Source organism: Humulus lupulus, chromosome X (assembly GCF_963169125.1).
Source record: "Humulus lupulus chromosome X, drHumLupu1.1, whole genome shotgun sequence".
NCBI lineage: Eukaryota > Viridiplantae > Streptophyta > Magnoliopsida > Rosales > Cannabaceae > Humulus > Humulus lupulus.
The window spans coordinates 172,995,684-173,067,772 of NC_084802.1; positions in this window are offsets into that span (position 1 = coordinate 172,995,684).

Here is a 72,089-nt window from a genome sequence, read left to right on the forward strand (position 1 = left end):
AGTGGACACAGAGAGCTCAGTAAATATTCTGTACAAGTCTTCGCTGGAAAGGATGAAGTTGCCATTGAAGGATTTGGAGCCATGCAACCAAACCATTTATGGTTTTTCTGTTGAATGGCTAGCACCAATAGGGTCGATCAGGCTTCTGGTCACAGCAGGAATCGCACCTGCAAACAAGACATTACTCACTATGTTTATAGTAGTTGATTGACCTTCTGCATATAATCCTGTGATTGGAAGGCCTATTTTAGTCGATCTGTGGCCGTAACCTCGGTCTGGCACCTCACCACGAATTTTCCAATTGACACAGGGATAGGATGCATTTTGGGAAACCAACGAGAAGCAAGGGAATGCTATAATTCCTCGATTACTAAGGCAAAAAGGGGTGGATCAAGGGAAGGAGCCGAAAAATGGTTGCAATTGGCCAATGAGATACAAGCCCAATCAGGTGAGCACATCGCCAAATAGGGTGTTGCCCAAAGTGAGGATAGGGATTTAGATCCTCACTTTGGGGATTTTGAGGAAGATGTGGGACCAGTCAAGGACCTCGAGGAGATCCAACTCGATGAGTCAGATCCGATTAGGGTTGTGAAAGTCGGTAAAAACTTAGAGACAACAACAAAACAAAAACTGGTGGAATTTTTGAAGAAGAACCAAGAGGTCTTTGCCTGGTCGCACAAAGATATGGTTGGGATTGACCCAGCAGCTATCAACCATGTCTTGAACATAGATAAAAGTTTTCCACCAGTACAACAGAAAAGAAGGCTGCTCGATAAAGATAGATCGAAAGCTTTAAAGAAGAAGTCGAGAAGCTGAGGGAGAATGGATTCATCAGGGTAGCATTTTATCCATCATGGGTCTCTAATCCCGTACTAGTTCCCAAGCCAAATGGCAAGTGGAGAACATGCGTGGATTTCACAGACCTTAACAAAGCCTTCCCAAAGGATTGTTTCCCACTCCCAAGGATCGACCAGCTGGTCGATGCCACTTCAGGGCACGAGATCCTATCATTCATGGATGCATACTCTGGGTACAATCAGATCAGTATGCACCCCCCTGATGAGGATCACACTAGCTTTTAGACCGATACAAGGCTTTACTATTACACAGTAATGCCTTTTGGTTTGAAAAACGCTGGTCCAACTTACCAGCGACTAGTCAATCACATGTTCAAAGAGCTGATCGATGTAAACATGGAAGTATATGTTGATGACATGCTGGTTAAGTCGAAGAAGGCAGAAGAACACATCGGGGACCTGCAAGAGTGCTTCAACATCTTAAACAAATATAAGATGAATACGAATCCCCTTAAGTGTTCCTTCGAAGTTGGATCAGGGAAATTCTTGGGATTTATAGTGAACTCAAGAGGCATTGAAGCTAATCCCAAAATGATCAAGGCCCTGATCGAGATGAAGTCGCCAACAAAGATAAAAGATGTTCAAAGTTTAACCAGGAGGATTGCCACTTTAAGTAGATTTATCTCCAAATCTACGGACAAGTGCGTTCCATTTTTTAATCTACTTAGGGGAAATTAGAAATTCGAGTGGACGGAAGAGTGTGAGCAAGCCTTCCAGGCTCTAAAATCTCATATGTCGCAGCCACCGATTTTATCTAAGTCGGTTGAAAAGGAAACTTTGTTCATCTATTTGGTGGTCACAGAATATGCTGCTAGTGCTGTCCTGGTAAGAGAGGAGGAACATGTGCAAAAATTTGTGTATTATATAAGCAAAAGGCTAATAAGAGCAGAATTGTGATATCCGCCCATTGATAAATTAGCCTACTGCTTGATCTTAGCCTCCAGAAAGCTGCGACCATACTTCCAAGCTCACCCCATCGCAGTACTCACCGACCAGCCCCTACGGCAAGTCCTGTAGAAATCGGAAGTCACTGGTCGATTATTGAAATGGGCTGTTGAACTTGGACAGTTCGATATTTCTTACTTACCACGGCAGCTGTGAAGGGAGAAGCTCTAGTAAATTTTGTCGCAGAACTTATTGGACTCCAGGACATTGAGCCTATAGAAAAGCCTGAACCTCAAAGCTAAACTCCCTCTTGGAAGTTATTCGTAGATGGCTCTTCTAACGAGCACAACGCTTGAGCAGGTGTGATTTTAGTCACGCCTGAAGGACATCGATTCCACTGCGCAATCAGATTCGACTTCACCGAGTCCAATGACGAAGCCGAGTATGAAGCTTTGCTCGCAGGATTAAGATTAGCCAAGGATATGAACATAAAGTCACTTTAAATCTATAGTGACTCCCAGTTAGAGGTTAATCAAATTACCGGAGAATATCAAGCCCGAGGTCTGAAGATGGTTGCTTATTTAAACAAAGCAAAGGATTTGTTGGCACAATTTGAAAAATATACTCTCCAGCAGGTACCTCGCGACCAGAACTCAAACGCTGATGCTTTGGCCAAGTTAGCAAGTGCAATGGATGCTGACACCTTAAATATAGTGTCTGTTGAATGATTGTTTGCACCAAGCACCCAAGCAAAAGAGTCCTCCCTGGTAATCCAAGCAACATACACGTGAATTCAAGAGCCCTCCAGAGGCAGTCGGCTCGGTTTATCCTGGTCGACGGAGTTTTATACATAAGGGGGTACTCAATGCCACTCCTAAGGTGTGTTTCAAAGGAAAGGCCAAAGAATTAATGCGAGAAGTCCATGAAGGTTTCTGCGGGGATCATGCTAGGGGGCAGAGTTTATCCAAATAGATCCTAAGGCAAGGATACTTCTGGCCAACAATGAATGAAGACTCTGTGGATTGTGTTCGAAAGTGTGACAAGTGCCAAAGATTTTCCAAGACACCATGAGAAGCCCTTAACGAGCTAAAACAGATGCAAAGCCCGTGGCCATTCGCAGTATGTGGAATAGACTTGATTGGGTCTTTGCCCACGGGAAAAGGCAACGTCAAGTATGTTGTAGTTGCTGTTGACTACTTCACAAAGTGGGCCGAAGCTGAGCCACTTGCAACAATAACGACCAAGAAATTTCTAAATTTTGTGATAAAAAACATCGTGTGTCGCTATGGGTTGCCAAGGAAGATTGTCTCAGATAATTGCACACAGTTTGATAGCGATCTGTTTACAGATTTTTGCGACAGGCAAGGGATTATAAAGAGTTTTTCTTTAGTAGCTCATCCATAGGCGAACAGACATGTTGAGGCTGTCAGCAAGATACTAAAGGATACTCTAAAGAAAAGGCTTGAAGAAGCAAAGGGGGCATGGCCAGAACAGTTACCTGAAGTCCTTTGGTAGTATAGAACATCCCACCGAACAGCAACAGGCCATGCTCCATTTTCCTTGGCATATGGGTATGAAGCTATGTTTCCTGTTGAATTAGATCCGCCATCGCATCGAAGGTTGGCATACGATCAAGACGCTAATAGTCAGTTATTGATGGAATCTTTGGATTTGGTCGATGAAAGGTGCGAGCAATCTCAACTCCGAGTAGCAGCTACCAGCAAAAGGTCGCTCGGTATTTCAACTCTAAAGTACGCGAAAGAAAGTTTAATGTGGGAGATTTGGTACATAGAAGAGTTTTCCTCAACACCTGCGATCAAGTTGCTGGAGTGCTTGGACCTAACTAGGAAGGGCCATACCAAATCGAAGAAGTCCTTCAACCAGGCACCTATAAACTTGCTCGCTTAAATGGAGATCTCATTCCTCGTTATTGGAATGGAGAACACCTGTGCAAGTATTATCAATAAACAATTCTTTTTGAAGAATTGGCTTGATTTAAATTCACTTTTTACAAGTTTATGAACAAGGGTTAGTCAGCTATATGACTAATCGCTTATAAGTGTAAGATCAAATTTTTGATCACTCGTACAGACACGATTGTCCATTTATTATGAGAAATAAAAGGAACTATGCACAGCCAATTATTCTTGCCAATCATTGTATTTATTACAAGTATTTTCTCATTACGTGTGTTGTTTTGCTCTATTATCATTTTTATAAGTATTTATTATGAGCAGTAATGTTTGAACAGGTCTTGGTCAAGGAAAGTGACCGAGGACCTTAAGCTCCTCAATCACTTGGGGGCCATATAAGGTACTAAGTAAAAAAATCATATCAACAAGTATATGTAAACACACGAGCAAAATAAGGGAAAGCATGATACGATACTTAGAGTATTTTTAAAAATTTGTTTAAATTTTGTTAAATCATTACAAAGTGCTATGCTAAGTTCGATCATGCGAACAAATGCTATAATAAAGTGCAAATATTATAATATCAAAAGTAAAATCCCTTACACCACGAGCAGTTGCTGCTCAGATGTAATTGTCGATTAAAAGGAAAAGCTGCCCGCACAGGAAAAAATTGTCTTGACATCACGAACAGTAGTTCGTGTGTCCTAAGTTACAAATTAAAGTAAATACAGGTAAAAATTTATGAAACAGCAGAAGGATCCTATTGAGGCTCTTGTGGCTGCTGGTCGACTGTGGCTCCAGCATCTTCATTGGCGCCATCAATGCCTGTTGCCAATACTATCTCAGGAGATCCCTAAGCCTTCTCCTCCTCTTCCAGGAGAGCAATGCACTTCGCCAACTCAACCTGCCTTATAGGGTTTGGTAAATTGGTAAAGTCCACCTTGGGATTTCTCTTCCAAAACATATAGAAGCACTGGAATGCTGCTCGCTCATACTTCTCTAGGTTGCGGGCGCTGGTCTCCTCGAGGTCGGCAATCTCTTTACGGCTAATCTCTAATTCCGTTTGAAGTTTGTTGGCTTCTCGATAGTTTGTCAGCGAGGCCTCCATATACCTTTCCTTGGAGGCATTGATTTTTGCAATTGATTCCTCCCTATTCTTCAGTTCCTCCTCAAGCTTGGTGATCTTAAGCTCAGCTGCTCGCAAATCCTCAGTATGCTTGGCCTCGACCACCTTGTGGTGCTCAGTGAGCCTTCCCTTGACCGCCTTGATCTCTTCAGCATGCTTGGTGACCATCTCCTCCGAGCGGCACCAACCGGTACTCATAGTCAGAATCCCCTGCGATCAGAGAAAAAAATAAAAAAGCTGTTAGTATCAATCAGAGAGATAAGCAATCAAACCTCAGTGAAAGCAACGACTTATAGTGAGTAGTTTGTTCAGCGCGTGACTAAAGTGCTGGTCGACCGGGATGGTGGGAGCGCTGCTGAAGGATTCCAAAGTACGCTGTTGTTTAGACAGTTTCTTCAACTTGTCGCTGGCCGAAGTGCAGGCAGAGTTCAACATGGCCTCAACCAGAGTATTATCTGGCTAAGTAGGAGGACTTGGGTCAGCGGGAGCTGGAGGATTTTGGTCGGTGGGAGCTGGAGGATTCTTGTCGGTAGGACCTGGACGAGGAGTCGTCTCTTTTGAGGGAGTTAGTGCACGAGGGTCCTCTGTCCGAGCCCTTTTTGTGGAAGGATCACTGCAGCCTTCTCTGGAATGATGCTGGTTCGACTTTTTCCTATTCACAGGAGTTGTGGTAGTGTGATTGGTGTATAAGTCGAACGCCTTCTCAACATGCATGTCTACAGAAAAGAAGCATACGATCAATCAGGGCAAGTTGTAATGCAAAAAAGACAAGGAAATGGAGAGAAAAGAAATTATAAGTAAAATACCCGAGCTACAACTACTGGTCGTTACATTATTTATTGTAATACTGCTACACTCACTCTCTACCTTGAAGAAGTCTGAATCTAAACTAGTCGCATATTTAAAGTTGTCGTCCCCGTCAAATAAATGACAGGGAAGGGCAAACTGTCTAAGAGTGAGAAGCCAGTACCGTTCTCATCCGAGGACTCAAGTATAGGCTCAGGGTGTTCAGAAAGCTTCTGCTTGCCCTTTCCCTGTTGAGCAGGGGTAGCAGCTGCTCGCGGAGTGCTGGAGGGTTCCCTGATGGTCACTCCTGCAGCCCTCCTCCTCGGGGGTTGTGACACATCCTGGTGCTGCTCGGGAACTTCTCACCCAGTAGAACTTCCCGCTATCGATTCCCTCACATCCTGGTGAGGTGCATGAAGGCCGACCAACCTTAGGTTATTATCCGTGAGCGGCTCTTTGACACTCTTTTTGATCTGTCATGCTGGTCAGGGCTGCTGCCCGTATCTCCATGTCTAGAGTGGGGACTAGTCGAAGCCATGGACCTGAACTACACCGAAGTTCTAAAGAATGTATATAAAAGCTAAATGAAATCGAACGATCAGTAAGTAGATGATTTACCTCCTTCAGTGAAGGCCAAGTTGTTGGCGACCAGGTCTGGTGTTAAAAGGTACTCCTGGAAGTACTTCCCCACATTGGACTTGTGGGTAGTGTCACTCAGGAAGGTGCGAGCAGATTCCTGGTGGTAAAAATGGAAGAACCACATGTTGTTGTGGTTGGGGTTAGATTTGAGATCAAATAAGTAATTGATCTCATGTGGCATAGGAACGGGCCACTTCTTGTGATTGTAAAGGATATAAAGAGCCGAAAGTACTCTATATCCGTTTGGGGTGATTTGAAAAGGAGAGACCTTCGAAATAATTGGACACCCCCTGGAAAAATGGATGTAGAGGCAAGGTTGCCCTTGCCTCAATGTGATACCTCGACCAGGCACTGAAGGCGCCCCTAGGCAGGTTTTCCTGCTGGTCGATCAAAGGCTTTATTAGGGTTATCCCAGGAAGGCCATACTTCTTGAGATAATTCCCTACCATCCTAGCTGTAATAATACTAGGAGGCGCCACGTACCATTCGACCTTGGGTCGGAGGACGTCGCGAGGTTAGGCTTTGGTTTGAATGTCTGGCGGGGAAGTGTTTGCAAGTTGAGGGGTGGTCGGAGGAGTTTCAGCCCGAGGAGCAGGCTGATTAGTAGAAGGCTTGGTTGTTTTCTTTTTTTCTTTGTGCAATGGATTTTATGCGACCCATATTTGTTAGGCTGGTCGGTGGTCTGTTTGCGGGGTTGTGTTGAGAAAAAGGAATTTCTGAGAATGGCAACGACGGCTGTTCTTGATCTTTGAACAATAGTGCAAGCAGGTCGTCGTCAATCGGCCTCTCACCTCCCCATGGGTCGTGCATGAAAATTTGCGAACAGAGAAGGGGAGATGAGAATCTACGACCAATAGACAAAAGAAGTGGAAACGTTGGGATAACGTTGCTCGTGTATAAAAGTTGAGCTTTTATATGACCAGCAACATTCTAATGTAAACACTAAATAGCATGCGAACAGCTTGGAAAATGGATTAAAAAGCAAAAGTGAATTTTTTCAAGGAAAACTTTTCGACTCTGAGAGAGGGCAGGAAAAATCCAGTCTTTTCCGAATGACTAAAATCAAATTTTTACTTCGATTTTGCGCCCTAAATCAGTAATCCCTACTCCCAAACCAATTCCTCAGCCTCATTTAGTGTTTTTTCCTTATCCTATCATGTTAACACCTACATGCCCAATTACCCCAAATCATTTCTTCAAGAACATTCGGGAACTCAGAATCCAAAACACACCAGAAAACTCAAGAGATAGTTATCGCATGGCATATCAGAAACAATGAAGCTCAGGAAACTTACTTGGATAAAAAATTGGTGACAATGAAGATCAGGAAACTTACTTGGATAAAAAATTGGTGCGAATTCACGAGCGTTGATGCATCGGCAAGATAGATACTTCGCAGATCTCCAAAGTTGTTTGAGTTTTCTGGGTACTTCGGGCTTCGTTCTTCAGTATTCTTGAGGAAAAAAGGCGAGAGTAAAAAGTAAAAAGTGAAATTGAGGGGTTATTTATATTGGTCGAGGCATGGTTAATATGGTAATGATGGGGGATGATTTTTCGAGGCATGGAAAAGTGTGATAGCCATCAAATTTCTTTTTGGGAAACTGCAATGACATGATTGATTACCTTTTTCGAGAAGACATTGACGGCTTTGACAGGTCTGATAGGTCACGCGGAAGGTCGATCGTTTAAGTTTACTTTATGCTGGTCGTAGTAAAATAAACTTGGGGGGAAAATATTTACCCAAAAATGGACTACCTGATGATGTGGAAGGATTGATCTACACGTGGGATGCACGTGGCAGTTTTAAGTGAGCGTATCCTGCTCGACCATCGACCAGGAGATCATTGGCTTATCAAGTATCATAATTATGGGCGACCAGCCTGGTCGCATATATTCAATTATTGTTATATTATTTTATAATATAATGTAAAATTATATTATATTATAATATAATGTTTTAGATTAAATAAATGTGACAAAGTGTGTCACATATTGTAACATATAATAGAGGGTTACAATATTTAGATATATGAGATATATCCAAATAATGTAACATATTTGGTGTTACAAATTTGTAACCTCCAAATATTACCCTTTATTGTGTAAATTGTTGTTACACAATATTGAGATGAATTTCATAAAATCCATATATGATATGACTGTTAGAGATATGATTTTAACCCCAATAATGTGTTTTGGGAGTTACAAAATCATTTGGGAGGGTTTGGAACCGTTTGGAAAAACAGCACAATTTTTGTGCTGAATTTGGTCAGTGGCCACGGCCACCAACATTCAGTGGCCGCGGCCTGTGGGTCAGAGACCAGTGGACGCGGCCACTAATGTCTCTGGCCGCGGCCATAGGCCAAAAACTGACCAAATTTTCAGTTTTTTCAATATTTGTTGAACGGCTCAAAAAACCCAAATAACTCCCAAATCTCCTTTTTAATTCCATATTAATCCAATTAAACAGTGGTAACAGCTATGGGGGTTGGTGGAATTTGAAATTCAAAGGGTGTCTCTAAACTCTATAAATAGGAGCCTATAGCTCACTTGTAAGACACAACTTTTCTATCCACTAGAGCACTTGGCTAGAAACACCTTGAGGCTTGATAATTTCAGAAAGCTTTTCCAATATCTGAGAGAGACCCCTAAGTGCTTGAGTTAGGGGGAAATAAGCTTTTGGACAAAGGTTTTATACCTTGTTCAAGTTGGTGATCCCCAATCCTCTTCACTTAGGTTGTGTAAGTGAGAGTTTGCTTTTGTTTCTGTTCTTCTTTCTATTGCATTGTTTTCTACTTATTCTCTTGTTCCTATTACTTGTATTTCTTGTTCAAAGGTTGTAATCTTCTTTTCTTTATTTCAAACATTTTAGTTTACTTGTAACATTTTGCTTTGAGTTGTATTTCCACAATTCTCTTCTTCATCATCATCTTCTCCCTTTCTTTGGTTTATTTGTATTTTCAGTTATAGAGTTGTAACCTTATTTAATCAATCTATATTTACTTGTAATATTATTGCATAGAGTTGTAATATTATAATCATTTCCATTGAGGCAAAACAATATTTTCCTAACAATTATTTCCTTCAAATATGCTTCTTGTAATTACATATTAATTGTAATTTTCATTATTATTTAGATATGCATGTATTAAGTGTGATTAAGACCCATTGGCCCATGTAGACCTCCTTGAGCCTATAAATAAGAATCAAAGGGCTCAAGAGAGGGGACTTTTTTTTCTTCGAACATTTTGCTTGAGAACGCTTGAGTTGAGAGATTCTAAGAGAGAAAAAGTGTGTTGTTATCCATCACAATTGTATTTATCTGAGATTTAGTGAAACTCATGAACCCTAGTTCATTCATCACTGTTCTTGGAATACTACATCAATAAGAACACTAAGTGGACGTAGGTTGTTACCATTCTATTGGGGCCGAACCACTATAAATTGTTTGTGTCGTTGATCTTTTCATCGGGAGTTCTTCTCATTTTCATCTTACTTTATATCGTTTATCTTACTCTGGGCCGTTGATCAATTCAAGGGTCAACAAAACCCCTATTTCTTGGCTTACACGAAACGCTACTCCTAATCAAAATAACCCAATTGTTGCATTTTTTGCACTAAAAAATACTGGGTTGAAAAACCGTGATTCCAAAACTTTGAATAAAAAATTTGTGTAATACCAAATAAACCACATTGCAAAAACTAGACGAGAAACTAGTAAACATATTCGTATAACAGAGAAGTACGTAAAAACGAATGAATAACAAAGCAAGGGTGAAGAAGGGGAACTTACACACAAACGTCTGCGGGTACAGAGAAATTGTCTACTGGAATGTTGGTAGCAAGAAGGATGTCACAAAATCGAATATGTTGGAGATAGATTGTTTCCTTGGTTTGGAGAACATGCAATGAAATTTTATAAAGAAGAAATGAGGCTCTGTTTCTCTGGTGCGATTTTTTTTTCTTAGAAGAATGAAAAGTAAAAGTGAGGAAGACAAAGTGGGCATATATATATAGACCTCAGGGGAGGTCAAAAGGTGACCACATCTAGACCATCCGTTTGATTTGGGGCATGATCCAACGGATGGGGTGTAAACGTGCTAATGGTGGCAAAAAGGGGATATGAAAGGATGTGTGCAGATGTAAAAGGTACTCAAGTACTCTGAGTGTGCAATCCTTAGCTGACGTGTGTCCACACTCGAGTGTGGTAGGTGGCACGATTTTCGAAAGTAGTAGTTCAAAAGTTTCCTTCTCATAGGATCCAAACTAATACTTTTGAGGGGGAAAAATTTTACACCTCGAAAGTCAGGCTCATAAAGTGTGAGTCGAAAGTAAGTAAACTTTCCATGAGATCAACATTAATGATAATTGAGTTTAACAGTCTCGTTCAATATTAAAACGACGACGCCGTAATTGGTAAGCTCGGAACCACATGGTCTCGAAAGTATTTCAAGGTTACAAGACAAGCTCGAAGCTATAGTGACGAGGGTTCAACACTTGTTTAATTTCCTTGGTCTGTTTGTATTAGCATCACTCAAGAAGGTTCGAGCCCGGGCATTTGCAAGCTCGGAGAAACGAATTCGATAAAGTTACTTGATAAGACTGAGGGAAGCCGAGGTAGCGAGTTCGTGATGATTTGCTGATCTCGAAGATATATAAGTCAAATGTTCGAGATCGATAGCCTACTGTGAATATGGTTACTATTTGACAATCCCTATATCTAGGGGATTTGTTGTAATCAGTTAATAAATCCAAAATATCAAGGGATTTATACGCGAATTGTATATTTATACGCATTTAATTGTATTTATTTTAAAATTTGAGTCATAACCCCCTGAAATGTGAAGGGAGATATTCGGTAAACTAGTCTATAAATAAATTGGAGAAATTTATTTTTCGACACACTGAAATTGGTACTGGGAATACTTTGCGGAATTGCTTCCAAAAAGCTTTGAGAGAATGCCATAGTTGAATAACATCGACTCATGGACTAGGCAGATTTTAACTGCTGAACCATATAAAAAATCGTGTTTCCTTTTTATTTTTCTGATTTTGTGTTTAGTGCTCTTCATTTCTAAGTTGATGAAAAACGACATCAACAGCACTAAAAGCCAAGAAGAAAAAAAATTATCAATAACTCCAAGAAGAAAGAGCCAAAAGGAAAATGTTTCCACTGTGGAGTTGAAGGTCACTGGATGAGAAACTGTAATAAGTATCTCTCTGAGCTGAAAAAGAAAGGTAAAAATGATTTACTTGTACTTAAAGCTTGTGTAGTGGAAGACGATATGTCATCTTGGGTTTTATATTCAGGGAGCCACTAACCATGTTTGTTCTTCCATGCAGGTACTTGAGTCTTCAAGGGAGCTGGCAGATGGCGAGGTGACCATGCGAGTTGGAAGTGGAGCGCTTGTTTTAGCAAGAGCAAAGGGAACAGTCCATTTAATTTTCGAGAACAATTATTTATTTTTGAACAATGTTTATTTTATTCTTGGATTTTCTAGAAACTTAGTTTCTTTATCTATGTTGCATGAATTTTTTTTTGATATTTCTTTTAGTAATAATGCGATTGTTATTTCAAAGAATGGTTTCAAAATATGTCAAGAAAAACTTAATGACAAACTGTATATGCTCAAACCAAATGAACAAACGCTCAATAATTCAGAATTATTTAAAGTAGTAAAACTGCAAGGTAACAAAAGGAAAAAAGTTTCAAACAAGGATGACACATATCTTTTGCATCTTAGACTAGGTCATATATGTCTAAATAGGATAAACCGGTTAACAAAAGATGAACCTTTGAGAGAACTAAGAGTTAGAAGTCTTTCAGTTTGTGAATCTTGTCTAGAAGGTAAAATTACCAAACGTCCTTTCTCAACAAAAGGCAATAGAGCCAAAGAACCTTTGGAGTTTGTACACAACGATGTCTGTGGTCCAATCAATGTACAAGCAAGAGGTGGGTATGAGTATTTCATCACTTTTATTGACGATTACTCAAAATATGGTCATACTTACCTAATGCTTAGTAAATCTGAAACCTTTGGTAAGTTTCAAGAATTCAAAGCTGAGGCTGAGAAGCAGCTAGGTAAGACTCTAAAGACACTTTGATCTGATCTAGGTGGAAATTTTTTTGGATTTAGAATTCAAAGATTTCTTGCTGGAGCATGGTATTCTATCCCAACTCACAGCACCAGGAACACCACAACAAAATGGTGTTTCTGAAAGGAGAAACAAGACCTTGTTGGACATGGTCAGATCTATGTTAAGCTACTATTCACTTCCTCTCTCATTCTGGGGATATGCACTTCAAACGGTGACATACATTTTGAATGTAGTCTCATCGAAGACCATTAGAAAAATGCCACTAGAATTGTGGAATAGAAACAAACCTAGTTTGCACCATTTATGCATTTGGGGCTGTCCTGCTCATGTTCTTAGACCTAAATCAGGGAAACTTGAATCAAGGCTGGAAGTATGCATTTTTGTTTGCTACGCTCCAGAAACAAGAGGTGATTATTTCTATAGTCCCAAGGATCAAAAGGTATTTGATTCAAAAAATGCGACCTTCCTTGAACATACTGTATGAATAACTATAAACCTCAGACCAAGGTAGTATTGGAGGAACTCACAGCTCATAAGATTCCACCACAATCATCTTCATCATTAAATGATAAATGATAAACCGAGGAAACCATGATTCCTGGAAAATAAACCCCGGTGCAACGTCATAGTGGGAGGAATGTGAGACAACCTATTCACTATGAACATGAGGCACATGTCCTTGTTTCTGATACAGACAAGGATGATCCATCAACCTTTAAAGAGATAATGGATGATCCTGAAAAGGAGAAATGGTAAGAAGCCATGAACCAAGAAATGGAATCAATGTATTCCAATTCTGTCTGGGAACTTGTGGATCCACTTGAAGATGTCAGGCCCATAGGGTGTAAGTGGATATACAAGAAGAAAAGAGGTGTAGATGGAAAAGTAGAGACTTTCAAAGCGAGGCTTGTAGCCAAAGGTTTCACTCAAAGAGAAGGTGTTGATTATGAAGAAACATTTTCTCCTGTGGCCATGCTCAAATCCATTCGTATCCTCTTATCCATAGCGGCTGCCAATGATTATGAAATATGGCAAATGGACGTCAAGACAGCAATTCTGAATGGCTATCTTGATGAAAGTATCTGTATGGTACAAGCAGAAGGGTTCATAAAGAAAGGGGAAGATCAAAAGGTGTGCAAGTTGTTGAAATCCATTTATGGATTAAAGCAAGCATCTAGATCTTGGAATATCACTTTTAATGAAAAAGTTATAACATATGACTTCGAACAGAATGTTGACAAAGCATGTGTGTATAAATACATCAAAGGAAAAGTGGTGGGTTTCTTAGTTCTATACATTGATGACATTTTCCTCATTGGGAACAATATAGAGACATTGTCAAACGTAAAGAAAGGGTTAGCTGAAAAGTTCCAAATGAAAGATTTGGGCGAGGCGAGCTACATTCTGGGAATCCAAATCCTAAGGGATAGAAAGAACAAGCTCTTGGCACTTTCTCAGACTAATTATATAGATAAGGTGCTTGAAAGATTCTCTATGGAGAATTCCAAGAAAAGTCAATTACCGACCAGACATGGAATTACTCTCTCCAAGGAACAATGTCCCAAGACACCTCAGGAGGAAGAGGATATGAGAAAGTATCCCTATGCTTCAGCAGTTGGGAGTCTGATGTATGCTATGTTGTGTACTAGGCCCAACATATGTTATGCAGTTGGGATTGTAAGTTGTTATCAATCAAATCCTGGTTTGGAACACTGGATTGCAGTAAAGCACATTCTCAAGTATCTTACGAGAACGAGAGACTATATGCTGGTATATTTAGGGGGTGAGCTAAACCCTATTGGAAACACTGATTCTGATTTCCAATCAGACAAAGACCATCGAAAATTGACATATGGGTCTGGAGAAGCATTAAGCAAGCTTGCATAGCTGATTCAACCACAGAAGCTGAATACATAGCGGCTTATGAAGCAGCTAAAAAAGAGGTTTGGTTGAGGAAGTTCTACACTGATCTGGAAGTTGTTCCAGATATGGATAAGCTATTAATCCTGTACTATGACAACCGTGGAGCAGTAGCTAATTCTAAAGAACCTAGAAGCCACAATAGAAGGAAGCATATAGAAAGGAAATACCATCTGGTAAGAGAGATTGTACACTGAGGTGATGTGACTATTATGCAGATAGCGTCGGAACAGAACCTGGCTAGCCTGTTAACCAAGACACTTCCTGCAAAGTTGTTCATGGGTCACGTGCGCAATATGGGATTAAGAAAAATGCCTCACTTTCTTTGAGGGCAAGTGGGATATTGTTAGGATTAATTCCCTAAAAGTATGTAGAGACATTTTATTGGTTTTAAATAAAAGTACAATTTTATTATATTTGAATGTTATAATTATTGTTTAAATTAATTATATAATAATATCAAGAAAATTCTCTATTCATTCATGAGAATATGATCTTGTATTAGTACGAGAGAATTAAGATCATATATAATGAATAAAATAGTCAGTAACATATTAAAGTAAGGAATCTCTAATGAATGGTTACTAGTACGGTTTGTTAAGCATACGAGATGCAAGTAATCTAGATTCAGATTACTGATGTGGATAGACATCTTAGTAAAGGTGTTGTATATAATAGAGATTATATATGACATGACCGATGAGAATTAATTATCTTTATAAACTTGTCATTTGATGTAAAGATTTAATTCTTGTCATAATAGATGAATATTTGAAGATCAGTCTAAATCCTGAGTATTCATGAAATCCTGTTTATGTGTATTGGATCTTTTGATTCACTCGTTATGGTCTCTTAGAATAATGAGGCTAGTGACTTTTGTTTTAGAGATTCAATATCATGGATGGCTGGGAACATAAATTACAATATTGGAATCCATGCTTTCCTAATGGATCGAATATTTGTTCCTTTAATGATTGATTCTGGAACTGAATAGTTATTGAGCTCAAATCTATAATTAGTTATAGATTAATTATTCGCTAGTGAATTAATGGTACTTAAGGATCAAGAGGTAATTATAAGGGTAAAATGGTAATTTTGACCCGCTCTAATTAACGAACCAATAAATGGAGGACAGAACTCCATATATTGATTATATCAATGGACTACTAGAGAAAACTCTGTAAATATAATTCTATAAATACTTATAGTGCAATTCCATATTTATAATGGAGTAATCATGGAATTAATAAATAAGATTATTAGATTAAAGAGTTTAATTAATAATCTGGTTTATTGGAGCTTCGTATTATAGGTCTATGGTCCCCAAATCACCTCCGTCCTACACTGTCAAGGGTAAGGATGTCAAAAGAAATATTTATTAAGAGAAATGACTAAATTGCAAATTAATTAATTTTCCAGGGCAAGGAAATAATTATTTGATAATTATGGGTAATTTAAATTGTGAATTAATTAATTATTTAACTATATAGTTTTTATTTTGAAAAACTATATGTTAAAATTAATATTAATCTTGTTTGGATTAATATAAAGAGAGAAAATAATAAATATCTTATTTATAATATGATATTTATTTATTTAATTTAAAACTAATATTTTAAGATAAAGTTAATTTTAAATTAACTAATATTTATGTTGGAATAAATATCTTCTCTTAAAAGTTATTTAAATAAACAAACGAGAAAATTAGGGCAGCCCTAATAGGGCTGGGTGACACACACTGTACAATACAGTATGTGGTGCCTAGCATCAGGGTTTTTATCCTTGGGATTTGAATTTTGAATTTCAAATAAATTTGTTTAATCAGTTATTTAATTATTCTTTTTATATATGATTTAAATAGATAATTAAATAAAAATTTCTAATCAATTTTAATTTGAATTATATTTTAATTAAATAAAGATTATTTAATTAGATTAAATATCTTTATAAATTTGATATACGTGATATTCAGAAAGATGATGGATAATTAGACTCTCTCTAAAGCGAAAGTTTTCTCTAAACCTGAAAACTATTCTAAACCTTCTCTTTGTCAAAACTCTCTAGATCTCATATGTTGAGTACATCTAGGGAGTCACATAAATCAACCTTTTGAATCCTACGTGCCCACACACGTCATTGTGTGTTTGAGGATTGGTCTGGAAGATCAGGGTGTGAGATCTCAGAACACTGGATAGGAAGATCGTTGATTTATACAAAATGACTCAAGGACACTTGATAGGCTACAAGAGGTAATCCCTTATCTATTTGCATGTGATTTAATATTTATATATGTATATGATTATAGCTGGTATTAATATTTATTAAAATGGGTCCATATATTCCGCTGCGTGCCTTAGATTTGATCAGTTAATACCAATACTTTTTTATTATTTTTAATCAAAAGAAAAATTGTTACATAATATACAACAACTCTGTTGTACTCGAAAAATACGAGCTAACGTGTCTTGTTTGTAGTACAGTCATACAACGAGCAAAGGTGCGAAAACATGCTTGTATGGGGTGATTGATGAGGATTCTTTGACCCCAAGTCCACGGTGCTAAGTTCCAAATAATTTAGATCAACCCAAACAGAGCTATCATTAGGGAAGTGGAGAAATCGCTTGGGTGGATCCTAAGGTCGCCTAAAGTGTGTTCGTGTAACTTAGTGAAACATTTCGAGTTTGCCTAAAACTACCTAAGTTTTCCTTAAGAGATTCCAAAACGTGGATGATGCAATGAAGGTGGAAATATGGATCCCTCAAGATCCAAGATTTACTTCCTTGGAAGGAATGTTATGATCTTGTGTATTGAATGTAATCAATCAAACAATTAATAGAATATATTGTAATAAAAGGTTGTTACCCATTCTTGTAAGTTGCCCAAACCTGTTCATTTTTCCTTATAAATAAAGAGGGAATGAATAGGAAATGAACAACAATTTTGAGATACCAAAACTCTATAGAAATTGTATTAGACAATTCTCTTGAGAAAATATCCAAAAATAATATTGAATCGTGCACTAGGTGGATTTAACCACTGAACCACGTAAAAATTGTGTGTTCTTATTTCTTTCCATTATTTACGGTTTGTTCAAGCCTAAACTCTCTTTTTATCTATAATTCTCAATTGATGAAAAACTATGTCAATAGATTGGTGCTTTCATTGAGAGCTATTTAGGCTTGAGTTTTTGTTTAGGTTTTGATTGTGAGAATGGTGATGGTGACCAGACGATCGGCTCAGGAAGAGGAGTCAATTCCGTCAGCAGAACAAAGGGATTACCAGCTCCCTATTCCAACAGGAGAGGGAACTTCTTTGCGTGCTGGTAAACACCCCCGCGTAATGCTGGAAACAACTAGGACATAGGGAGTTCTTCAACACATCCTAGAAGGGAAACTCATTTTTCAATATATTACGTTGGACAAGTCAAGTGGGAAAATGTTGAACTCAGAGATCAGCTTGCAAGCGTCGATAGGCACATTGATGAGGTAATGGCCAGATTGCCTTCAGCAACTAATCCTGATGCTGGGAGAAGGGAAAGCGGTACTCAACGAACCAGGTCACGTGGGCGCAATCACACAAACATCAATCGCTCTGTGAAGACTGCTACTCCCAGTTCCCTACCTTCAGGATAGGTTCCTAGGAACAACCAGCCAGTCTATCGATCTAAAACTAATTCTGCTCGAGAAAATAGGAACGAGAGTCCCCCCAAATGTTAGGATTTATGCCCTAAAAACATGTAAAAATATTTTATTGATTTAAATAAAAGTGCAATTTTATTATATTTGAATGTTATAATTATTGTTTGAATAATATATATGAATATTAAGAAAATTCCATATTCATTTATGAGGATATGATCTTGTATTAGTACGAGAGAATTAAGATCATATACAATGAATAACATTGTTAGTAACATATTAAAGTAAGGAATCTTTAATGAATGGTTACTAATATGGTTTACTAAGCATACTTGATGCAAGCAATCTAGATTTAGATTATTGATGTGGATAACATCTTGGCAAAATGTACTGTATATAATAGAGATTATATATAATATGACCGATATGAATTGACTATCTTTATAAACTGGCCGTTTACCATAAATATTTAATTCTTATCATAATAGATGATCATTTGTAGATCAATCTAAATGTTGAGTAGTCACGAACTCCTGTTTGTGCTTATTGGATCTTTTGATTCACTCGTAAGGTTTCTTAATATAATGAGGCTAGTGACTTTTGTTTGGAGATTCAATGTCATGAATTGCTGGGAACATGATTTATAATAATGGAATCCATAATTTCCTAACGGATCAAATATTGGTTCCCTTAAGGGTTAATTCTGTAATTGAATAGTTATTGAGCTCAAATCTATAATTTGATTATAGATTAATTATTCACTAGTAAATTAATGGTACTTAAGGAACAAGAGGTAATTAGAAGGGTAAAACAGTAATTTTGACCCGCTCTAATTAACGAACTATAATTGGAGGATAGAATGACATTTATTGATTATATCGATGGCTTACAAAGAAAACTCTGTAAATATAATTCTATAAATACTTAGAGTGCAATTCCATATTTATAGTGGAGTAATCATGGAATTAATAAATAAGATTATTAGATTAAAGAGTTTGATTAATAATCTGGTTTATTGGAGCTTTGTATTATAGGTCCATGGTCCCCATGTCACCTCTGTCCTACATTGTCAAGGGTAAGGATGTCATAAGAAAGATTTGTAGAGAGAATGACTAAATTGCAAAAAAATTAATTTTTCGGGGTAAGGAAATAATTATGTGATAATTATGGGCAATTGATTGATTGTGAATTAGTTAATATTTAACTATATAGTTTTTATTTCGAAAAACTATATGTTAAAATAAATATTAATCATGTTTAGAGTTTAACAATTATCTTTGTTATCCCTAAAATCAGAAGTGAATGACATGGCTGGTATTAATTACACATGGCTGACACCTGGCAGAATCTGTGTTCGACTATCGACCAGGAAGACATCCAGTATCATGCGATTGGTTTCTTCATACGACCAGCCTGGTCGTACGCACATTATACGCGAAGGAAATCTTAGGCAGTTATGATGGAATCCGAAATTATCTCCCATGATTTCCCGAGTATCCGATTATTTAGGAAAGAATATCTATAACAAATCAATGTAAATCTTCCCTGAGCTTATAAATAGAGGAAGAGGGCTCAGGGAAGGGGGATCCTTTTCTTTTGAGCAAAAAAGATCATTTGAGATTAGAGAGAGATTACACGAGAATAATTGTATTTTCTTTTTCAGAGGTTAGTGAAACTCATTGAACCCCAGTTCTTTGATCACCCATTTGAATCTTATTTCAATAACAATTCAAGTGGATGTAGGTTATTACCAGATCCTGGGGCCGAACCACTATAAAATCTTGTGTTCTTATTATTTTCGTCATTACATTCTTTTCAACGTATTCATCCACATCAAGCGTATTTTGACTCCGTGTCAGTTGGCCAAAATCTGGGTCAACAATCTTATTATAAGATATTTATTTATTTATTTAAAACTGATATTTTAAGATAAAATTAATTTTGAATTAACTGATATTTATTTTGGGATAAATATATTATCTTTAATATTAATTAAACAAACAAATGAGAAAATCAGGGAAGGAGAGAGAGTGGCTCATGCCACACTCACTGTATAGTGAGTGTGTGGCGCCACTCTCAGGGATTCCTATCCCTGGGATTTGAATTTTGAATTTCAAATTAATTTTTTTATTTAATTATATTTAATCATTCTTTTTTAAATATGATTTAAATTAAATAATTAAATAAGTTGTAACTAATCAGTTTTATTTTAAATAAAATAAAGATTAATTAAATTAGTTAATTATCTTTATAAACCTAAAAATAAGCGATTTTTTTATGAATAAGTTTAATAAGTTGTTTTGACGTCAGACTCTCTCTAAGAAAAGAAACAATAAAATTTCCTAAATTTGAAATTCTAGAAATTTCTATAGTCTCTCTCCTCTCAAACCTCTCTAGATCTCATGTACTAAGTACATCTAGAGAGTTCTAAATTAACCTTTGATTCCTACGTGCCCACACACGTCCTTGTGTGTTTGAGGATTAGCTTGCAAGGCTAAGGTGTGAGCTTTCAGAAAGGATAGGAAGATCGTTGACTCATACGAAAATATTCAAGGATACTTGTTAGGCTACGAGAGGTAATCTCTATTCCCTTTATGTGTTATTTAATATATCTATATATGTATGATTCTAACTGGTATTAATACATTTTAAAAAAGATCTTATTCTGCTGCTTATTATTATTTTTCTCAATTAATACCAACACTAAATCCACCTGCTCAAGTTCTATCCAACAGGGAAAATCAAGAGGAGGTACCACCCCCAAAAAGGGAGATCCTGGTGGATGTAGAACACCCTCAGGTTGTACTTCCCAACGGTCGACCAACAACCTCCCCCATAAGATATCCTCTGTCACCTATCTGAGATCCATCACCTCCCCAAGCTAAAGTTCCCCAAAACTGAGTTAGAGGAAATATTTCTATACATGGAAGTGAACAGAGAAATCCTAGTCAGAGAGAAGTTACATATCTTACTTGATCTCGTGACACTGGGATTAGAGTCCAGGTCAATAATCAACCTCATCGCCCACAACAGTGAGTGTGGTAAACTTTGCTGAAAGAAGTTATTGGACAGAAAGTCACCATGAGAACAGATTGGAAAGTGTTCACAAAACTTTGTCACGAAGACAAAAACCTGACTTGAAGAATCAATTGAATTCTGGTCACAGTATCCGGAATAATAATCAGCCTAACCTGCGCGAGCACCTTAACTTGCATAGAACGCAACAAAGTCAAGACCACGAGCTGAGTTATATTAAGCCAAGGGATGATCCTATTAAGAGACATGAAAATAGGAATGTCCCAAATGACAAAGCTTATAATTAGAGGGACAATAACCTGGATAACATGAAACATGGAGTGGGAGCTAATAATCAGCTCCCCAATAACCTGGTAGTTAGGGATCCAATCCAGGAACGACTCACTTATGTGGAAGATCAGATGGGACTCCTTTTAGCTGAAAAGAAGAAGGATAATGATGATTTCAACAAGGAGCTCGAGCCCTTTTCACCTCATATCGCTGTTGTAACGTCCCAAATTTCCTAAAAAGGCTTAAGGCATTGATTAGGGGGCCAGGATGGAAATTTATGGAAATTATGTGACGTGTAAGCGTGGAATTATGTGATTATGTGAATTATATGATAATATGACTAGATATGCATGTTTAGGTGTATTAAATATGCATGTGAGCCCGTTTCTGATTAGAATGGAAATTTTCGTAATTTGGCCTGTTATGAGTATATTTGGCATATATGCGATATATGTGTGAGACCACATTATTACGTGGGTATATTTGGGTTACTCGGCATGAGATGATCCTAGGGAGCAAGTTAGCGTGAAAGTCACAACGGGACCTAATACCCGACTCGGGGTGAATCAAGGGGTATTTTGGGTATCTAGTTCATTACTGGGTTATCGAGTAACGGGAATGAATATTCGAGGATATATTTGGTATTAGCGAAATTAGGAGGGAATTCCGGGAGTTTTGACCATTTTTCTCTCGGAGACGTTTTTGGGACCCCGAGCCTCGGGATTTACTTAGAGTTACTTAGAGTCTAAGTAACCTCACAATTACACAAAACACAAGAAAATAAAGGAAAACATGTTTCCCTTTTCTCTCTCCCGATTACACTTTTTTTCTCAAATTTCTTGAGAATTTCTACAGTTAAGGGGAATCAAGGCTAGCTTAGGCTCGGGATTTCTTGGGGAAAGACTCACCATCGATTGGGGCAACAGAGATAACGATTTCCAGCCCTAAATCCTTGTACTTTATGGTTTTTAGTTGAGTTTTTGGAGTTTAAAAAACTCAGCTCTGATTTTGGGATTTTAAGGGGTTTTGGCCAAGCTTTTGCTTAAGTTTTGTTGAACTTGAGCTGCTGAATTGATTGGGGGTTTTATTTTTGAGTTTTAGCTATGTTGGGATAGGATTTTGGAGGGTTTTGGCTTAAATAAAACGGAGAAAAAAATAGGATTTTCATGTCGAGTCGCGACCCTGTTCTTGGGGCGTCGTGGCTCTCTTGAATGTTGGTGCCTTTGGGCCATTTGGGCTGCGACGCTTGCTAGGGAGCGCCACAGCGCAGGTTGAAGCAGGTGAGAGCTTCGATTCTTTGACTTGGGGCGGGCTGCGACTCCTTTGTTTTGAGCCGCGGCGGTTACGGGTTTTAGAGGCTCGGGAGGGTTTTTGAGTGAGGGAACTCAAACCTAAGGGCTCGAAATCGATCCTACTACCCAATTTAGTAGAATTTTATGTCCCAGAGGCTAGGACTCAGTCTAGAAGCCTTTATTCACTCCTTTTGACTAAATTTTCTAATGGTTGTGACTAGGTTATCTCTATGGGCTCGGAACTAGGGTCGTGCTCGAGGGTCGTTCTTAATACACTTTACACTAGAACCTAAGGTAAGAAAACTGCAATCAATACGTGATGTATGTGATTGGGCTTGGCCCGATTGTTAGTTATGGTTATGGTTAGAGCTTAGGCCCTTCTAAATAATCATGATTTTATGTCATTGTTGGTGTGATTAGGGCTCAGCCCCGTTAAGGAACATGATCATTAATGTGTTTGTATTTAATTGGTTGAGATATATGATTAATATGTATGTATACTTGTATTATTGGAAGTATGCTTAGTGGTATTTGATTATCTGGTTGTTAAGTATGATTATGAATAGGGCTCGGGCCCCCCTAAGAATAAACATGATTATGAATATGTCTTTGATTGATTGATTAAGCATGCGTGAATGCTCTCTTTTAGGATACCTGTTAAAGAGGTATACTTGTTTGCATTATCTGATCGAAAAGCCTTGGCTCATAAGTCAACTGCAGCAATAGCGCGCTGTGCGTTGGTCAATATGGTTAGGCCTAACCGAGAGCACATTATACGCTTGTTCGACTTAATGGCCGTGGAAAATTACAACGCCGGGTACGTTGGGCCAGCTCTAAGGTTGGTGATACAGAGGATAGGGCACGAGCCCCCAGGGTGACTCATTAGTCCCAGATCCTAGGGCGTTGGGCCCCAATATGACTTATTAACTACTTATTCAGGGCAGCGGGCCCCCATTATGACATAATAGTCATTTGTTTATAATTGTATGCATGCATTAGTAGGTTATTACTGCTAGTCATGCTAGATATGTATCTAGGAATCTGTAATTATTGTTCGTGCACATGCTTAGGTTTTCTTGCTGAGCCTTGGCTCACGAGTGCTATGTGGTGCAAGTAAGGGGAAAGGAAAGCTTGACCAGCCATGAGTTGAAGAGCTTCGGTGGTGGCGTGTACATATGCGGTTGCTCGTCCACCACGACCGAGGATATCTTAGAGGAACTAGGGTTGGACCCCTTATTTTGCCGCTTAGGTCGACTAGTTGTAACTTTTAATTGGTATGTACCCTTTTTAAATGTTTGTTTGTAATGTTGTGGGATCCCATGTGTAACGACCCAAATTTCCTAATAAGGCTTAGGGCCTTGATGAGGGGGCTAGGATGGCAAATCTTGGAATTATATGCTTATGTGATATTTATGTGTATCATTATATGAATGTGTGAGTTATATTATAATATGACTAGATATGCATGTTTAGGTGTATTAAATATGCATGGGGGTCCATTTCTATTTAATTGGGAAATTTTCTTATTTTGGCCATTTCGGGTATATTTGGCATATATGTGATATATGTGTGATATATATTTGGTTATGCTAGGGTTACTCAGCACGAGATGATCCTAGGAGGCAAGCCAGTGGGAAAGTCACAATGGGATCCATACTTGACTCGGAGTTAGTCAAGGGGTATTTAGCACATTATTGGGATATTGGGTAATGGGAATAAATATTTGATGATAAATTGGGAGTTAGTGAGACTAGGGGGAAATTCTGGGAATTTTGACTATTTTACCCCGGGGGCGTTTTCGGGACCCCGAGCATTAGGATTTGCTTGAGATTACTTAAGCTTGAAGTAACCTATCAGAAACATAAAAAGAACATTCAATACGTTTTCTCTCTCTCCCATTCCATTTTTTACACCGTTAGCATTTTCAAAGGAAACTTGAGTTTTAGGACTCGGATTCAAGCGAGGATCGAGGCATAGCAAGTCTAGGGAAGATTAGAAGCTTATTAGCTGGAGGATTTAGCAAGAAACGACATAATCAGAGGTAATTTAAGCTTTGAATTCCTGAGTTTATTCTCTGTTCTTGGTGTTCTTGAGTTTTACAAACTCAAGACTTGGATTATGAGTTCCTATGGGGATTTTGGGTATTTGTTGTTGTTTTAATGTTGCTAAGCTATTGGGTGAACTGTTAGGGGGATTAAAATGTTGATTTGAGGGGTTAGGGACCCATTGGGGTTGGATTTGGAGCTTTGAAGCTCGAAGAACACGAAGTTAGAAACCCAAAATTCAGGTTTGAGTGCTGTAGCGCTAGGTTGGTAGCACTACAGCGCTGGGTTGTCTATTTGGGGGTTGAAGTGCTGACTATAGCGCTGTAGCGCCCAATAGGTAGCGCTCTAGCACTGTACAGTCTTCAGAACTTGGTTTTTTGGTACTTTTTGGGGTTTTGGCCCATGGGCTCAGCGATGATTCCACTACCTTGTTTGGTGGGATTGGAGGTCCCGAGAGCGCGGGATAGGTCCCGGGATTGGGTTTTTGAACTTGAGCTCATTGAAACACCGTTTATGGTTGTGAATAGGTTATCGATAGGGGCTTCGAAATAGAATCGTGCTTATGGCTCATTTATTGGTAACATGTGCTTGGACCAAAGGTAAGAAAACTGCACCCATTACGTGATGCATGTGATGCATAAGATACATGTGATTAGGGCATGGCATGAATGTTAAATATGAGATTGATCAGAGCTTGAGTTTTTGTAAATGTGCATGATCATAATTATGCTAGTGAATGTTGAGTAAGCATGTTGAATGCCCTGTATTTGGATATTTGACATATAATATCTGCCTGGCTTCATTGCTTACTTGTAAGTGGAACTGACTCCATAGTCAGAATCAGTAATGGTGTTAGTATTGACTGTGAAGCTATGACTCATTAGTCAAGTTCGGCAGTAGTACTGTGCACTAGTCGTATGGAATTGACCTATGAGTCAAGAGCGGCATAAGCGTAATAAATGCAGGGCCGAAAAGATTATATCTAATCGACATAAGCATTAGCAACATAAGCATGATATGCTTGACCGACCTCAAGTTCGATGAAAACAAAAGTGCTTGTCTAGTTTAAAGGCTAGTTACTTAGAGCCAGAGCCAAAAGGCTCAGGTGACTGTAACGTCACATTGCTTAGGGTGCAGAGTTCAAGTTCGTGACTCCATATTCACTTATCTGGTTAGGATGTGGAACCCAAGTTCGTGACTCCAAAGTCACTTATCTGATTGGGGTGCAAGCCCCAGCATGATTACCAGAATCATTAATGATATTCACTTAGGATTGACTTGATAGTCATCCATACAGGAGGGCAGAGCCCACAATCAGTTATTTTGGACTCGTTTGCATGCATGAATAGGGTTATTATTGCTAGGCATGCCTATTATGATTTAGTGACATGTTATTACATGTTTGTGAGCATATTGAGTTTTCTTGCTGAGCCTCGGCTCACGGGTGCTATGTGGTGCAAGTAAAGGAAAAAGAAAGCTGGACCATCCTTGAGTTGGAGAGCTTAGGTGATGATGTGTACATATGCGGCTGCTCGATCACCACGACCGAGGGTTTAAAGAGGAACTAGGGACCCTATTTTGCCGCTTAGGTCGGCTGGTTGTAAATATTTTATTGCAAGTAACCTTTAAAATATATTTTCGAGATCCCAATGTATACAGTAAACGTTTTAGTGAAACGTTGTATCTTAACCAAAAATTTTAACCCTAAACCATTAATCACATTTAGTTACACGATTATGGCCAAATGGCTTGGTTAGCAAGTTTAGCATTGTTTAAAATGCACAACGTAACAGTCCTTGGGTAGTAGGACGTTACACCATGTGTGTATGAAACTTTCAAACGAAAAGTCAATGTTTTCTTTGAGCAAAATTTTTAACCCTAACCCTTGACATTAACCTTAGTTACACATTTATAACCAAATGATTTCATTAGCAAGTCTGACACTATTTAAAGTACATAGTGTAACGGTCCTGGATTAGGAGGACGTTATAGCTGCAGCTCATTATCTCCCAGGTTTCAAAATGCCTCATATAGTGACATATGATGGGACCACCGATCCGTCCAATCATGTTGGAACATTCAATACTTTGATGCAAACTCACAACATGAGTATCGATCTCCGATGTGTTTTGTTCCCAGCTACTTTAACCGGTGCTGCGAAGATGTGTTTGATAAGTTTCAGAGACATTCAATCATGTATTGGAGTCAATTGTCCTCAAATTTTAAGAAACAATTCTGAGCAGCAAAAGAATTGCGAGTAGAGGCTGATTCCTTGGCCAATATAAAACAACAGCTCAGGGAAACTCCCAAAGTCTTTATGAACAGATTCACGAATGTTGCAGCTTGAGACAGAGATGTTGATGACAACACCAAACTTATGGCTATGAGAGCTGGAATTACTCTAGAAGGACAATTTTGGAAGGACCTCCAGAGAAATGGAGTCAAGAATACAGATAAGTTCTTATCTCAAGCTCAAGAGTGGATAAACATCGAGGAAGCAGAGTCAACAATGGTGGTAGCAAATAACACCACCATTCAGCCTGCTAGTACAACTCCCAATGCAGCAATATCCACTCCACCAGTTGCTGGTAATAGTTAGGTTGGGAATAACAAACGAAAATGGAATAATGAAGGCAACCAGGCTAGAGCCAAAAAGAATAAAGCTAGAGAGAAATATGTCTCTGTGTTCACCATTTAAACTGAATTAACGGATACACGAGAAAATATTTTCTGAGAAAACTCTGCTCACCTTCCATGGAAGAAACCCGAGCCCATGAGGAATCAACGGGCTAAACGGGATTCAATTAAGTTTTGTCGTTTTCACAACCACATAGGTCATACCACTGATGATTGTCATTAGTTGAAAGATGAAATCGAAACGTTAATCTGAGTTGGACCGCTAGAACAATATACTCATAATTGAGTATCTCCGAACAAACATATCATTCTGAATTAACAGCAGGTCCCGGGCAATCAATAACAAAATGCCCCGCAGCTCCACCTGCTCCAGTAAATCAACTTATACCTCTTCTAGTGGAAGGACTTGATATCATAACTATAGAAGGCAGACCTCACTTGCCAGGAACAAGCAGTGGAGACCAAAAAAGATATGTCTAAGAACTAATGACGCAAGACATCTTTCCTTACGTTCCGGAGCAACGAATGTCCAAGCATCAAAGGACGGATAAACAATCGATCATATTTACAAAAGAGGCTGCTAGCCATATCAAATTCCCACATAATGATCCTCTTGTGATAACCGTCCAGCTCACTAATAGAAGAGTTCGAAGAATATTGATTAACAATGGAAGCTCAGTCAATGTGCTATTCAAGTCCACTTTGGAAAAAATAGGACTTTCTGTTAGGGGCGTGAAGGCTAGTTCGACGACTTGGTGTGGTTTTCAAGAGAAGGTCTAGATGCAATTGGGGTGATAGAGCTTGTAGTAATGGTTGAGAAAGAATCCTGAACTACAACTAAGATGCTCGAGTTTGTGGTGGTAGATTTCCCAATTGAATATAATGCCACTTTAGGTCGACCTACTTTGATCGGCCTTGAAGAAATTACTTCTGTAAAACATCAAGAAATAAAGTTTCCCACACCAACGGGAGTGTGCACGATTAGAGGAGATCAGTTGGCAGTTCAGGAATGCTACACTATGGCAATGAAAGGAAAGGCAGAACCCGGGCAACAAGCCATGGTAATCATAGAAGAGACCGAAGAACCCCAACTGATGGAGATTGAGGATGCCGAATGAGAAGAGACAGGTCTGAGGATAGGCAAAGAAAGATCAGAACTTTAGGCCTTGGAGGAACTAGAAGAAATAATCATCGATGAAGAAATTACAATCAGGGTCGTGAAGATTAGTAAGAATCTCGATGTAAAACAAAAAAGAAGTCTGGTCAAATTTTTGAAGAAAAACTTAGATATCTTCGCATGGTTGCACTCCGATATGGTTGGTATCAATCCTAAAGTTATCATGCATACCCTGAACATAGATAAGAATATACCAGCCAAACAACAAAAGCAGAGATTGCTCGGGAAAAATAGGGGAGAAGCTCTGGAGGAAGAAAGTAGCTCGACTCCTTAAATGTGGGTTCATTAGTGAAGCTAAATATCCAACTTGGATAGCTAACCCCGTGCTGGTATCGAAGCCAAATGGAAAGTGGAGGACTTGCATTGACTTCTCCAACCTAAATAGAGCATGCCCAAAAGATAGTTTTCCTTTACCCAGAATCGATCAGCTAGTAGACGCAACAACTAAAGATGAGCTTATGTCTTTCATGGGTGTATAACCTGGATACAACCAGATCACGATGAGTTTTGCTGATCAGGAACATACGAGCATCATGACTGAGCACAACATCTATTTCTATAATGTGATGTCGTTTGGGCTGAAAAAAGATGGAGTTACCTATCAAAGACTGGCAAACAAAATGTTCGTTAACTAGATCGGTCGAAACATGGAAGTGTATGTGTAATGTCCCAAAATTCCTAATAAGGCTTTGTGCCTTGATTAGGGGCCCAGGAGGGCAATATTGGAATATTATGTGCTTATATGTGATTATGTGAATTGCATGGTTATATTATTATATAGATGATTATGCATATTTAAGTGAATTAATGTGCGAAACAGGCCCGCTTTTATTTAAAAGGGCATATTTGTAATTTTGACCATTGAGGGTCTAATTGTAATTATATGATATTATGTGATTGAGACCACATTATTATGTGGATGTATTTGAGATATTCGGCAAGAGTCAATCTTTTCGAGCAAGATAGCGATTTAGTCACAATGAGGGATCTATACCCGGCTCGAGGTGAGCCAAGGGGTATTTCGGTGATTCGGTGTGTTACCGGGACTCACTGGAGAATGAGTCGTCTTTTGGGAAAATAGTGATATTCTGGGCTTGGCAGAATTAATTGGGAATTTTAAGTGAATTGTGAGACAGGATGGAAAAATGAAGATTTTTCCCTTGAGGGCCTTTGAGAGGATTTTAGGGAGTGAGGGCATTATGGTCATTTTGACCATGGGTTGCCTTAAGTTAGCTGAAGCTTATAAGCTCAGTTTAGAAAACAAACAGAACAGTCTCTCTCTTTCTCCTCATGTTCTCTCTCTCCCTAGGTTGGTTTGAGTTTTTGGATAAATTCTTGATCCTTAAGGTTTTGACGCAAGCTTTTGGTGGGATTGGAAGCTGTTTAAGCTTAGGACCAGTTGGGAATTGAACTCCATCTGAGGTAACTTAACTAATTGAGTTCTTGGTTTGGGTTTTGTTTTAAACTTTTGAAGGTTATTGAATTTTGATGCTCAGTTGAGTTTTAAGGTTGTTTGTTGTATTTCTGAGCTGCTGGGACCATTATTATGGTCCAAATAGGTGAAAATCATGTTTTGGGATGATTTTTGGGAAGTTGGAGATTCTTAAAATCCTTGGTTTTCTGTGTTTGTAGTGTTGTGCCGCGATGAATGTCCAGTTATTTTGGGGCACAGGCTCTCTGACTTGTTGAGCGTCGCGTCCCTTTGTGGGGGGTGTCACGGTCCTAATTGGAAAAATGATAAAAATTAGGTTTTGGGAGCTGAGAACCCAAACCTAAGGGCTTGGGAATGGTTCTACTACCCAGGTTTGTAGAATGCAAGGTCTCAGAGGGTAGGACTTGGTCCGGAAGCCTTTATTAGTTCGTTTCCTGATAGTTATTCATTGTTATGGTTGTGACTAGGGTGAACCGTTAGGCTTGGGAGAAAATGACCATACTTGGGGATTGTCAGACACTATTTAACTCAGGACCTGAGGTAAGAAAATTGCACCCAGTTTGTGGTTAGGGCTTGGCCCGATTATAGAACATGGTTATAACCATGCTGAGAATGTTTTATTAAACATGTTAATTGCGTTGTGCTTACATGTGTTAAGTAATAACTTCTTATCTGTATATTTTATTAAAAGACTCGACTTATAAGGCGAGGGGTATCTGTTATATCTGATTGAAAGGCTCAACTTATAAGTTGAGGGTTATTTGTTATATCTGATTGAAAGGCTAGGCTTATAAGTCGAGAGTTTATCGATTAGCTCAGCTCATAAGTCGAGGACCTACTTAATGTATCAGCCTAAAAGCTCGGCTTACAAGTCGATGATCTATCTATGATATCTAATTAAAAGCTCAACTTATTATTTAAGGATATATCCAGTTAAAAGACTCGACTTATAAGTCAAGGGTTTATAAGGCTCGGCTTATAAGTCGAGGGTTTAAAGGCTCGGCTTATAAGTCGAGGGTTTAAAGGCTCGACTTATGAGTCGAGGGCGGCAATAGCATGATGTCGACCGATGTGGTTAAGCTAACTAGGAAGTGTGATATACGCTTGAACAACCCTATGGTCACTTGAAACAATAAGTGCCAGGTATGCTTGGCCAACTCTAAGGCTGGTTATACAAGGAATATGGCAATGGGCCCTGGTGTGGCACTATAGTCACTTATCTGGATTAAACGCATGCACGAGTAGGGTTATCACTGCTAGGCATGCTAATTATGATTCTGTGATCTGATGATTTACTACTTTTTGAGCCTTGGCTCATGGGTGTTAAATGGTGCAAGTAAAGAAAAAAAAAAAGCTGGACCAGCCACGAGTTGGAGAGATTCAGGGACATAGTGTACATATGTGGCATGCTCGACCACCACGGACGAGGTTATCAGTTGGAACTAGGATTGGACCTTGATTTTTCCACTTAGGTCGGCTTTTGTATTCATTTTGAGCTTGTAATAGTTTTAAACTCTGTTGGGATCCCACGTATTGAAATCAAACTCTTTTAATGAAACGATTGAATTTTGACTGAAATTTTTAGTACCTAAACCTATAGTTAGTTTCAATTACATGTTTTAAGTCCAAATGACTTGTTTAGCGAGTTAAGCACTATTTAATTACACAGTGTAACAGTCCTGGATTAGGAGGATGTTACTGTAATGTCCTAAATTCCCTAATGGGGCTTAGTGCCTGGATTAGGGGGCCAGGAGGGCCATAATTGATTTAATGTGTTATTATATGATTATGTGCATTGTATTATTATATGGCTATATTTGTATATTTATGTGCATGTATGTGATATATGGGTGAGATCACATTATTATGTGATTATGTTTGAGCTATTCGACATGAGACGATCCTAGGAAGCAAGTTAGCGGTTTGCTCATAATGGGGTTAAGTACCAGGCTCGGGGTGAGCTTAGGGGTAATTTGGTGCTTAGTACATTACTGGGAATGAGCAGGTAATGGGAAATTATTTGAGGATATTGGGAGTAACAGGAATCGGAGGACGTTAATTATGATTAACGGGGTAGGTGGAAATGACAAATGTGCCCTTGGGTAGCTTTGAGGGATTAGGATGGCCTTAGGGGCATTTTAGTCATTTTAGGCTTTTAGATAGGCTTGACTAAGGGAGGATGGCTGTGGAAGGAACCAAGCAATCAGAAACAGGGCACCATTCTCTCTCTCAACCATTTCCTTTCTCTATCTTTCGGTTGGATTTTTTTAGGCAAGTTAGGGGATTCAAGCTTGGAGTTCTAGAGCTTGAGAGTTTAGGATTGATTATTGCAGCATTTGAAGGTGTTAATTCATAGTTGAGGCAAGGATTCTAAGCTTAAACTTTGAGTTTTCCTTTGTTTTTAATGTTGTTTATAATCTTGGAAGTTTGATCATGGAATTGGGTTATTGGTGGTGTTTTAGGTGTTATGAAGGTTGGGTTTTAGTGCTAGATTGGTGGTTATGTGGTTTTGATATTGGGATTGTTGGGTTGTGTTTTTGGCTGAGTTTGGATTGAAGAAAATGCAAGGGAGTTGGGTTCGCGAGGTCAAGTCGTGACTGTGTTCTTGGGTGTTGCGGCTTGAGCAAACCCCAGGTCCTACATTAGGCTCTGTCTGGCAGGCACGCCGCGACCCTCAAGGGCAAGTCGTGGCCCGCCCCTGGCACCCTGAAAGGGGGTTATCTGTCTGGGAGGCACGCCGCGGCCCTTGGGGACATTTCGCGACCCGCCTATTCTTTTTAAGCCAGGCTTGGTTTTACTTAGTTTTAAGCGCGAGTTTCGAACCTTAAGGCTCAGGATCGAATCTACTACCCGTTCTAGTAGGATTCGAGGTCCTGGGAGCTAGGACTTGGTCCGGGAATCTTTTATTACTCATTTTATTGATGGGATTTCATATTTGGTTATGATTAGGTGACCGCTAAGGGCCTAAGGTCAGGATCGTTCTCAAGGGTCGTTCTTAACTTATTTTATGCTCAAGTCTGAGGTAAGAAAATTGCACCCCTTATGTGACATACATGATTATTGTTGAAGCATGTTGATTGCTCTATATTTGGATATCTGTTACATTATGAATGCTTGAATGCATTGTTTATCTGAGCAACGCACTAACTTATTAGTCAGAAATGACAATAGTGTTAAGTGTTGGTCGTGAAGCTCTGACTTATCAGTTAGGGTTGGCAATAGTACTGAGCACTGGTCGTATGGAATTGACTTATGAGTGAAGAGTAGAAATAGTGCATTGAATGCTGGTCAATATGATTAGATATAATCAACAAGAGCATTATATGCTCATCCGACCTATTGGTCGAAGAAAACTAAAGAGCTTGGCTAGTCTATGGTTAGTTACTCAGAGCCAGGGCTAAAAGGCTTAGGTAACTTGATGGTCACATGGCTTAGGGCGCAGGACCCCAGAATGTCTTATTAGTCATCTATTCAGGGCGCAGAACCCCAAGATGTCTTATTAGTCATCTAGTTAGGGCACATGACCCCAGAATGACTTAATAGTCATTAATCTAGGGCGCAAGACCCCAGAATGACTTCACATTCATCATCTAATTAGGGATGCAAGCCCCAGAATTATCATTTTTTAATACTTGTCTACATGCAATAATAAGTTTTCTTGCTGAGCCTTGGCTCACAGGTGCTATGTAGTGTAGGTAAAAGGAAAGAAAAGCTTACCCAACCTTGAGTGGAGAGCTTAGGTGGCGACGTGTACATATGCGGCTGCTTGACCACCACGGTCAAGGTGTTTCTCAGGGGAACTAGGGTTTAACCCTATTTTTGCCCGCTTAGGTCAGCAGGTTGTAACTTTTGAATTGTAATGACCATTTTGGATTGTAAACAACTTTGTAAACACTTTTATGGGATCCCATGCACATTTTAACGTTTTAAATAAAATATATCCATTCCTTTTGATCAAGATTTTAACCCTGGCCCATTAATAACACTTAGATGCACATCTATGTCCTAATGACTCATATAGCGAGTTAAGCACTATTTAAGGTACACAATGTAACGATCCTGGCTAACCATGGCGTTACAACTTGATATCAGAGTGTGCCAAGGTTTAGGGTTCCTGTAGACTAGCTGGGCATGTACATTCGTCACTGAAGACAAGCTCGACTCATGGTTTGGTAACTATTTATGTGGTTATGTGTTTAACTGCTTAAATAGAATATAAATGCTTTACTTGCATGCATGAGATACACTAATAGGGCTGGCCCTTGACTACTGCATGATAAGCAAGAACATGCTTATTAGCACTAATATTGCTAGAACATGCTTATTAGCATCGTTAATTTTTAATTGCTAAGTGCTAAATGTTAATTGTTATATTTATGAATCGACATGCTTATTATCATGACTGTTGAATATGGATGAGTATCTGCGTGATCTTGAATCGCGAGGCGGCAAGAGGTTCAGTTATCACTACCTAACTGGGCGTATTGATTATTGCAACAAGGTATAAGTTGAAAGTATGCTCCCGTGATAGGTAGATTCATCAGCTAGCCAGGAAGATCAGGGCCAGAATGACAAACAGGATCAGAATAATGACCAGGGTCAGACCCCTTAGCCAGCTCCTAAAAACTGGCAGCAATTGCTTGTTGATTTACAAGCCAGAGTAATGAGGCAGGAAGAAGAAATACGCCTCCTAAAACAACAACGGGTTCCTGTGGGGAACATTTTACTGGAGGCACCACCTATAGCGGTGCCAATAGTTGAGTAATCGTCAGAGGCTGGGAATAAATGGGAACCTCTTTATGAAAGGTTCAGGAAACAACACCCTCCAGTTTTTTAGGGTAGTGCAGATTCAGCTAAGGCAGAGTAGTGGACGAGCATGGTTAACACCATCCTAGACTTTATGAGGGTGTCTGGTAATGAGAGGGTGGCTTGTGCCACATATATGTTTAGGGAGGATGCCCGAATTCGGTGGGAAGTGATATCCCAGACCAGAATGTTAATGCCCTAAGTTGGGAAGAGTTTCACACTTTGTTCAATGAAAAGTACTATAATGATACCATTAGGGCTGCAAAAGCTGAAGAGTTCATGTAACGTCCCAAAATTACCTAATAAGGCTTAGGGCCATGATTAGGGGGCCAGGATGGAAATATATGGAATTATATGTTTATTTGATATATTTGATTGTGATTATGTGAGTTATATGGCAATTTAAGTAGTTATACATGTGGGCCTGTTTTTCATTAGAGGGACAACTTTCATAATTTGGTCTGTTATGGGAATAATTGTATATATGTGCATATATGTGATATATGTGAGAGACCACATTATTATGTGGGTTTATTTGGGTTCCTCGGCACGAGACGATCCTAGGGAGCAAGTTAGCTGGAAATTCACAACAGGACCTAATACCCGACTCGGGGGAAGTCAAGGGATATTTTAGGTATTTAGCATTAAATCGAGTTATCAGGTAATGGGAATGGATAATTGATGATATATTTGGAGTTAGTGAGATTAGGAGGGAATATTAGGGATTTTGACCATTTTTCCCTCGGGGACGCTTTTGGTACCCCGAGCCTCGTGATTTGCTTAAGTAAATTAAGCCTTAGGAAAACATAAAAGAAACACACAAACACTTAAAAACTCTCTCTCTCTCAACCGACTCTCCCTCTCTCTCTTTTCTCTCAGCTGTTCTAGTTAACTCTTCAGAAGTTAGGAAGATTGTGGCCGGAAACCAAGGAATTGAAGGCTCATAATTAGAATTCGATAGCTTGTGGCTAGGGGATCACCGTTCATAGCTAAGGTAATATCTTAATCCTTGTTTCAGATTGAATTCTGCCCTATTTTCCTTAAAGTTTGAGGTGTTCTTGAGCTTGTGGCTCAAGTATGGAAGTTTGATTTTTGGTGGGTTTTTAAACTATATTTTAGTTGGGTTTTGCGGCTGGGAAGATATTAAAGTTGTTATGATGGTTGAATTATAGTTTTGGGGTGAAATTGGGATAGTTTTAGTTAGATTTGGTTGTTGAAAAATGAAGGAAATCTGGGTTCACAGGGCCAAGTCGCGGCTCTGTTCTTCAAGGGTCGCGACTCAACCGAACCTAGGGCCCTGGGAGGCCTCTGTCTGGGAGGCTCGCCGCGCCCCTCAAGGGCAGGTCGCAGCCCATGTCCCTTAAATAGAGGAGGAGGGCCTCTGACCTGAGGGGTGCCCCGTGACCCTCAAGGGCAGGTCGCGGCCTGCCTAGGCTATTTTGGCCATGGTGAGTTTTTAGTGACGGGAATCTATTCCTTAGGGCTCGAGATCGATTCTACTACCCGATTTAGTAGAGTTTGAGGCCCCGGAGGCTAGGACTCAGTCTGGAAGCATTTATTTGCTCGTTATTGATGGAGTCCTATATTATGGTCATGACTAGGTTATCGCTAGGGGCCCAGAACTGGGATCGTGCTCGAGGATTGTTCTTATTTTATGCTATACTCGGACCTGAGGTAAGAAAACTGCACCCAATACGTGTTATGTGTGATTAGGTCTTAGCCCAACTCTTAATAATAATTATGATTAGGGCTTTGGCCCCTGAGAACGTTTATGTTTAAGTTATCATTTCACTTATTGGTTAAACATACTTGAATATTCTTACTTGCTTAAGTGTTGCATAACTGTTCGCATGGCTTGTGTGGCTAGAGCGTGGCCCCATTGAATAAGCAAGATTATTACTATGATTACGGTTACCTGATGATGTTATGTGATTAACTTGTATGCGTGTTTGTCTTGTTGGGGCATGCCTATCCATATCTATTTTTGTGTTGATATTCGGATACCTGGTATAGGGCTTGACTTATTAGTCAAGGACGGCTATAGCGCGCTGCACGCTGGTCAAAAGGCTTATGCCTAAATCAGCAACGTACTATTATGTTGGCCGACCCTAAGGTCGTTGGAAAACCAAAGGTGTTTGGCTAGCTCTATGGCTAGTTACTTAGAGCTAAGGGCAAGGGCCCCAGGTGACTCTATGGTCACATTGCTAGGGCATAGGGCCCCGGGGTTGACTCCATGGTCAACTGTTCAGGGCAGCGGCCCTAAATTAGTCCAATGACCATTTATTTGTAATTGAATGACTGTATGAGTAAGTTATTACTGCTAGACATGCTAGTTAAGTATTTGGGAAACTGTATTTTCTATTTATGCATTTGTTTAAGTTTTCTTGCTTAGCCTTGGCTCACGGGTGCTATGTGGTGCAGGTAAGGGAAAAGGAAAGTTTGACCAGCCATGAGTTGGAGAGCTTTGGTGGCAATGTGTACATATGCGGCTGCTCGTCCACCACGGCCAAGGATATCTCAGAAGAACTAGGGTTGTAGCCCTAATTTTGCTGATTAGGTCGGCTGGATGTAACTTTTTATGTATATATACCTTTTTAAAAGTTTCATTGTAATATTTTGGGATCCCATGAATATATAAAAATTTTAAATAAAAGTCAACAGTTCCTTGACCAAATTTTTTAACCCTAACCCTTGACATTAACCATAGCTACACGTTTTTAACTAAATGACTTGATTAGCGAGTCTGACCCAGTTTAAAGTACACAGTGTAACGGTCTTGGATTAGGAGGACGTTACAGTTCAGCAAGTTGTTTCGGGGAAGTTTGTCAGTGACTGAATATGCCTTAAAGTTTGATAGACTCGCAAAGTTTGCAATGGAATTGGATCCCACTGATGGGACCAAAAGGGAGAGGTTTCTCTAGGGGATACAGTCTAGGATAGCCCGTGATGTTCGTATTACCATTGTGCCTGGAGTGACTACTTATGCACTGGTGTTTGAGAAGGCGCACACAGCTGAGAGTGTAGAGAACAAGATCTGGCGTGATAATGTAGCCAGGGGAGACTTTAGGAGGGTGGGACCTCCATTTGTGGGTTCAGGTAGGGACGGTGGCCTCAATGATCAGAAAAGGAAGGCTCATGATGCCTTCCCAGCTCCAGGCCCTGACAAAATACCACGTGGTATAACAACGGGCCGCCAGAGCGGCAATGAGGTCTGGAGGACTTTTCCTGAGTGCCCTAGATGCAAGAGGCGCCATTTAGGGGAGTGTCGGGAAAGAGCCTACTTTTTGTGCGGGGTAGTGGGACACTTGAGGAAAGATAGCCCGAGAGCAAGAAAGGAAGAGCCAAGAAAGGCGGATAGCTCGACCCCAGCTCGAGTGTTCGCATTGACTCAGGCAGAAGCTGAGGCTTGTCCCTCGGTAGTTACAGGTCAACTTTTTAGTGTTAGAACTTCTTATATTGTTATGATTGATTCTGGTGCTACACATTCTTTTGTTGCTAGTAGAATTATTGATAGACTGTGTAGACAATGTTATTACTACGCTGTGGGATTCATAACCTTATTACCCACTGGGGAATTAGTAGTATCCAAAATATGGGTCAGATCATTGCCAGTGACAGTGGAGGGCAGAGAGTTATCAGTTGATTTGATAGAGTTGGTTATGGCCAACTTTGACATGATTTTGGGTATGGACTAGTTAGTGAAGTATGGGGAAACCATAGATTGCAAAAGGAAGATGGTAACCTTTGAGCTTGAAGGTGAGGATCCTTTTGTGTTTGTTGGCACTGTGCATGGACCTCGTATACCCATGGTATCTGTTTTGAGAGCTAGAGATCTATTGCAAGGAGGTTGCATAGGATTCTTAGCCAGTTTGGTTGATACCACTCAGGTCATGCCAGTGAGACCAGAGGAGACCAGACTAGTCTGTGAATTTTTGGATGTATTTCCAGAAGATTTACCAGGGTTGCCACCACACAGAGAGATTGAATTTGTGATTGAACTGGCACCAGGGACGAAGCCAATGTCTAAAGGACCTTACAAAATGCCCTAGTAGAATTAAAAGAACTGAAGGTACAGCTGCAGGAGTTGTTAGATTTGGGTTTTATTAGACCTAGTTTCTCATCGTGGGGTGCACCGGTCCTGTTTGTGAAGAAAAATGATGGTTCTCTGAGGATGTGTATTGATTACAGAGAACTAAATAAGTTAACAATTAAGAACAAGTATCCTCTGCCAAGGATAGATGATTTGTTTGATCAGTTGCAGGGTAAAAGGGTATTCTCAAAGATAGACCTTCAATCTGGTTATCATCAACTAAGGGTCATGGAGGGAGATATACCGAAGACTGCCTTTTGCACCATATATGGGCATTATTAGTTTTTAGTTATGTCCTTTGGGTTGACTAATGCTCCAACTGCTTTTATGGATTTGATGAATAGAGTGTTCAAGGATTATTTTGACCAGTTTGTGATCGTTTTCATTGATGATATTCTAGTTTATTCTCAGTCAGATTCAGAACATGCGCAACATCTAAGGTTGGTTTTACAGAGACTGAGGGAACACAGATTGTTAGCAAAGTTCAAGAAGTGTGAGTTCTAGTTATCTCAAGTAACTTTCCTTGGGCACATTGTCAGTAAGGAGGGGATCAAGGTGGACCCAGCCTAGATTGAGGCAGTCAGAGATTGGCCAAGGCCAAAGAATGCTTCAGAGGTTAGGAGCTTCCTTGGGTTGGAAGGTTATTACAGGCGTTTCGTGGAAGGTTTCTCTAAGATTGCTACTTCATTGACTGAACTGACATGCAAGAATCAGAAGTTTGTGTGGTTAGACAAGTGTGAGAACAGCTTCCAGGAACTGAAGCAAAGGTTGATTACAGCTCCAGTTCTGAGTCTTCTGACAGATCAGGAGAAGTTTGTGATATATTGTGATGCTTCACATCAGGGTTTGGGTTGTGTTCTTATGCAGTCAGGGAAGGTTATTGCTTATGCCTCACACCAATTGAAAGAGTATGAACAGAGATACCCCACTCATGATTTAGAGTTGGCAGCAATGATCTTTGCATTGAAGGTATGGAAACATTATCTTTATGGGGAGAAGTGTAAGGTTTACACTGGCTACAAGAGCCTGAAGTACTTTTTCACACAGAAAGATCTGAACATGAGACAAAGGCATTGGCTGGAGTTAGTAAATGATTATGATTATGAGATCCTGTATCACCTAGGAAAAGCCAACGTGGTAGCAGATGCTTTAAGCCAGAAGGGTCCGGGATAGATTTTCAGTGCGAGACTGATATCCAGAGAATTAGCAGAGGATATGACCAGAGCTGGCATACAGTTGATGGTAGGCCAGCTGGCCAACATTACACTACAATATACACTATTGGAAAGAAGAAAGGAAGGTCAGTTGGGTGATCCATAACTGACCAAGATTAGAGAAGACGTCCTAGCTAGAATGTCCAGAGATTATATAGAGTCAGATATGGGCTTGTTGAGATACAAGGGTTGGATATGTGTTCTGATGGACACTACGATGAGACGGGAGATTCTGGATGAATCTCATACCACTCCTCACTCTTTGCATCCAGGCACTACGAAGATGTATCAGGATGTGAGATCGTTGTATTGGTGGCATGGGATGAAGAGGGATGTGGTAGAATATGTGGCTAAGTGCTTGACATGTCAACAAGTCAAGGCTAAGCACTAGAGGCCAACAGGGCTATTACAGCCTCTGGACATCCCAGAATGGAAATGGGAGGACATCATGATGGATTTCATGGTGGGGTTACCCAGGACTGTTGGTGAACAAGATTCTGTGTGGGTTATCGTGGATCGATATACCAAGTCAAATCACTTCTTACCAGTGAGGACTACTTATATAGTTGACCAGCATGCAGATCTCTATGGGAGAGAGATTATGCGCCTTCATGGGGCACCGAAGTTGATCGTGTCAGATTGGGACCCCACATTCACTTCTAAGTTCTGGGGAAGTTTGCAAAGGGCCATGGGTACACAGTTGAAGTTCAGTACAGCTTATCATCCTTAGACAGATGGACAATCTGAGAAGACGATCCACATATTATAAGACATGATGCGAGCATGTGTATTGGACTTTGGTAGGTCCTGGAGTAAGTATCTAATTTTGATAGAGTTTTCCTAAAGCAACAACTATTAGTCGACCATTGGGTTGGCTCCTTATGAGATGATGTATGGTAGGAAAAGCGGATCTCCCATTCATTGGGATGAGACAGGAGAAAGGAGATACTTGGGTCCTGAAGCAGTTCAGAGGACCCATGAGGCCATTGAGAAGATTAGAGCTTGGATGCTCGCTTCTCAAAGCAGACAGAAAAGTTATGCTGATCCCAAACGTAGGAACGTGGAGTTCCAAGTGGGAGACAATGTCTTCCTTAGAGTCTCGCCATGGAAAGGGGTGAGAAGATTTAGGAAGAAGGGAAAGCTGAGCCCTAGATTCATTGGTCCATTTGAGATCCTAGAGAGGATTGGTCAGGTGGCCTATATGTAATGCCATACTTCCTTAGATCCTTTACTAAGTGAGTTTAAAATGTGCAATTAACCCGCTAATCAAGGTTTTAAGACAAAAGTGTAATTAAACTATAAACAGAGTCTTATACTTTGAAAATAATTCCATTCATTGGAAGTCATAAAGCATTTAACATTTGGGATCCCAAAATATTGTTTATAAATACTTACAACTCAAAGTATAACTAAAGTCGGCTAAACGAAAAAATCTAGGTTTAGTACAACCATCTCCCAAAAATACCCCTGGCCGTGGCAGCCAGGCAGGCCAAACATGTACGCGCCGCTTCATGCTCTCCATACTCATGGTTGGTCAACTTTCCCCTTGCCCTTACCTGCACCATAGAGCACCCGTGAGCCGAAGCCCAGCAAGAAAACTCACACAAGTAGATAACATATGCATATTTAACATTCAACATGTAATCAAGCCGCCAATAGGCTAAACATGTACGGCCATGTCGTCCCAAGCGCTTTACCAAGCCATGGGTTCGCGATCTGCACCGTGAGGATATCCCATGTATCCTTTACGGTCTCTCCCTGGCAACTCGCACTCCGCGTGCTAAACGCTGATCCCGGCCCCTTGCCGTTCTCGACCTTCGCCGTTCCCGGCCCTCGCCGTTCCCGGCCCTCGCCGTTCCCAGCCCTCGCCGTTCTCAGCCTTCGCTGTTCCCAGCTCTTGCCGTTCATTCACATATATGCACACATAGCATAATTAAACAAATACTTAAACATGCATAAGAACAATCAATGGGGCTACGCCCTGCAACACAATCATATAGGGTCGTGCCCTGCAACACAAACTATAGAGCCTCGCCCTACTCTACGGATACAGTAGTTTTCTTACCTGTGTCCCGAGCTTTCCAAGCACTGATGTCCCAAGCACTGATGTCCCAAGCACAATCCCCTAGTCCGAGCCTCGCTGAAACCCTAGCCACAACGCATCAATAATATCCATCCATCAAGTTCTAATCCGCTAAATAGCTTTGGATCATAATTCTAGTCTCTGGGACCTTGAATTCTATCAATTCGGGTGATAAAATCCATCCCGAGCCTTAACTTTTGGTTTCTCGAGCCTTCAACCTCTTTAAAGCCCAAAAATGCACTAAGTGTCGCGGCCCCATGAGCCTATGCCGCGGCTCGCCTCAAGCAGAGACCTCCAACCCCAAAATAGGGCAGGCGCGTCGCGGCCCAAGCTAGGGCATGCCGCGGCCCGCCCCTCTTCCTGGCCTCCAACCTGTTCTAGAGGGTCGCGGCACAACAAGAACAATGTCGCGGCCCGACCCTTCGAACCCAGAAAAATCCTCCATTTTTACTTCCAAAACCAAGCCAATTTACCCAAAAATCGATCCTACAATTCAAACTAATCATCATAGAAGTTCTACCACCATCTCAGTAACAAACCTAACAAGAGTTAATACCAAATCCCATATAAAACTCTAGAATGATCTTTCACCTATCCCACATGCAAACTTCTGAAATACCAGAAGGAAACCAATATAATTCACTAAGTTAAGAGCTTACCTTGAGTTGAGTTGAATTCCTGGATTAGTTCCCTATGCTCCAAGCTTCTTGCTCCCAAAATCTCAGCTTTAAATCCTTAATCTTTGGCTAGATTTCACCAAAATGCACCAAACTTCCAAGAGAGAACACTCCAAGGGAGAGAGAGAGAGGAAAAAGAGTCGGTTTCCTTAAGTTCTTAACACTTCTTTACTTTATTTTATTTAACTTAAGTTTCTAAGGTTATCTCAAAGGCTCGGGGTGCCAAAAACGTCCCCGAGGGCAAAATGGTAAATTTCCCCAATATTCCCTCCTAAACATTCTAACTTCAAATATATCTCCAAATATTTATTTCCATAACCCGATAACTCCATAAAACGTCCTATACCCGAAATACCCCTCGACTCGCCCCGAGTCGGGTTTTCGACCTCGTTGTGACTTTCTAGCTCACCGCTCCCCAGGACTGTCTCGGATTGTGCAACACAGATATATCTCAAATATATCACATTTATGCCCTCAACGGGCAAAAATTACAAACATGCCCCTAATAACCAAACGGGGCCCACATGCATATTTAATTTACCTAAACATGCATCTCTAATCACATACTCATAAAAATTCACATATTATAATAATAAATCACTTATTGCCCTCCAAGCACGCTAATCAAGGCCCTAAACCTTATTAGCAAAATTGGGACGCTACAACTATCCCCTCCTTACAGAAATTTCGTCCTCAAAATTACCTGAACAACTCGGGATACCGCTCCTGCATCTCTGATTCAAGTTCCCATGTCGCCTCCTCAACTTTGTTGTTCCTCCACAACACTTTCACCAAGGCGATGGTGTTGCTCTGCAAGACTTAATCCTTCCGGTCGAGAATCCGAACCGGCTTCTCCTCATAAGATAAGTCGTGGTCCATCTCCAAATTCTCATAACTCAGGACATGCGTCGAATCTGATACATACTTTCGGAGCTTAGACACGTGAAAAGCATCATGAACCCCTAATAAGGCTGGAGGCATCGCCAGTCTGTAAGCTACCTCTCCAACCCATTCCAGAATCTCGAAAGGGGCCAACAAACCTAGGGCTCACCTTGCCCTGAACACCAAACCGTTTCACTCCCCTCAAAGGTGAAACCCTATGAAACACATGGTCACCGACCTGGAACTCTACGCTTCTGCGTCTCAAGTCTGAATAACTCTTCTGGCGACACCAGGAGGCAAGCATTCGAGTTCTAATATTCTCAATTGCCCCATTGGTCCTCTAAACCATCTCAGGACCCAAATAACTCCTCTCACCTATCTCATCCCAATGGATAGGTGATATGCACTTCCTCCCATAAAGCATCTCATACGGAGCTACTTCGATAGTCGCCTGATAACTGTTATTGTACAAGAACTAAATCAAAGGGAGATACTTGCTCCAAGATCCCCCAAAATCTAGCACACAGGCTCGTAGCATGTCCTCCAGTATCTGAATCGTCCTCTCAGACTGTCCATCTGTCCAGCGGTACTAAACCATAACTGCATGTCCATAGCCTTCTGCAGACTCTCCCAAAACTTGGAGGTGAAGGTGGGGTCCCTGTCAGATACTATCGACCTCGGAGCCCTATGAAGTCGAACAATTTCCTTCACATATAACTCGGCAAACCAACCACAAAGTCCATGGTGATATCTTCCCACTTCCACTCTAGAATTCCTAGAGGCTGCAACAACCCTGCTGGCCTCTGATGTTCAGCCTTCACCTGCTGGCAAGTTAAGCACTTGGCCACATAATCCGCCATATCCCTCTTCATGCCCGACCACCAATACAAAGCTCTCAGATCTTGGTACATCTTCGTCATGCCTAGATGTAAGGAATAGGGAGTGGTATGTGATTCATCCAAGATCTCCCGCTGGATATCAGAATCCATCGGAACACAGATCCGACCCTTGACTTCAGTAATCCCATCTCCGAGATAGAAAAGTCCTTAGCCGCTCTAACTAAGACATTCCCTCTATGCCCTCTCAATTGGGAACCCTTCCCCTACGCCTCTTTGATCCTCTCAAGGAGTGTAGACTGAAGAGTGATGTTGTCTAACTGACCAACCACCAACTCTATACCCACTCTAGTTGTAACGCCCTACTACCTTAGAGCCGTTACTAAGTGAGTTTAAAATGTGCAATTAACTCGCTAAACGAGGTTTTTTAGAACAAAAGTGTGATTAAACAGAAATCAAGGCTGTAATCTTTAAAAGTACTCTATGTCATTGAAAATTCCAAGAGTTTAACATTTGGGATCCCAAAATCAAGTTTATAAAATATTTACAACTCAAAATAGGTTTACAGATGACTAATTATCAAAAACGTAGTTTAATACAGCCATTTCTCAAAATGCCCCCAACCAAAGCTGTCGGGCAGGCTAAACATGTACGCGTCGCCCCACGCTCTCCGTACTCATGGCTGGTTGACTTTTCCCTTTCCCTTACCTGCAACACAGAGCACCCGTGAGCCAAAGCCCAGCAAGAAAACTCACACAGCACATAACATACGCATATTATATAGCCAACATATCAGACAATCCACAGATTAAATAGGTAGTCCATCAGACCAAACAAGTACGGCCATGCCGTCCCAGAAGCGTTACCAAAGCCTGGGATCTCGGTTCTCACCGTAAGGATATCCCATGTATCCATTGGGGTCTAACCTTAACCATAAGCACTCCATGTGCCTAGTATTATTCCCGGCCCCACTGCCGTTCTCGGCCTTCGCCGTTCTCGGCCCTTCGCCGTTCCCGACTCCTTTGCCGTTCATTCTGCTATAACCACATATAGCATTCTCAAACAGCATTCAAACATATAATTATTCAATTAAAGCTACACCCTAACAGTAATACAATCTAGGGTCGTGCCCTGCAACAACACTATGGGCCCATGCCCTGCTCTACGAGTGCTACAGTTTTCTTACCTGTATCCCGAGCTTCACAATGCACCAAAACCACGAGCACAGTCCTCTATCCCGAGCCTCTCCGAAGACCTAGTCACAACACATATAAAACATCCTTTAATACTAACCAATCCAAAACCACCTCCCGGGACCAATCCTGTACTCTCGGGACCTCCAATCTCCCAAAACAACGTAACGGAAACATCCCCCGAGCCCCCGGAACAAATGCCCAAAAATGCAAAATTACCTTGTCTTGAAAATAGCCTAGCGCTGCGGCGCAACCCATGAAGGCCGCGGCGCCCAGCAAGTCAGAGAGCTCCCCAGTTCTAATACACCCTTGCGCCGTGTCACGGGCCGACTATTTGGGTACTCCAACTAGACGGAATGTGCGGCACTTGCAGACTCTTCAAGCTAGCAAGTCAGCCTACAACACACACCTACAGGCAAACAAACTCAGCGGTTAGCCACATACACATCTCGGACATGCAACGGGCGATAACGAAGTATGAGCAAGCACAAAGCAAGTCATTCCTAGGAACGTCCACACAACACAAAGCACACAACAAGGCAAGTGGCACACAATGGCCCAACGAAGGTAACAAACAAGTAACACATAAGCAACAAGGAAGCACACAGGGGCAAGTATGGATAAATGTTATTTCATTAATATATAGCCTTGATAGGGCAAAGGAGTACACAGCTTTGGCCCCTATCTGCTGATGGCCATGGTGCTTCCCTAAGTCACTAGGTCACCTCCCCCTAAGGAGCCTTCTAGGGAAATAAAGTCTTCCCAGGAACATATATGATTTTTGTCTGGGAGACATATGCAATATTACAAAACTGCCACTACCCTATCCCATGAGGTTGCTTGGTGCAAGACTTGACTAATGATCAAGCACCAAGGCATGCTCATTACAAAATGGCCCCATGTGGGTGTGCCAAAGGGGCAGCACGCCGCGGCACCCCTTCACGAACCCAGAAATCTGGGTTTTCCCTTGCATTTTTCCCGAGCCAAAACACCTCCAATTCAACCCTAACACATACCTAAACCCCAAAATCAATTTAAAACCCCAAGTAAACCATTTAACAGCCTATAAACATCAACAACAAGCTCAATTACACCCAAAATCTACACTTGGGTTTTAGATTTCAGAAACTTAAACCATGGCTTCTAAAACTTAGACCAGAGCTTGAAAAGTATAACCCATGCTTCTAAAATCTTAAACCACATCAGATACGAAATTCAAACATGTTTAAAACCCTTACCTAAATCAATACTTCAGCTTGAATTCTCTTCAATCTTAGCTTCAAGCCACTTCCCCCTTTGATTATCCAAATTGAATTCCAAGCAAACCAGCCATAACTTTCTTTAAATTCCCACACTCAATCTCTATAATCAACCTTAAACTTAAACCAAAAACAGAGCATAACTGTTACCTCTGAACAATCTCAGCCTTATCTTGATTTTGGTTGCCTCAAACCTCTTGATTCTCCTCCTAGGTTTCAAATTCAGCTTTCTTCTTCTCTTCTATCTTTTTCCTCAAATTTCAGCATAAACCCAATTGTGACTAAGTGTAATACGTGAATCTCTTTTTCCCTCTGCTGAAGGTTATCTAGACTTCTGCCTAATGACCATTTTACCCTTCCATAATAACCCTTTCCTAACTAAACCTCAAGGGCATCTTGTCATTTCACCTTTCCTACAATTTTACCACTTTCTCATCTAAAATTGTTACTCTTGACGGTTACCAATGGTTACTTAAGTTACTCAATCTCCATTAACCATTAACCATTAACCATTAGCTCCCAAACTCACATTATAAGATCCCCAAAATACCTCTAGGCTCCTCCCGAGCTGGGTATCTAATCCCGTTGTGACTATTAAACTAATTAGCTCCCTAGGACCGTCTCGGCACGTGCACCACAATAATATCACCACTCACACGTGGTACTAATCATATAATACAATTATCACATTTATGCCCTCAGCGGGCTAAAATTATCAATTTACCCTTATCATACAAACGGGGTCCACATGCATATTTATACCACCTAAACATGCATTCTAATCACATACTCATTTAAATTCATATATTAACATGCCAACTCACTTATTTCCCTCCAGGCATGCTAATCAAGGTCCTAAACCTTATTAGCAAATTTGGGGTGTTACAATTATCCCCTCCTTACAAGAATTTCGTCCTCGAAATTACCTGAACAACTCGGGATGCCGCTCCCGCATATCAGACTCAAGCTCCCACGTCGCCTCTTCAACCTTGCAGTTTCTCCACAGTACTTTAACCAAGGCGATGGTCTTGCTCCGCAAGACTTTGTCCTTCCTATCAAGGATCTGAACAGGCTTCTCCTCGTATGATAAATCCTGATCTAACTCCAAGTTCTCATAACTCAGCACATGAGTAGTATCTGATACATATTTCCGGAGCATGGATACGTGGAACACATCATGGACCCCCGATAGAGCTGGAGGCATCGCTAATCTGTAAGCTACCTCTCCAACTCGTTCCAGAACCTCAAAGGGGCCAACAAACCTGGGACTCAGCTTACCCCGAACACCAAATCGTTTCACTCCTCTCAGGGGTGAAACCCTGAGGAATACATGATCGCCGACCTGAAACTCTACACTCCTGCATCTCAGATCTGAGTAACTCTTCTGGCGACTCTGGGAGGCGAGTATACGAGCTCTAATCTTTTCAATTGCCTCATTGGTCCTTTGTACCATCTCAAGACCTAAGTATCTTCTCTCACCGGTCTCATCCCAGTGTATCGGTGATCTGCACTTTCTCCCATACAGCATCTCATACGGAGCCACTCCGATAGTCGCCTGATAACTATTGTTGTACGAGAACTCAATCAATGGGAGATACTTACTCCAAGATCCCCCAAAATCCAACACACAGGCTCGTAACATATCCTCCAATATCTGAATCGTCCTCTCAGACTGTCCATCCATCTAAGGATGATAAGCGGTACTAAACCATAACTGTGTGCCCATTGCCTTCCGCAGGCTTCCCCAAAACTTGGAGGTGAAGGTGGGGTCTCTGTCAGATACTATCGACCTCGGAGCCCCATGAAGTCGGACAATTTCCTTCACATATATCTCAGCATACTGCTCCACAGTATAAGTTGTTCTCACAGGTAAAAAGTGGGCGGACTTAGTATACCTGTCTATAATCACCCACACCGAATCATGCTGACCCACGGTCTTCCGCAATCCAACCACAAAGTCCATGGTAATATCCTCCCATTTCCACTCGGGAATCCCTAGAGGTTGCAATAACCCTGCTGGCCTCTGATGTTCAGCCTTGATCTTCTGACAAGTTAAGCACCTAGCCACATAGTCCACCACATCCCTCTTCATGCCTGACCACCAGTACAAAACTTTCAAGTCTTGGTACATCTTCATAGTACCTGGGTGCAAAGAGTAGGGAGTGGTATGAGACTCATCTAGAATCTCTCGCCGAATAATTGGATCAATCGGTACACAAATCTGTCCCTTGTACTTCAATAAGCTCGTCTCTGAGATAGAAAAGTCCTTAATCGCTCCAGCTAGGACATTCCCTCTACGTTCAACTAGCAGGGGATCCCTTCCCTATGCTTCCTTAATCCTTTCAAGGAGCGTTGACTGAAGAGTTATGTTGGCTAACCTACCAACCACTAACTCTATACCTGCTTTGGTCATCTCCTCAGCTAATCTGTCTGATACCTGTCTCGAACTAAACAACTGTCCTGGGCCCTTCTGGCTCAATGCATCGGCCACTACATTAGCCTTCCCAGGATGGTATAAGATGTCACAATCATAATCCTTTACCAACTCCAACCATCGTCTTTGACGCATGTTCAGATCTTTCTGAGTAAAGAAGTACTTTAAACTCTTGTGATCACTGTATATCTCGCACCTTTCACCATACAGGTAATGTCTCCAAATCTTAAGTTGGAATACCATTGTAGCCAACTCCAGATCATGTGTGGGATATCTCTGCCCGTACTCCTTTAACTGCCTTGATGCATAAGCTATTACCTTCCCAACTTGCATCAACACACATCCCAAACCCTGTCTAGAAGCATCATAATAAACCACGAACTTCTCATTGTCTGTCGGCAGGCTCAATACTGGTGCAGTAATCAATCGCTGCTTCAATTCCTTGAAGCTGTTCTCACACCGATCTATCCACACATACTTGGTTTTCTTTCTTGTCAACTCTGTCAATGGAGTATCAATCCTGGAGAACCCCTCTACAAATCACCGGTAGTACCCTGCCAACCCAAGAAAACTTCTGACCTCAGGAACACTGCTCGGTCTAGGCCAATCTCTCACTGCCTCTATCTTACTTGGGTCAACTAGTATCCCCTCCTTACTAACGATATGACCCAGAAATCTAACTTGCGGTAACCAGAACTTGCACTTGCTAAACTTAGCATATAACTTACGCTCTCTCAATCGTTGTAGAACCAATCGTAGATGCTGCTCGTGCTCTATCTCTGACTGAGAGTACACTAGGATGTCGTCCATGAATACAATCACAAACTTATCCAGATAATCTTTGAAAATCATGTTCATCATATCCGTAAAAGCTGTTGGGGCATTGGTTAATCCAAAGGACATAACCAGAAATTCATAGTGCCCATACCTTGTCCGAAAAGCAGTCTTTGGTATGTCCTCCTCCTTAATCCTCAACTGATGATAGCCTGACCGGAGATCAATCTTCGAAAACTCCGTACTCCCCTGTAGCTGATCAAATAAATCATCGATCCTAGGCAGTGGATACTTATTCTTAATAGTCAACTTATTCAACTCCCTATAGTTAATGCACATCCTAAGTGACCCATCCTTCTTCTTAACAAATAGCACTGGAGCACCCCATGGTGAGAAACTCGGTCTAATGAACCCCAAATCCAGTAGCTTCTGTAACTGAATCTTCAACTCTTTTAACTCCGCCGAAGCCATTCTATAGGGTGCCCTGGACACTGGCTCCGCTCCCGGTGCCAGTTCTATGGCAAACTCGATCTCCCGCTGCGGCGACAATCCTGGTAAATCCGCTGGAAATAGGTCTGGGAACTCACAGACCAATCTGGTTTCATTCGGTCCCACTGTTACCACTTTAGAGGTATCCATAACACTTGCTAAGAATCCTATGCAACCTTCCTGCATCAGGTCTCTAGCCTTCAGTGCCTAAATCATAGCCACTCGCGGTCCATTCACCGTCCCCACAAACACAAAAGGCACCTCGCCTTCTGGTTCAAAAGTCACCATACGCCGCTTGCACTCAATCGTTGCTCCATACCTCATTAACCAATCCATCCCTAATATCATATCAAAATCATCCATGTCTAATTCAACCAGATCAACAAATAGTTCCCTACCATCTATCTCTACTGGTAATGCTCTAACCCATCTCCTAGAGACTACCAGTTCTCCTGTTGGTAGCAAAGTGTGAAAACCCCTAGCATACACAATACTAGGTCTACAAAGCTGGTCTATCACCCTAGCAGACACAAATGAGTGGGTAGCCCCTGAATCAATCAATGCAGTATACAAAGAACCAACGCTAGAGATCTGACCTGTCACAACTTAGGGACTAGCCTCCGTCTTAGTCTGAGTCAAAGCGAATACCTTGGCAGGAGCGAGACTGTCTCCCTGCTTCGGCTCTTCTTTCTTAGATTGTGGGCAGTCTTTCTTCAGATGGTTGGCACTCCCACAGATAAAACATGCCCTAATCCGGTACTCACCCTGATGTCGTCACCTGCACCGAGGACACACTGGAAAACTCCTCCAGTTGTCACCTCCGCCCTAACGGCCACCAGTAGAACCTCGTACCCTCCTATCAGAACTAGGAGGAACAAATGAATCTGGAACCCTTCTTTTCTGCTCACTGGGGCCACTGCCCCGACTAGACCCAACAAGAGGAGGCACCGTCCTCCTGGCATCACGCCTAACAGCGCTGTCCTTCCATATCTGATCCTCAACCCTTTCTGCAGTAAGGGCCTTATCCACTGCTTGAGCATAGGTAGTAGTCTCTGAACTCAAAGTAATATTCACATCATGGGCGATCATCACATTCAACCCCCGTATGAATATATCTCTCCTGGCCGCATCCGTCGGCACTAGGTCTGGCGCAAACTTCGCCAGTCTGTCAAATCTCAAAGCGTAGTCAGTAACTGACAACCTGTTCTGAGTCAGGTTGATAAACTCATCAACCTTCGCAGCTCGAACTGCTATACTGTAGTATTTCTCATTAAAGATACTCTTAAATTCTTCCCAAGTCATGACTGTAACATTCCTCTGCTGACTCACTACATCCCACCAGATGCAGGCATCTTCCCTAAGCATGTAGCTAGCACAAGCTACCATTTCATTTCCTTCGACCCTCATAAAGTCTAAGATCAAGGAAATCATATTCATCCACTGCTCGGCCCGCAGTGGGTCTGATCCACCCTCAAATGTAGGAGGTTGTTGCTTTCTGAATCTTTCGTACAAGGGTTCCCACCTGTTCTCAACCACAGGCTGAACCGGCACTGGCGCTACATTCTGCTGAATTGGTAACCCTGTAACCTGTGAAGGGGCCTGTTGCCTCATCTGAAAAAGTTCTTCCTCTGTTCTCTACAATCTAGCCTCCATTTCATCTAATATCTGTTGCCAATTCTGTGGGGCAGGTGGAGGGTCCTGACCCTGATTGTCATCCTCGGCCCGACTGCCACGGAGTCTAGATGATTGCGAGGCATTACAACTATATGCCTGCAATCAGTGACACCGCTCATCAGGCATGATAACAAGATCCAATTCCACCTCTCAATCTCAACAACCAACCAAGATCAACAATCCAGATAACATACCAATAGCATATATCACACAACGGGCCTTGCCCTGGCATCATGCATATGTCATTTCATTCATCATGCTCTCTATAACTAAGCAGGCAAACAGGGCATTCAAACACATTTTCAAGCATAATAATCAACCATACCAATCAACCCTAAGTCGAGCTTTTCAATGGCAGCGAGCGTACATGTTCGGTCAATCTCCAGAACCAATAAACCTTGGCTCGCTCTGATACCAAGTTGTAACACCCTACTACCTTAGAGCCGTTACTAAGTGAGTTTAAAATGTGCAATTAACTCGCTAAACGAGGTTTCTTAGAACAAAAGTGTGATTAAACAGAAATCAAGGCTGTAATCTTTAAAAGTACTCTATTTCATTGAAAATTCCAAGAGTTTAACATTTGGGATCCCAAAATCAAGTTTATAAAATATTTACAACTCAAAATAGGTTTACAGATGACTAATTATAAAAAACGTAGTTTAATACAACCATTTCTCAAAATGCCCCCAACCAAAGCAGTCGGGCAGGCCAAACATGTACGCGTCGCCCTACGCTCTCCGTACTCATGGCTGGTTGACTTTTCCCTTGTCCTTACCTACAACACAGAGCACCCGTGAGCCGAAGCCCAGCAAGAAAACTCATACAGCACATAACATACGCATATTATATAGCCAACATATCAAACAATCCACAGATTAAACAGGTAGTCCATCAGACCAAACAAGTACGGCCATGCCGTCCCAGAAGCGTTACCAAAGCCTGGGATCTAGGTTCTCACCGTAAGGATATCCCATGTATCCATTGGGTTCTAACCCTAACCATAAGCACTCCATGTGCCAAGTGTTATTCCCGGCCCCACTGCCATTCTCGGCCTTCGCCGTTCTCGGCCCTTCGCCGTTCCGGCTCCTTTGCCGTTCCGGCTCCTTTGCCGTTCATTCTGCTATAACCACATATAGCATTCTCAAACAGCATTCAAACATATAATAATTCAATTAAAGCTACACCCTAACAGTAATACAATCTAGGGCCATTCCCTACAACAACACTATGGGCCCATGCCCTGCTCTACGGGTGCTACAGTTTTCTTACCAGTATCCCGAGCTTCACAATGCACCAAAACCACGAGCACAGTCCTCTATCCCGAGCCTCTCCGAAGACCTAGTCACAACACATATAAAACATCCTTTAATACTAACCAATCCAAAACCACCTCCCGGGACCAATCCCGTACTCTCGGGACCTCCAATCTCCCAAAACAACGTAACGGAAACATCCCCCGAGCCCCCGGAACAAATGCCCAAAAATGAAAAATGACCCTGTCCTGAAAATAGCCTAGCGCCGCGGCGCTACCCGTGAAGGCCGCGGTGCCCAGCAAGTCAGAGAGCTCCCCAGTTCTAATACAGCCACCACAGCGCCAAAGAACAGGGCTGCGGCGCCCCTTCACGAACCCAGAAATCTGGGTTTTCCCCTGCATTTTTCCCGAGCCAAAACACCTCCAATTCAACCCTAACACATACCTAAACCCCAAAATCAATTTAAAACCCCAAGTAAACCATTTAACAACCTATAAACATCAACAACAAGCTCAATTTCACAATTACACCCAAAATCCACACTTGGGTTTTAGATTTCAGAAACTTAAACCATGGCTTCTAAAACTTAGACCAGAGCTTGAAAAGTATAACCCATGCTTCTAAAATCTTAAACCACATCAGATATGAAATTCAAACATGTTTAAAACCCTTACCTCAATCAATACTTCAGTTTGAATTCTCTTCAATCTTAGCTTCAAGCCACTTCCCCCTTTGATTATCCAAATTGAATTCCAAGCAAACCAGCCATAACTTTCTTTAAATTCCCACACTTAATCTCTAGAATCAACCTTAAACTTAAACCAAAAACAGAGCATAACTCTTACCTCTAAACAATCTCAGCCTTATCTTGATTTTGGTTGCCTCAAACCTCTTGATTCTCCTCCTAGGTTTCAAATTCAGCTTTCTTCTTCTCTTCTATCTTTTTCCTCAAATTTCAGCATAAACCCAATGGTGACTAAGTGTAATACGTGAATCTCTTTTTCCCTCTGCTGAAGGTTATCTAGACTTCTGCCTAATGACCATTTTACCCTTCCATAAAAACCCTTTCCTAACAAAACCTCAAGGGCATCTTGTCATTTCACCTTTCCTACAATTTTACCACTTTCTCATCTAAAATTGTTACTCTTGACGGTTTCCAATGGTTACTCAAGCTACTCAATCTTCATTAACCATTAACCATTAGCTCCCAAACTCACATTATAAGATCCCCAAAATACCCCTTGGCTCCTCCCGAGCCGGGTATCTAATCCCGTTGTGACTATTAAACTAATTAGCTCCCTAGGACCATCTTGGCACGTGCACCACAATAATATCACCACTCACACATGGTACTAATCATATAATACAATTATCACATTTATGCCCTCAGCGGGCTAAAATTATCAATTTACTCCTATCATACAAACGGGGTCCACATGCATATTTATACCACCTAAACATGCATTCTAATCACATACTCATTTAAATTCATATATTAACATGCCAACTCACTTATTGCCCTCCAGGCACGCTAATCAAGGTCCTAAACCTTATTAGAAAATTTGGGGTGTTACACTAGTCATTTCCTCAGCTAGCTTATGAGACATCTGCCTCGAACTGAACAAATGTCCTGGGCCCTTCCGACTCAATGCATCAGCCACTACATTAGCCTTCCTAGGATGGTATAGGATATCACAATCATATTCTTAACCAACTGCAGCCACTGTCTCTGGCGCATATTCAGATCCTTCTGGGTAAAGAAGTAGTTCAAACTCTTTTGGTCGGTGTATATCTCGCACTTCTCACCATATAGATAATGTCTCCAAATCTTAAGTGTGAATACCACCGCTGCCAACTCCAAATCATGCGTGGGATATCTCTGCTCATACTTCTTTAGCTATCTCGATGCGTAGGCTGTCACCTTTCCGGCTTGCATCAGTACACACCCTAAAATCGGTCTAGAAGCATCACAATATACCATAAACTTCTCATTATCTGTCGGCAGACTGAACACTGGCGCGGTGATCAGTCGTCGCTTCAACTCCTTAAAATGGTTCTCACATCTGTCTGTCCAAACATACTTTGTCTTCTTCTTTGTCAATTCAGTCAACGACGTAGCTATCCTGGAGAACCCCTCAACAAACCGCCGATAATACCCTACCAATCCCAGAAAACTCCTAACTTCAGGAACATTGCTCGGTCTAGGCCAATCTCTCACTGTCTCAATCTTACTTGGGTCAACCAGAATCCCCTCCTTACTAACAATGTGGCCCAGAAATGTAACTTGCGGTAACCAAAACTCACCCTTGCTAAACTTAGCATATAACCTATGCTCTCTTAACCGCTGCAATACCAGACGTAGATATTGCTCATGCTCTGTCTCTGACTGAGAGTACACCAAAATGTCATCGATGAACACAATCACAAACTTGTCCAGATAGTCCTTGAAAACCCTATTCATCATATCCATAAAAGCTGCTGGGGCATTGGTTAATCCAAAGGACATAACCAGGAATTCATAATGTCCATACCTCATGCGGAAAGCGGTCTTTGGTATGTCCTCTTCTTTGATTCTTAACTGGTGGTAACCTGACCGGAGATCAATCTTGGAAAACACTGTCCTTCCTTGTAGCTAGTCAAAAAAATCGTCAATCCTAGGCAGTGGATACTTATTCTTAATGGTTAACTTGTTCAGCTCCATGTAGTCAATACACATCCTAACTTCTTCTTGACGAACAACACTGGAGCACTCCATAGCAAGAAACTCGGTCTGATGAACCCCAAATCCAGTAACTCCTGCAACTGAATCTTCAACTCCTTCAACTCCGTCGAAGCCATTCTGTAAGGTGTTCTAGATACCGGCTTCGCCCATGGTGCCAACTCTATAACAAATTCAATCTCTCGCTGGTGCGGCAACCCTGGCAGATCTGCTGGAAATAAACATGGAAACTCACATACCAATCTGGTCTCACCCGGTCCAACTGACACAACCCTAGAGGTATCCACAACATTTGCTAGAAATCCTATGCAACCTTCTTGCATCAGGTCTCTAGCCTTTAGTTGTAATGCCCCAAATTTCCTAATAAGGTTTAGGACCTTGATTAGGAGGCTGGGAGGGCTATAATTGATTTATTATGGTATTTTATGATTATATGCATGTTCATGTGAATTATATTATTATATGATGGTGAATGCATGCATATGGACTCATATTTTAATTGCAAGGGCATTTTGGTAATTTGGCCGTTGGGAGCGTGATTGTGTAATTTCATGCATATGGGTGAATTATAATTTTACCACATTATATATGGATTGGTTCGAGCCATTCGACATGAGACGATCATGGGAATGTAAGTTTTTGATCTAGTCATAACGGGATTAAGTTCGGGGCTCGGAGTGAGTCTCGAGGTAATTTGGTGATTAGAACGTTGCCGGGAATTAAAGGGTAACGGGATGTGATTTATTGGTATTTGATAATTTTGAGATTAGCGGGTATTGGAGAGCGTTAATTATAATTAACGGTATAGGTTGGAAAGGATAATTTTGCCCTTTGGGTGGCTTTAGAAACCTTAAGTGACCTAGGGGCATTTAGGTCATTTGGCAAAGGATATGTATCATTTAGATGGCTGTAGAAAACAGAAAAAAAACAGAGCATCATTATCCTCTTCTCTCTCTTTCCCGTACACCATTTCTCCTTCATTTTTCCTTTCAATTTTTTAGAGCCATCTTGAGGTAACAAGCTAGGAAATCAAGGTTTGGGCTTAGGGACTTGATTCAGCTATTGAAGGGGATTGAAAACCAAGCTTGAGGTAAGGAAACTCAAGTTTCAGCTTGTGATTTCTTGGTGGTTAGTTGGAATTAATGGAAGTTTAGTTGATGTTTAACTTGGGTTTTGATGTGGGTGAGTTGTAGATGATGTTTGGTGGTTGAATTGGGTGTTAGGTTGAGGTTTGGGACTGGTTTGAAGGTTTGGTTTCGAGGGAAACGCAGGGGAAGAAAATCTGATTGTTGCTGGTTTGCGTAATGTGTCGCGGCCTGGCTTTGGCGTGCCGCGGCCTGAGTGTGCTTCTGGGCAAGTTTTTGCCTCTGTCTGAGGGTGAGCCGCGGCATGGCTATGGTGAGCCGCAGCCCATCAGGGCAGATTTGGCCAGAAATAGGTTTTTGACTTGGGGATGCTAGCTTAAGGCCTCTGGGTCGGTCCTACTACCCGGTTAAGTGTGGATTGATGTCCCGGAGGCTAGATATTGGTTTGGAAACCTTTTCTTTCATTTTCATTGATGGTATCCTATATTTTTGGTTATGACCAGGTGACCGTCAAAGGACCAAAGGACTGATCGTTCTCAAAGGTCGTTTCTTTTGTTAATTCTTGCTCGAACCCAAGGTAAGAAAACTGCACCCCATATGTGACATGCATGGCTATGATTGATGCATGTTGGATGTTGAATGTGAACATTGATAGCATAGTGTATGCTTGGCAAATTTTCCCATTCGCATATGGTTATTATTGAGGCATGCTGGATGACTAAGTGTGATGCATGTGATGCACGAGAAACATGTGATTAGGGCATGCCATGAATGATGAATATGAGATTGGTCAGAGCTTGAGTCTCTATGGTTGTGTTTGATCAATATTATGCTCACAACTGTTAGGTAAGCATGCTGAATGTTCTACTCTTGGATGAATGACATATCGATAGCATTGCTTACTTGTGCATGGCACTGACTAATTAGTCAGATTTGGCAAAGGTGTTAGTATCAACTGTGAAGTTGTGACTCACTAGTCAGGTTCGGCAGTGGTACTGGGCACTGGTCACATTGTGCTGACTCACTAGTCAGGACGGCCTTAACGTGTATCACGCAAGCCATGTCGATTAGACCTAATCGATCTTCTGCATTGAATGACTCAAAGAGCATTAATGCAGGACCGACCTCAAGTTTGATGAATACAAACAAGCGCTTATCTAGCCAAAGGCTAGTCATTTAGAGTCAGGGGCAGCGAGCCCCGTGACTGTTATGTCACATGGCTATGGGCACCGGCCCTTAGTGACATGCTTGTCAGTCACTCATTTGATAAGAGCCATTGCAGGAAAGCCTAGGTAACGGTGTCGTTACACGGCTATGGGCACTGGGCCCCTGGTGACTTGTTTGCCGGTCACTCAGTATGGTTTAACAGGACCTCAAAGTGATATTCACTCATTTGATCAGAGCTATGAGCTCTGTATGATCATTTTGATCATCATATGCATGGCTTTGGGCACTGAGGCCCTAGTGACTTGCTTGTTGGTCACTCAGTATGGTTTACCAGAACCTATTGAAGGCTAGAGGCTTACCCAATAGCCACCCTTCCATTTAAATTAGTGACTTGCTTGTCGGTCACTCAGCATGGTTTATCGGAACCTCAAGTGTTACGACACTCATCTGATTAGGACTGACTTGATAGTCCTCCAATCAGAAGGCCAGGATTTCTTATCCTGGATACCCCAGCATTTGTTGGAATTCATTTGCATGCTGAATAGAGCTATGAATGCTAGGCATGCCAGATTTGATTTGATATCATGATGTGACTGTTTATGAACATATGAGTTTTCTTGCTGGGCTTCGGCTCGCGGGTGCTTTGTGGTGCAGGTAAAGGAAAAAGGAAGCTGGACCATCCTTGAGTTGGAGAGCTTTGGTGATGACGTGTACATATGCAGCTGCTCGACCAATACTTGGGCGAGGTTTGAAAGTGGAACTAGGGCTGAACCCTGTTTTGCCGCTTAGAACGGCCTGTTGTAAACACTTTCTTGTAATACACTCTGAAATTATATTTTTGGGATCCCAATGTATACAGTAAACGTTCTAGTGAAACGTTATATCTTAACCAAAGTTTTTAACCCCTAAACCGCTAATCATACTTAGTTACACGTTTATGGCCTAACGACTCAATTAGCGAGTTTAGCACTGTTTGCAATGTGCACTGTAGCGGTCCCTGGAGTTGGGGCGTTACATCAGTGCTAAAATCATAGGTACTCGTGGTCCACCAACTGTCCCCACAAATACAAAGGGTACCTCCCCTTCTGGTTCAAAAGTCACCATCCTATGCCTGCAGAAAATTGTCGCCCCATACTTCAATAACCAATCCATCCCTAGGATCATATCAAAGTCATCCATCGTAAGCTCAATCAGATCATAAGAAAAACTCCCTACCATCTACCTCTACTGGTAAAGCTCTAATCCATCTCCTAGAGACTACCAGTTCCCCAGTCGGCAACAAAGTCTAAAAACCCCTAGCATACAAAACACTAGGTCTACACAGCTGATCTATCACTCTAGTAGACACAAACGAATGAGTAGCTCCCGAATCAAACAATGCAGTATAAGAAAAACTGGCACTAGAAATCTGACCTATCACAACTGAGGGGCTAGCCTCCGCCTCAGTCTGAGTCAAGGTGAACACCCTGGCAGGAGCAAGACTGTCACCCTGCTTCGGCTCCTCTTTCCTGGCTTGTGGGCAGTCCTTCTTCAGATGATTGGCACTCCCACAAATAAAGCAAGCCCTGATCCTCCACTCCCCCTGATGTCATCGTCTGCACCCAGGACATACTAGAAAACTCCTCCAGTTGTCACCTCCGCCCTGACGGCCACTACAAGCACCCCGTGCCCTCCTATCCGAGCTAGGAGGAACAAAAGAATCTGGGGCCTTTCTCTTCTGCTCACTGGAGCCACTACCCCGACTGAATCCAATAAAAGGAGGCACCATCCTCCTGGCATCGCACCTAACAGTGCTCTCTTTCCAAATCGGATCCTCGGACCCTTCAGCTGTAAGGGCCTTTTCCATGACCTGAGCATAAGTAGTAGTCTCTGGATCTAAGGTAATCTTCACATCACGGGCGATCATAAGATTCAACCCCCGTACAAATCTATCTCTTCTTGTCGCATCAGTCGGTACCAAATCCGGTGCGAACTTCGCCAACCGGTCAAATTTCAAGGCGTACTCTGTAATGGTCAACCGGTTTTGAGTCAGATTGATGAACTCGTCAACCTTTGTAGCTCGGACTGCTACATTCCTCCTATGAGCTACTACATCCCACCAGATGCGGGCATCCTCTCTGAACATGTAGCTGGCACAAGCTACCCTCTCATTCCCTTCCACCCTCATATGATCTAGGATGGGGGAAATCATATTCATCCACAGCTCTGCCCGCAGTGGGTCTAGTCCACCCTCAAAGGGGGGAGGATGCTGCTTCATGAACCTTTCATACAAAGGTTCCCACCTGTTCTCCATAACAGGCTGAACCGGCACTGGCGCCACAACCTGCTGAACTGACAACCCAGTGGCCTGAGAAGGGGCATGTTGCCTCAACTATCGAAGTTCTTCCTCTGTTCGTTGTGGTCTTGCTTCCATTTCGGCAAACATTTGTTGCCAATTTTGTGGGGCAGGTGGAGGGTCCTGACCCTGGTTGTCGTCCTCGGCCCTAATGCCACGTAGTCTAGATGATTGTCGAGGCATCACCACAATATGCGTGCAATCAATGACACCGCTCATCAGGCAAGATAACAACATCCAAACCCACCTCCCAAGTCATATCAGTCAACCATAAACAACAATCCACATAGCATACAAATAGTATATAACATTCAACGTGCCATGCCCTGACATCATGCATATATTAACTCGTTCATCATGCTCTATATAAAATAAGCAGACAAACAGGGCATTTAAGCACATACTCAACATGTAAGTCAATTATTACCAACCAACCCTGAGTCGAGCTTGTCACTGACAGCGAGCGCACATGTTCGGTCAATCTCCAGGAACCATAAACCTTGGCTCGCTCTGATACCAAGTTGTAACGCCCTACTTCCTTAGATTCGTTACTAAGTGAGTTTAAAATGTGCAATTAACCCACTAATCGAGGTTTTAAGACAAAAGTGTAATTAAACTATAAACAGAGTCTTATACTTTGAAAATAATTCCATTCATTGGAAGTCATAAAGCATTTAACATTTGGGATCCAAAAATACTGTTTAGAAATATTTACAACTCAAAATATAACTAAAGTCGGCTAAATGACAAAATCTAGGTTTAGTACAACCATCTCCCAAAAATACCCCTGGTTGTGGCAGCCACGCAGGCTAAACATGTACGTGCCACTTCACGCTCTCTGTACTTATGGTTGGTTGACTCTCCCCTTGCCCTTACCTGCACCATAGAGCACCCGTGAGCCGAAGCCCAACAAGAAAACTCACACAAGCATATAACATATGCATATTTAACATTCAACATGTAATCAAGCCGCCAATAGGCTAAACATGTACGGCCATGTTGTCCCAGGCACTTTACCAGGCCCTGGGTTCGCAGTCTACACCGTGAGGATATCCCAGGTATCCTTTAGGGTCTCACCCTAGCAACTCGCACTCTGCGTGCTAAACACTACTCCCGGCCCCTTGTCGTACTCGACCTTGTCGTTCTCAGCCTTCGCCGTTCCCGGCCCTCGCCGTTCCCGGCCCTCGCCGTTCCCGGCCCTCGCCGTTCTCGGCCTTCGCCATTCCCAGCTCTTGCCGTTCTCGACCTTCGCCGTTCCCGGCTCTTGCCGTTCATTCACATATATGCACACATAGCATAATTAAACAAATACTTAAACATGCATAAGCACAATCAATTAAGCTACGCCCTGCAACGCAATCATATAGGGTTGTGCCATGCAACACAAACTATAGGGCCTCGCCCTGCTTTACGGGTATAGTAGTTTTCTTACCTGTGTCCCGAGCTTTCCAAGCACTGATGTCTCGAGCACAGTCCACTAGTCCGAGCCTCGCTAAAATCCTAGCTACAACGCATAAACAATATCCATCCATCAAGTTCTAATCCGCTAAATAGCTTTGGATCATAATTCTAGTCTCCGGGACCTTGAATTCTATCAATTCGGGTGATAAACTCCATCCCGAGCCTTAACTTTTGGTTTCCCGAGCCTTCAACCTCTTTAAAGCCCAAAAGCTCACTAAGTGTCGCGGCCCCATGAGCCTATGCCGCGGCCTGCCTCAACCAGAGACCTCCAACCCCAAAACAGGGCAGGCGCGTCGCGGCCCAAGCTAGGGCATGCCGCGGCCCGCCCCTCTTCCTGGCCTCCAACCTGTTCTAGAGGGTCGCGGCTCAGCAAGAACAATGTCGCGGCCCGACCCTTCAAACCCAGAAAAATCCTCCATTTTTACTTCCAAAACCAAGCCAATTTACCCAAAAATCAATCCTACAATTCAAACTAATCATCACAGAAGTTCTACCACCATCTCAGCAACAAAACCTAACAAGAGTTAATCCCAAATCCCATCTAAAACTCTAGAATGATATTTCACCTATCCCAAGTGCAAACTTCTGAAATACCAGCAGGAAACCAACATAATTCACTAATTTAAGTGCTTACCTTGAGCTGAGGTTAATCCCTGGATTAGTTCCCTTAGCTCCAAGCTTCTAGCTCCCAAAATCTTAGCTTTAAATCCTTAATCTTTGGCTAGATTTCACCAAAATGCACCAAACTTCCAAGAGAGAACACTCCAAGAGAGAGAGAGAAAGAGGAAAAAGAGTCAGTTTCCTTAAGTTCTGAACACTTCTTTACTTTGTTTTATTTAACTTAAGTTTCTAAGGTTATCTCAAAGGCTCGGGGTGCCAAAAACATCCCCGAGGGAAAAATGGTCAATTTCCCCAATATTCCCTCCTAAACATTCTAACTTCAAATATATCTCCAAATATTTATTTCCATAACCCGATAACCCCATAAAACATCCAATACCCGAAATACCCCTCGAGTCGAGTTTTCGACCCCGTTGTGACTTTCTAGTGAACCTCTCCCTAAGACTGTCTCGGATCGTGCAACATGGATATATCACAAATATATCACATTTATGCTCTCAACAGGCTAAAATTACAAACGTGTCCCTAATAACCAAACGGGGCCCACATGCATATTTAATTCACCTAAACATGCATCTCTAATCACATACTCATAAAAATTCACATATTATAATAATAAATCACTTATTTCCCTCCAAGCACGATAATCAAGGCCCTAAGCCTTATTAGCAAATTTGGGACGCTACACTATAGGTTGGCCTTACCTCCGGCATTTTCAGTCGTGCATAATGTATTCCACATTTAAGCTCTTCAGAAATATGTGTCAGATGTGACTCATGTGTTGAGTTACGAAGATCTGGAGCTTGAGGTAGATCTCCCCTGTGAGGAACAGCCAGTCTAGATACTAGCCAGAAAGGACAAGGTCCTAAGGAATAAAACAATACCTTTGGTTAAGGTATTATATAGGAACAACAAGGTCGAGGAACCAACCTGGGAGCTGGAGTCAGATATGCAGAGTCAGTATCCCAAGCAGTTCAAGTAAATTTTGGGGACAAAATTTCTGTAAGGAAGGTGTAACGCCCTACTACCTTAGAGCCGTTACTTAGTGAGTTTTAATTAGAAATCGTGCTTTTGACTGACTCTAAGTGGTTTCTAAAACCAAAAGTGTGGATAAATCAGAAATTTAAGGCTGTACTCTTTGAAAATGTTTAACTTCATTAAAACGTTAAATATAAAGCATCTGGGATCCCAAAATAAGGTTTACAAAATATTTACAACTCAAAAATAGGTTTACACTTAACCAGTTATCAAAAGAATGATTTAATACAGCCATATACAAAATGCCCCCAACCAAAGCAGTCGGGCAGGCCGAACATGTACGCGCCGCTCCCACGCTCTCCATACTCATGGTCGGTTGACTGACTCCTTGCTTTTACCTGCCACACGGAGCACCCGTGAGCCGAAGCCCAGCAAGAAAACCCAAATAGCACATAACATATGCAAATAATATCGCTGGCATAATTCACTGATAAATAAGAAAATCACCCATTTAAACAAGCACGGCCATGCCGCCCCAGAGGCCTTACCAAAGCTTGGGGTCTCGGTCATTACCGTAGGATAACTCATGTATCCCTTGGGTCCCACCCTCGCTTTAGCATCCCATGTGCTGAGCGTTGCTTCCGGCCCCACTGCCGTACCCGGCCCTTGCCGCTCTCGGCCTTGCCGTTCATTCAATTACAATCACACATATCATACATTATGAAATAACCATTCAAACATACAATAGTTTATCTAAGATTACACATTTGCACACAATACAAACTAGGGCCGTGCCCAACAATCACACAGTGGGGCCATGCCCTAAACTCGGGTGTTACGGTTTTCTTACCTTTAGATTTGGTAGCCTTGATCAACCAGACTCCTTGAGCACGATCCTACCCGAGCCCTAGCGCTTACCTAAGCAAAATCCACAAGTCAAAGTCATCACCAATCCTCAAGTCCAAAACCTAGTCTCGGGACTAATCCCAAGCCCCCGGGAAGTCCTAGATCCCCAAAACAAAGTGGCGGAATCAAGCCCCGAACCCTAGGTCAAAAATCCCTTCACAAAAGCCCAAAAATCCCCTCTGTGAACAGTGCAGCGCTACAGCGCTCAAAAGGTAGCGCTGTAGCGCTACAAGCAGAACCAGCCACACCAGACAGGGGCTAGCGCTACAGCGCCCCCCTGCCTAGCGCTGTAGCGCTAGTTGCAGCACAGAAAAACCAAAAATCGCATCTTGCGATTTTCTTCCCCCATTTCGAACCCAAACTTGTCCAACTCTTTCCCAAGCCCAAAAACAAACATATATACACCACACACTCATCCCAAGCACCCCAAGAACTCAATCCCAAGCTCAAGCAACCCACAACTCAAAATCTAACCCAATGAACCCCAAAACCAGAAAAATCAATCAAACAACAAGGATAGGGTCTTAGAAATCATACCGTGGGTGGAATTTCGACCTTGAACTGAACCCTAGACCTCCTTGGCTTGCACCTTCACAACCTTGACCTGTTTTCCCCAAAAACCCCATCCATTTAGCTCAAAAAACACAGTTCAAAACCAGCAAAACCCTAAAACCGAAAACCTCAAGAACTTACCTCAATCTCAGATTTGATCTTGCTAATCCCATGCAAATCCACAAACCTAGCTTACCACTGAGCTTCACCTCAAGAAAATCAAAGAAGAAGGGTGGGAGAACCACAAACCAAATCTTCCAAGCCAACCCTTCAGCTTTCCCTCTCTTCCTTTTCTCTTCTTTCTTTCTTTCTTTTCAGCTTATAATTTTCTCTACTAAATCCACTAAGTATAAAGGCCTTCTTTATTTTATCTCTTGCAAGCCTAATGACCAAAATACCCTCTCTTACAAATTCTAAGCCTTTATGTCCATAAAGGGCATTTTAGTCATAATACCCAAATTCCCACTAATTCCTCAAGTGTTCCTAATTATTCCCGTTCGCTACCCAATGCCTAATAAATCACCAAATACATTCCCAAATTCTCGATTAACTCCCCAGGCTTAACCCAAGCCTGGTACAGGTTCCCGCTTTGACTTTCCGCTAACCCGCTCGTTCTAGGATCGTCTCGAGTCATAGATCACAGGTATCAACATAAACATGCCCAACATGGCCAAATTACAAATATGCTCAATCAGGTCTACATGCATATTAATTCTCATAATCATGCACCACAATTAATCACATAATCATAAAACGTGCACTAAATCATAATCATGCATAAAACCCATTAAGACCCACACAGAATTCCATTATGCCCTCCAGGCACGCTATCTCAGGCCCTAAGCCTTAATACCGAATTTGGGGTCGTTACAGAAGGGATAGTTGTAATGTCCCAAATTCCCTAATGTGGCTTAGTGCCTGGATTAAGAGGCCAGGAGGGCCATAATTGATTTAATGTATTATTATATGATTATATGCATGATTATGTGCATTGTATTATTATATGACTATATTTGTATATTTATGTGCATGTATGTGATATATGGGTGAGATCACATTATTATGTGATTATGTTTGAGCTATTTGGCATGAGACGATCCTAGGAAGCAAGTTAGTGGTTTGATCATAACAGGGTTAATTACCGAGCTAGGGGTGAGCCTAGGGGTAGTTTGGTGCTTAGTACATTACTATGAATGAGCGGGTAATGGGAAATGATTTGGAAATTATTTGAGGATATTGGGAGTAACGGGAATTGGAGGACATTAATTATGATTAACAGGGTAGGTGGAAATGACAAATGTGCCCTTGGGTGGCTTTGAGGGATAAGGATGGCCCTAGGGGCATTTTAGTCATTTTAGGCTTTTAGATAGGCTTGACCAAGGGAGGATGGCTATGGAAGGAACCAAGCAATTAGAAACAGGGCACCATTCTCTCTCTCGACCACTTCCTTTCTCTCTCACTTGGTTGGATTTTTTGAGGCAAGTTAGGGGATTCAAGCTTGGAGTTCTAGAGCTTGAGAGTTTAGGATTGCTTATTGCAGCATCTGAAGGTGTTAATTCATAGTTGAGGTACAGATTCTAAGCTTAAACTTTGAGTTTTCCTCTGTTTTTAATGTTGTTTATAAGCTTGGAAGTTTGATCATGGAATTGGGTTATTGGTGGTGTTTTAGGTGTTATGAAGCTTGGGTTTTATTGCTAGATTGGTGGTTATGTGGTTTTGAGGTTTGGTTTTGATATTGGAATTGTTGGGATGTGTTTTTGGCTGAGTTTGGATTGAAGAAAATGCATGGGGAGTTGGGTTCGCGGGATTAAGTCGCGACCGTGTTCTTGGGTATCGCGACTTGAGCAAACCCCAGGGCCTTCATTGGGCTCTTTCTGGCAGGCACGCTGCGACCCTCAAGGGCAAGTCGCGGCTCGCCCCTGGCACCCAGATAGGGGGTTGTCTGTCTGGGAGGCGCGCAGTGGCCCTTGGGGGCATGTCGCGGCCCGTCTGTTCTTTTTTAGCCAGGCTTGGTTTTACTTAGTTTTAAGCATGGGTTTTCGAACCTTAAGGCTCGGGATCGATTCTACTACCCGTTTTGGTAGGATTTTAGGTCCCGGAGGCTAGGACTTGGTTCGGGAATCTTTTATTACTCATTTTATTGATGGGATTTCATATTTGGTTATGATTAGGTGACCGCTAAAGGCCTAAGGTCAGGATCGTTCTCAAGGGTCGTTCTTAACTTATTTTACGCTCAAGTCCGAGGTAAGAAAACTGCACCCATTATGTGACATACATGATTATTGTTGAAGCATGTTGATTTCTCTATATTTGGATATCTATTGCATTAAGAATTCTTGAATGCATTGTTTATCTGAGCAACGCACTGACTTATTAGTCAGAAATGACAATGGTGTTAAGTGTTGGTCGTGAAGTTCAGACTTATCAGTTAGGATTGGCAATAGTATTGAGCGCTGGTCGTATGGAATTGACTTATGAGTGAAGAGCAGAAATAGTGCATTGAATGCTGGTTAATATGATTAGATATAATCAACAAGAGCATTATATGCTCGTTCGACCTATTGGTCAGAAGAAAACTAAAGCTCTTGGCTAGTCTATGGCTAGTTACTCAAAGCGAGGGCTAAAAGGCTCAGGTGACTTGATGGTCACATGGCTTAGGGCGCAAGACCCCAGGATGTCTTATTAGTCATTAAAACATCCTTGCTAGTCATTAATCCAGGGCGCAGGACCCCAGAATGACTTAACAATCATCATCTAATTAGGGCTGCAAGCCCTAGAATGGTCATTTATTAATACTTGTATACATGCAATAATGAGTTTTCTTGCTGAGCCTTGGCTCACGGGTGTTATGTGGTGTAGGTAAAGGGAAAGAAAATCTTACCCAGCCTTGAGTGGAGAGCTTAGGTTGCGACGTGTACATATGCGGCCGCTTGACCACCACGGTCAAGGTGTTTCTTAGGGGAACTAGGGTTTAACCCTATTTTTGCCGCTTAGGTCAGCGGGTTGTAACTTTTGAATTGTAATGACCATTTTGGATTGTAAACAACTTTGTAAACACTTTAATGGGATCCTATGCACAGTTTAACGTTTTAAAAAAATATATCCATTCTTTTTTATCAAGATTTTAACCCTGGCCCATTAATAACACTTAGATGCACGTTTATGGCCTAATGACTTGTTTGGCGAGTTAAGCACTATTTAAAGTACACAGTGTGAAGGTCTTGGCTAACCAGGGCGTTACAATTATAGTATGTAGATGACATGCTAGTCAAGTAAAAAACAACCAATAACCATGTGACCGACTTGGAAGAATGTTTCACCATTCTGAGGACATATGACATGAAGTTGAATCCTAAAAAATGCACCTTTGGAGTCTCGTCAGGAATTTGTTAGGCTTTATTGTAAATTCAAGGGGAATCGAAGCCAATCCAGATATAATCATGTCCTTGCTCGAAATGCCTTCTCCCAGATCGCGCAAGGATGTTCAGTGTTTGACCGGGAGAATGGCGGCGTTAAATCACTTTGTTTCGAAGTCAATTGATAAGTGCCTCCCATTCTATAACCTGCTGCGAGGAAATAAGAAATTTTAATGGAATGGGGAATGTGAGTAGGCTTTCCAAGATTTGAAAAAATACTTTGCTGAACCACCAATAATGTCTAACCCGTACATGGAGAGATTTTATATCTCTATTTGGTTGTAACAAAAAATGAAATTAGTGCAGCTCTAGTTCGAGAGGGATCCCGATCTCATAAACCACTCTATTACACTAGCAAACGACTCTTGGGGGAAGAAGCTCAATATCCCCTAATGGAAAAGCTCGCATTTTGCCTAATTATGGCCTTGAGTAAATTAAGGCCCTACTTTCAATCTCACACTATACATGTCTTAACCAATTAGCCTTTAAGGCATGTATTGCAAAAATGTGAAATGTCGGGACGACTGTTGAAGTGGGTCATAGGAATCGGTCAGTTTGAGATAATCTATAAACCACGATCTTCAGTCAAAGGTCAAGCTCTGGAAAATTTTGTGGTTGAATGCACGGGTTTTCAAGAAGAACCAGTGAGAGAGCTAGTGCATGAATTATGAAAACTGTTCGTAGATGTATCTTCCAATGATCACGGGTCTGGAGCTAGAATCATATTGATTACTCCTAAAGGACATCAATTCCATTCGACTCTAAGGTTTCATTTTAGTGCTTCGAACAATGAAGCTGAATACGAGGCCCTATTGGCTGGGATACGAGTTGCTAAGGAATTGAAAGAAAAATTCACACAATGCTACAAAGATTCTCGGCTCGTGGTAAATCAAGTTCTGGGAGAATACCAAGCTCACGAAATAAAAAATGGCAGCATATTTAGCAAAAGTGAAGGAGGAGTTATCAGAATTTGATTTCTACTACGTAGAATAAGTACCCCGCGAGCAAAACACTAACACGGATGCCCTAGCTCAGCTTGTAATAATAAAGGAAGTGGACACATTCAACATTGTTCTAGTTGAATTCCTTGGAAAGTCGAACATTGAAGAAGAATATGAAGAGATTGAACTGATACAAATAGGGTCGACCTGGATGACTCCTATCATCGAGTATCTCACTTCAGGGAGATTTCTGGAGGACCACAAGGATGCAAGAAATTTGTTGTACCAAATCCCGAGAAACATCCTGGTCAAAGGAATATTATATAGGGGAGGACATTCTATGCCCTTGCTCATATGTGTATCGTCGAGTGAATCTTGGGCTATTCTGAAGGAGGTCCATGAAGGATTCTGTGGAGACCATGCTGAGGGGGAAAATTTCACTATGAAGATACTCAAGCAGGGATATTTTTGGCCAACCATGAATAAAGACTCGACCTCATATGTACAAAAGTGTGATAAATGCCAGCGTTTCTCAACAATAACTCGAGCTTCACCAGTCGAGTTGACTATGCTTTCATCACCATGGCCATTTTCTATTTGGGGGATAGACTTGATCAGATCATTGGCTATTGGAAAATGTGGAGTGCGCTAGGTTGTGGTCGCGATGGATTATTTCACTAAGTGGGCAGAGCTGAACTGCTAGCGACTATCACTTCGAAGAGAGTGCTAGACTTTGTGGTAAAGAATATAATTTGTCGGTACGGACTCCCAAGGAAGAATGTATCTGATAACAGAACTCAATTCGACCGCATTCTATTTACAAATTTCGGCAAAAAACATGGTGTCATTAAAAGCTTCTCCTCCGTAGTATACCCTCAAGCTAACGAACAAGTTGAAGTAGTGAATAGAACCCTAAAGTCTTGCTTAAGGAATAGATTAGAAGAGACTAAAGGGTTATGACCTAATCAGCTCCCATAGGTACTTTGGGCATACAGAACGTCTCACCGCACCTCAATCGGTCATACTCCGTTCTCACTTACGTACGGAAGTGAAGCCATGCTCCCAGTCAAGGTTTTGATAGCATCTCATAGGCAGAAAACCTTCGACTAGGAATAAAACCACAACTTGTTGGAAGCATCCCTTGATTTGATAGAAGAACAGAGAGAGTTGTCACAACTTTAACTGGCATCTTATCAACAGAATGTAGCTCGATATTTTAATGTGAAGGTCAAAGAAAGAAAATTCGAGTTGGGAGACCTAGTGTTAATAATTATATTAACATAAATTCAAATATTATATAAACTATCATTAATATAGTAATATTTAATACATAATCCTAATTTTCATTTTTTTTTGTATAAGTTAAATTTAAATTTTAAATTCAATATATATAAGTACTTAGGTTAGATAATTGTTATACAAACCGGATAGAAATATTAAAATTTGATGTTTTCTTAATTTTCAAATATATATTTTTTAAAAATTAGACGTGATTACTACTAATATTTTCAAAAGAAAAAAGTATATGAAATCCAATAAAAAAATTAGAAATTTAATAGAAATTTGATTATTTTGCAAAATTTTGATGATTTAAATTTGATCTTTTCATCATTTTCAAATATATATTTTTAAAAATGTGATTATTACTAATATTTTCAAAAGAAAAAATATCGGACTCATTTGATCCAATAATAAATTAGACATTCAATAGAAATTTAATTATTTTACAAACTTTTGATTCTAACTAAATTAAGTGATTAACAAATGTTAATAGATAAAATATACTTTTCAAATATATATGAAAAGATTTTTTTAAAAGTGTATACATTATAAATATTTTAGAGTTTAAACATCTAATTTAGATGTAATATATATGATGCAAGTTTATTTTTTTTTAAATTATAGACAATATTTTGATTTAATTTTTTTTAAATATGTTCATGTCATACATTATATTATACATTTTTTTATATATTATATAATATTATTTATTTATTTAAAATTTATATAACATTTAAAAAATATAATAAAAATAAACTAATATATTTTAAAAAAAATAAACTAATATACAGGGTTATACTGTTATAACGTAATGCCTTTCGGACTGAAAAACGCTGGTGCGACTTACCAGCGATTGGTTAACCACATGTTTAAGGAGTTGATCGGAATAAACATGGAAGTGTACGTGGACGACATGCTGGTAAAGTCAAAAAAGGCAGAAGGACATGTAAAGGATTTACAAGGGTGTTTCAACGTTCTGAACAAATATCATATGAAGTTAAATCCTCTCAAATATTCCTTCGGAGTAGGATCAGGGAAATTTTTGGGGTTCATTGTTAATTCAAGAGGAATTGAGGCCAACCCTAACAAGATTAAAGCCCTGATCGACATGAAATCGCCGATGAAAATCAAGGATGTGCAAAATTTAACTGGAAGAATTGCCGCACTAAGTAGATTCATTTCCAAGTCGACGGATAAATGCGTCCCTTTCT